We start from the raw sequence: 72,089 nt of genomic DNA, 5'->3' as shown, positions 1-72,089 counted from the left end.
GGCTGCCGGTATCGCCCCTTCTCCGACCTTCACACTCATGCGTTCACTTTGCAGGAAAAATGTGGACTGCATCTGTCATGGTAAAATAAATGGATATGGCATACTCCAATGGACTCTTCAGCATTAGATAATTATCACAGGAACGTCGCCATTCACGTGAACAATACAGTCATCTATTGGGGTAATAATACCGACCGTAACCGATTTGCAATCACATTTAATCACTTTCGGGCGATCCTAAAATTATTTGTTTGTTTGTTGTTTAACGCCGCAGTCAGGAATAGTCAAACTATTTGACGGCGGTATGTAAATAATCGAGTCTGGGCAAGACAATCCAGTGATTGAGATCATGAGCATCGATCCACGCGATTGGGATACGATGACCTGCATCAACCAAGTCAGTGAGTCTGACCACCCGATCCCGTTAGTCGCCTCTAACAACAAGCCCCATTATCGCCCGGGATTCTGAAATTAATCGTACAAGACGAGACATCTGGTGCCATCATTGTCATTTTACGGGTACAGTGCCATGCTATTTGGGCTGGGCTGTTTTCATCTTACAGGGCTAATAATAAGCTACCGAATATATCCAAGAATAGCACCGGTGGTATTATGTATGATTAACAAGTATCACGATGCACTCAGTATGTTTTGCCATGATGTTGTATTCAATTTGTATTTACCTGTGCATATATTGCGGCATAGCCAATTAGCAGAGCAAATATAGGGAGAACTTTTAAGACTGCTACCACCCCATCGACCGTGACGTCGTCAAATCTGCCGCCATATTTGGTACGAGCTAAAGACAAAGATGGCCGCCCTTCCTCTTCCGGTGAGTGACAGGAACAACCCTGGCAGCACACACGGACTGACGTCGACAGAACGCTCTCTGGAACAGGCCAGAGTGGAAGAACGTCAAAGCGTATCCATGATATCTATTAGTTCACAGGAATGATGGTCGCCCCCTTATCGTAGGCACACCTCACACCAAATGAACAATTTATGCATTAAAGATGAGCCTTCAAGTATATACTCTCCTTTTTCCAGCAAACTGAAGATGATGTCATACCATGAGACCTAGCTAACACGTCCTTCATGAAATAGACTGCCGGGCAAAAGAAGGTATACACTTAAAAATTGAATTTGACCATTAAAAAACAGTCACCAAAGTACTACAAACGTTAAGGTCTAAAACACAACTTGGTTAACCGTATCAAATACATCGAATACTATCGAATAATATTATTTTTTAAATTTTTTTTCAGCCATGCATCATAAACAGATATATTTTTTTTGCCCGGTAGTGTAGTTGTTTAAGCTAGCTACTCCACTTGTCTAGAACTAATGATAATGTTTATATTATATTCGACAATTCACTGTACACATTCGTCCCTCGAATGCATCAGACTGAGTGTGCATCTGTTGACATGATCATACGTCTTACATTTCAATACTTTGAAGGACAATCATCTCGGTTTATAGATTATACAGTGGTCGTGATTCTAGATATATGTCGGAACGTACCTCCAGGTGGGATATGAACATACTGCTCCCTCGCAGCCATGAATATGATCAGGGCAACAGCCATACTGCACAGTGGGATGACGTAGCCCCAGGCAAAGCTGACGTTCTGTTGTACATACGCGACAGCCGTGTAGGAGATCAGAGCGCCCAGATTCACAAACCAATAAAACCTGCAACATCCACACATATCTGCCAGGCAAACCAGCATAGCGTATCTCATACTGACAAACTCCCTTGTAAATAGATCAAATTGTTTTGCAACGAAATAGTCGCATATGTTACATAACAATACAGTTAGTCATAATGATTTATGTATTGAATGATGGTTTAACACTGTTGTTTTCAAGAATGCACAGTGAAACCTGAAGGTCAGTGTGTTCTCCCACATGCAGTTCTAGGCCCACTACACTTTAGTTACAGTTCTAACCACTTGTTTGTGTTATTAAACATATTTATACTTTAACATAGGCCTAAATTAGTTGCGCTAAGATAGATTTGTCTATATTGGCCCTGTTGATCTGTGGCCAACCAATTAATATTCTGGGAGGGGCTATTGTAAGGCCGACTGTAGTTGCAGGGTTAAACTCACTTTGTGTAACGAACCCCGTATCTTCATTATTCAGTGATATATACTGAACCGCAAAAGAAACGTCACCCCACGTAACATTGCATGAAAAGTTGTCAAAAATTTAACATTACCTTGTCCGGAAAAATGAAATTTGATGATAAAAAACAAACCGATCGACCAAACGCATTAAGGCAATGGCCATGGTCATCCGATGCACGTGAGTTCCGTGCAAATTGAAATGCACATGCGTTCCCCCATTTCTTGCCCTATAAAATCCACCCAGATCGGATAACATTCATTCGTTATTGACTTGCTACCACATGCCAAGATTGACTGGAAATCAGGGACACCAAGCCCTTGGACGCTTGCAAGCTGTACAAACCGCCCGGCAAGAAGCCAATGCATTTCAAGTCCACGTAAGGACCATATACAGGCTTCAGCTACGGTACCAGACCACCAACACTGCAGATGACCGACCACGTAGAGGAAGACCAAGGGTCACCACCCGACGTCAGGATCGTCAGATTCTGCGACAGCTTCTTCAAGATCGCTTTGTAACTGCCGCGGAATCTGCTCGACAGCGCCACATTAGTGCTGACACCGTGCGTCGTCGATCGACGAGCAGACACCTCCACTGTCACAGGCCACGCCGAGGACCCATTCTGACACCACGCCATCGCTGGTACCGTCTTCAGTGGGCAACTCAGCAGCAGCACTGGCGCCACAAGCAGTGGAGAAAAGTCATCTTCACAGACGAGAGCCGTTACTGTATCTCAACAGCAGATGGCAGTGAGAGTCTAGCAACGCCGTGGGGAACGTTATTCGGATGATTGTGTTGTTGAGAGACTCGTGGGGTAGTCCGAGCATCATGGCGTGGGGTGGAATTGGTCTTACACAGAGGCTCGGCCCTGTGGTCTTCCAGAACATCGGTCCAGGGAGAGGCAATGGTGTCACGGCAGCTCCGTACATTGATCAAGTCTTGAGACCACACGCCATACCTCATTTGGAACGTCGCTGCAACCACTAGTTTCAGCATGATAACGTCCGTGCCCACAATGCGAGAGCAACAAGAGTCTTCCTCCAGCGGAATGGCATCAGAACCATGCAGTGGCCTGCCCCCAGTCCCGATTTAAATCCCTTTGAGCACCTGTGGGACGAGATTCAAATACGGTTGAATGACGTCCGACCAAGGCCGACAACTGCAGCTGAACTGTGCCAGGCGTTCCTCAGAGTGTGGGCTCAAGTGCCTATGGCCTTCATCAACCGCCTCATCCATTCCATGTATCGACGTTGCACGGCAGTCATCAATGCACATGGCGGACACACCAGACACTGACTTGTGATGCCATTTTCTAGTGATGTGTTTCACTTTAAGAACATTTGACACTTTAATTTCAACCTTGATGATCAGTTTTGCCAACTTTCATCTTTATAATATGTCTCAAAGTATATTTACAGTGTTTGGACAAAAATGGTTTCTTATGTTATCTTTCCATGGTGACGTTTCTTTTGCGGTTCAGTATACAACAAAACCCAGTCAATAGTGTTTTGAGATTTATAACTCTGCATGTTACACATACCAATTAAAGAATGTTTGTACAGCAAGCGGACCCTGGTCTGTGACCTGCTGAGCACCGAACGGACCAACATTTGCCTTAATTCCACCCGTCCCTATGGCAACCAGAGCAAGACCAAGCAAGAAATAACCTCGTTTGGCTTCCTGCAACATGAAGACGTACATGTTCTACATGTACATTTCCTAAACGGGAATAAAGATCGACACAGTTATCATGATTTCGGTAAATTGTTCTTGATTTTTGAGTGAGTGAGTGAGTGAGTTTGGTTTGACAGCGCCTTAAACAGTATTCCAGTTATATCACGGCGCGTCAGCTTACCGTGCTTGGATATTCCAAAGTGGTGGCGGTCTCATGCATTTACCACTTCGGTGAAATCCACGTGCACGAGTATGGTGCTGATAAACCTAAAAACGTAGTCGGGGCGAACCGGGATTCAAACCCACAATCATAGGTTTCTGACTTGCCCACGGCACGCAACTCTGCACAATGAGTTGCGACGACTTAGACGACTGGGCCACCGTGCCCCCTCTTGATTTCAGAATAGATATTAGTCATTTGTATATCGGTTCACGTTCCAGACTCATACAAATACAACTTGAGTCACATACAGCAAAGGAAAACTAAAACGTGAGATCTAGAAATAAGCATTTTTTCGATTGTATTCGATGTATCTACCATCAGTTGTATATTTAAGTAACTGTGTTTTATGAGACTTACCAAACTGAGGTCATAGGCAAGACCTGCATCGTCTTGACCAAACCACGCGATGTAGTCGGCGGAGCACGCTGGCAGCAGGAACAACCCTGGAGGACAAGAGCAGGAGTCCATTGGCTATCTGACACTAATTATTACAACAGTTCTATAGGAACATACAATGCAAAAACAAATGGTCAACATAAACGTTTCTTCAAAATCTAGGAGTTAAACAAATCGCCAACTAGTTAATTCGAAAGAAAACATAATGTTCAAAATAAATACCTACAACAGTTTATCATCTCATACTTAGCGAAACTATTAAGATATGTTTAATAAGCATGATTGTATATGATGTTTCTGAACATTTGCCATTTCCATAGTAACGTGTGCAGGTTCCAGTGGTTAAATACCTCAGATGGTGAGGACTGAACATCTGGGTATCTGGGCGACCATGGCCATCAACAACACACCCAACGGACCGACCATTTGATGCTCGTCCCATTTGTTTTTGGCAAACAATATTTATTTCATTCTAAAAAACATGATTATTTTTCCCTTTTTAAAAATTAACAGCACCCTCCACTTTCCCCACCCACCCCTAACTCCCAACCCCTCATTAATAACAAAACATTATACAGAAAAAATAATAGGAATACTTTTTAAAAAATTAAAAAGCATACAACCTACACACGGTTATCAAATGGTCGGTCCGTAAATGAAGAAAATATACATTGCTCATACCAAGTATGTAGATGAGGCATGATCCGAGGATGGTGTTGTAGCGACCAGCAATAGAGTCTGCCACATAGCCGCCAACGACCGGGAACAGATAGGAGGTGCCTGGAGACACCAGAGAGCAGCTGATATTAGGAAGTCGATTCCGTTTACTCATCGCATGGGCTTCAAGCGCAGTGTACTCACAGTAACCAATGTGTGTTGTACATTTTGATAGAAATCGCATCATCGACCATCCAGTGTATTATATCTTCATTCTATAAAGATGAATACCCTGGGTTCATTCGCTTCGTTTTGAATCTGACTCGAAATGAGCGAAATGGCAATCAAATAAACACATGTGCCAGAGAAATCCTTTTGAATCTTACTGATAAGTAAGATGGACGTCATTTCCAAACGAAGCTGTGCTAGGAAAAGGTCCGGGTATTGGTCGAAACCGACTGAAGATAAAATACACTAGATTGTCGGGATTGTGAACAGAATGGCGACCATGAGTGTTCAGTGAGTAAATGAATGTTGTTTAACGGCGCAGACAGTAACACGCCTGTTGTAGCACTGTGGCCTATAAATAATCCAACCTGGAACAAGCAATAAACTGAAGGCATGTTCACCGATACATACAATGACTTTTTTAGTCTATGATAGATAAACAAGCAATCTTAAAGACCTCAAATGGACAACTGATGGTTCATCGCGATGGTTCGGCACATACTGATCAACTGTTTGTAGGCTTTCATTAGGTTGTCGAAGTTGTTACTGCACGGTCCTTATTATAAGATGTTGCCACACTGGTATTCGATATTATCATTGAACTAAAGCACGTTTGGCACCAAATGTCCTCTAAGATTCATCGCAAATGAAAATCACAGAATCACTAATGCAGGTTGAGTGGTACGCGTATTCTGCCCTATAGCAACAATGTACTCTTGAAGGTGTGCTCGCAGTTGTTTTATATTGAAAACAAAATCAGATAAGTTGTCAAAATTCAAGTGTGTCTTGCTCACAAAGTGAAGCTAGCCCAGCTTACGAGTCTTGCCAGCTTCAGACCACGCTTGTTCTGTTTCATTACCGTTTTGCGATATTAATGGTCGACTACATTTCAGTGGTTCGATATAGATGTTTAAATGCAGGAACGTGCAAAAGTTTATACATGCCTGTGAACACCAACTGAATATTGGCGGCATCTTGACTGGTGAGCTTCAGCACACTTGTACAGAACAGAACGAGGTTTCCGCTGACACCGTAGAACGTCAGCCTCTCACACATCTCAGTTACCAGGATGCATGCCACCACGCCAAAGGTCTTTATTGTCATACCTGAATAAGAGGCAGCAAGTCACCGGGGTTTAGCGTAGTGTTTGGGAGTATTCCACTCATGTATTGGCATGTAAGCTAAAACTGGAAGGAATGTCAAAGTGAACCTGTTTGACGAACCAAAGATCACAACCATGGAATACTAATGCGTGCAAGACTGGTGAGTCAAGCTTGAGCCAGGATCCACGCAGTGACAACACATAATTAAACATGTGACATCTGGGTGATTAATCGATACCGTCCGTCCACGTGTTACTACTGCTGAGCGGGTCTTTCTGACCATTGGATCCTGGGCTTTATCATTTAACATTGTGTACATTTGAACTTATCTGTTCTGACATAGAATTGGGTTCCTGTGTAGAAATTGTAGAAACAGATAACCCACTGCTACGTGCTTCGGAAGTTGTGACTCACTTGGTGCGTGCTGGGGACGATATTGCACATTGGATGCGGGCTTAGTAAGATCTGGCATATTGGATACATGCTAGTAAGATATAACCCATTGGATAGATGCAAAGGAAGATATGACCCACTAGATATGTGCTTAGTAAGATATGGCACAGTAGATGCACGCTCAGGAAGATGTGACACACCAGGAAGGGCTTAGGAAGATACACTCCTGCCGAGAGGTTCATTCACCCGTTGAAGATAGGAAGATATGTGTCGCTGGGTACCTGCCCAGGAAGATATGACATGTTGGGTGGCAAACACCATTCATCTCGTGTGATAATGATTGGATATATACTATTAGTTATGGTGTCTTTAGGTGCCGTATACGGTGTAATTTTAGGTTAGCAGAAACATATTGGGCGAGTCATGGGCGGTCACTAAAGACACCATGACGAATTTATTATGCTGAAAAGCTTACACTATTTGGTATCTTTATCGCGCACATGTCATGTCAGTCATGTCAAAATGAAAATTTGACACTTGCAACCGGTGTTACAGACAGGACCAGTACATGTGTTTCCGATACTTCGCTTCACAAACGTTAACAATGGAGCAATAATGCACCAAATGTGAAGGTTTAAACAAGTATTATAGCTAAAATGGATAAAATCATAACAAATATGCACGCATGTTATAACAAATCTGGAAGCCACTGTAGCTTGATAGCAGTCCGCTTTTCCCGAACGACGAGCTGCTATAGCTATGTGACGTCATTGGCGTCACGTTTTTTGTTTGTGACGTCATCCTATATTATGTTCTATGACGTTGCTATATGTAATTCATTGACCTCAGTTGTGAACCTTTTTTCTCAATTGTTGTTATCAATAAGTCACGAACGTGGTTTCTTGAAAAAATATGTCTTTCCACCCACATCACAGATTAATTATATTGAAACACAAAACAGTGTCGAATAACGAATTTCTGTTCCAGAATTGTCATGTGAAATGTGTGAGGTGGGTGTTGGAAAATCCAAAATGGCTGTTACTGACAGTATACGGTCTCATGTTAGGTCAGTAACAACCATCTTGCATTTTTAGTGACGGTATACTGGCTCATGCGGGGTCAGTAGTTGGTCAATCACACTTTCAGGCATAATAAATAAACTTGTTGATCCAAACTAACCACATACATCATATCCTTATCATGAATTATGCATCATGGGCTGTTTTAAAAGACTATAATATGGCATCGGTTAATCGCTATATAAAAATCATCATAACGTCTTACATATATTTTAGTACATCGCAGAATATATACAAGTACTGTTTTTGTCGGAACTTGCCCTCTTTCAGTGCACTTTCATTCCATCTGTGCCCACTTGTACCTGTATGGTGGTGTGAGTCGTCTACCTCACCCAGTGAAGACACGCTGTAGTCTGGCGACGTCGCCCCATGGGACCTCTCATGAAGTAACCCTCTCTGTTCTTCCTGTCGTGTAGTCATTGTTTTTCCATTTGCTCTCTGTGCACTACTTTCTCCAATAACACTCTTGTACTGGAGATGACCATCCGCTCATACACCTCGAGGCTACAGGTTTAGTCACACCATAGGCGATGGCACTTACTATTTGATCTGGAAGGAATGGAACGGCTGTTTACGAGTGAGTGAGTGAGTGAGTGAGTGGGGAATTATTGTTAACTATTGGTTGGCTAATTGTAAACATTTGAAGATATTTGATTTTAGTTATATCTGGGTTACAAAAACACCAACATATTCTTTTCCTAACAACTACACAACACATTCCCACTCATTCCCACCCATTCGATATCTCCTTCCTGGCAATACAACACATTCACACTCGATCTCTCTCTTATAGCAATACAACACATTCCCACTCGATCTCTCCCTTATAACAATACAACACATCCCCACTCGATCTCTCCCTTATATCAATACAACACATTCCCATCCGATCTCTCCTTATAGCAATACGTGCAACCCATTCACACTCGATATCTCCCTTATAGCAATATAACACATTCCCACTCGATCTCTCCCTTATAGCAACAGAACACATTCCTACTCGATCTCTCCCTTGCACCAAAAAACACAAATCCAAACTCGAGCTCTCCCTTTTAGGAATGCGTTCAACATATTCCAACTCGATCTCTCCCTTAAAGCAATACACCAAATTCCTACTCGATCTTTCCTTTATAGCAATACAACACATCCCAACTCGACCTCTCCCTTATAGCAACACAACACATTCCTACTCGATCTCGCCCTTATAGCAATACAACACATCCCCATTCAATCTCTCCCTTGCAGCAATACAACACATCCCAACTCGAGCTCTCCCTTATAGCAATACAACATATTCCTACTCGATCTCTCCCTTATAGCAATACACCAAATTCCTACTCGATCTTTCCTTTATAGCAATACAACACATCCCAACTCGAGCTCTCCCTTGCAGCAATACAACACATCCCAACTCGAGCTCTCCCTTATCGCAATACGTTCGACACATTCCACCACGATCTCTCCATTTTAGGAATACGTAAAACATATTCCTACTCGATCTCTCCCTTATAGCAATACAAGACATTCCTTCTCGATCTCTCCCTTTTAGCAATACACCAAATTCCTACTCGATCTTTCCTTCATAGCAATACAACATATCCCCATTCGATCTCTCCCTTATAGCAACACAACACATTCCTACTCGATCTCGCCCTTATAGCAGTACACCACATCCCAACTCGAGCTCTCCCTTATCGCAATACGTTCAACATATTCCTACTCGATCTCTCCATTATAGCAATATAACACATTCACATTCGATCTGACCGCCTCCGTGGTCTAGCGGTAGAACGTCCGCCCGGAGAGCGGAAGGTCCGGGGTTCGATCCCCAGCCGCGTCATACCAAAAGACGTTAAAAGATGGTACTTGTTGTTACCCTGTCTGGCCCTCGGCATTAAGGGGCTTAAACAAGGACTGGTCGGCTCGGAGTCAGTATACTGTGTCTGAGTGGGGTATTCATGTTAAACTGTGGCATGGTATCTCAGTGAGCTAGCACTATAAATCGGCATCAGTCCGGACTAGTACAAGCAGCCACACAAACACACATACGTACATGCACGTCACTAAATAAGTGCAATAATCTTGAACGCGACGTTAAACCCCATTCCACCACCACATCCCTTATAGCAATACAAGACATTCCTGCTCGACCTCTCCCTTACAGCAATACGTACAACACATCCCCACTCGATCTCTCCCTTGTAGCAATACAACAGATTCCCACACGATCTCTCCTTTATAGCAATACAACACATCCCCACTCGGTCTCTCCCTTGTAGCAATACAACAGATTCCCACACGATCTCTCCTTTATAGCAATACAACACATCCCCACTCGATCTCTCCCTTGTAGCAATACAACAGATTCCCACACGATCTCTCCTTTATAGCAATACAACACATCCCCACTCGATCTCTCCCTTGTAGCAATACAACAGATTCCCACACGAACTCTGCTTTATAGCAATACAACACATCCCCACTCGATCTCTCCCTTGTAGCAATACAACAGATTCCCACACGATCTCTCCTTTATAGCAATACAACACATCCCCAACTCGATCTCTCCCTTGTAGCAATACAACAGATTCCCACACGAACTCTCCTTTATAGCAATACAACACATCCCCACTCGATCTCTCCCTTGTAGCAATACAACAGATTCCCACACGATCTCTCCTTTATAGCAATACAACACATCCCCACTCGATCTCTCCCTTGTAGCAATACAACAGATTCCCACACGATCTCTCCTTTAGAGCAATACAACACATCCCCAACTCGATCTCTCCCTTGTAGCAATACAACAGATTCCCACACGATCTCTCCTTTAGAGCAATACAACACATCCCCACTCGATCTCTCCCTTGTAGCAATACAACAGATTCCCACACGATCTCTCCTTTATAGCAATACAACACATCCCAACTCGAGCTCTCCCTTATCGCAATACGTTCAACATATTCCTACTCGATCTCTCCATTATAGCAATATAACACATTCACATTCGATCTGACCGCCTCCGTGGTCTAGCGGTAGAACGTCCGCCCGGAGAGCGGAAGGTCCGGGGTTCGATCCCCAGCCGCGTCATACCAAAAGACGTTAAAAGATGGTACTTGTTGTTACCCTGTCTGGCCCTCGGCATTAAGGGGCTTAAACAAGGACTGGTCGGCTCGGAGTCAGTATACTGTGTCTGAGTGGGGTATTCATGTTAAACTGTGGCATGGTATCTCAGTGAGCTAGCACTATAAATCGGCATCAGTCCGGACTAGTACAAGCAGCCACACAAACACACATACGTACATGCACGTCACTAAATAAGTGCAATAATCTTGAACGCGACGTTAAACCCCATTCCACCACCACATCCCTTATAGCAATACAAGACATTCCTGCTCGACCTCTCCCTTACAGCAATACGTACAACACATCCCCACTCGATCTCTCCCTTGTAGCAATACAACAGATTCCCACACGATCTCTCCTTTATAGCAATACAACACATCCCCACTCGATCTCTCCCTTGTAGCAATACAACAGATTCCCACACGATCTCTCCTTTATAGCAATACAACACATCCCCACTCGATCTCTCCCTTGTAGCAATACAACAGATTCCCACACGATCTCTCCTTTATAGCAATACAACACATCCCCACTCGATCTCTCCCTTGTAGCAATACAACAGATTCCCACACGAACTCTGCTTTATAGCAATACAACACATCCCCACTCGATCTCTCCCTTGTAGCAATACAACAGATTCCCACACGATCTCTCCTTTATAGCAATACAACACATCCCCAACTCGATCTCTCCCTTGTAGCAATACAACAGATTCCCACACGAACTCTCCTTTATAGCAATACAACACATCCCCACTCGATATCTCCCTTGTAGCAATACAACAGATTCCCACACGATCTCTCCTTTATAGCAATACAACACATCCCCACTCGATCTCTCCCTTGTAGCAATACAACAGATTCCCACACGATCTCTCCTTTAGAGCAATACAACACATCCCCACTCGATCTCTCCCTTGTAGCAATACAACAGATTCCCACACGATCTCTCCTTTATAGCAATACAACACATCCCCACTCGGTCTCTCCCTTGTAGCAATACAACAGATTCCCACACGATCTCTCCCTTCTAGCAATACGTACAACACATCTCCACTCGATCTCTCCTTTATAGCAATACAACACATTCCCACACGAACTCTCCTTTATAGCAATACAACACATCCCCACTCGGTCTCTCCTTTATAGCAATACAACACATTCCCACTCGATCTCTCCTTTATAGCAATACAACACATCCCCACTCGATCTCTCCTTTATAGCAATACAACACATTCCCACTCGATCTCTCCTTTATAGCAATACAACACATAACTACTAGCTATAGATCTCTCCCTGTCATAATTTACACAACGCATTCTCACTCGATCTCTCCATTAGCAATACAACACATTTCTTCTAGGTCTCTCTCTACCACTACTTTTTTGGAAGGAGTTAAATAAGTCCTTGAGTAAAGATATGTACATTACGTTCCTCAATGTATCTAGACTAAAACTTAGTCAATGAACAAATTTCTTTAAAATAATTATTATATTTTTCTTAAAAACAACCTTTCCTCTTCTGCTGTTTTCATGTCAAGGAAACTAGACTTGGTTTAGTTTGATCTAGATTTGCCGAGGCTTTTAGTTAAATATAAAAGATTCCAGTCATGGCGCATGTCTGGATTCTGTGTTCTCAAAACTATCTCTTATCTTAATATGGAACTGAGCACGTGAATATCCACAGTTAATGCTGAAACAAGGTTGATAGACAGTTAGAAACCTATTCCTGTACCAAGCTCTGCGGGTTGAGGGCCGTCCCACAATCCAGTGTTACACAACACAAGTGACCCTGTAGGCCATCTCGCCATACCGCGGTACAGTCCCATGCTCCCAGTTATCTTCGTCATGACATAATCTATGCATGTTTACATACGGTACATAAAGAACTTGAGACTATACCCCATTTGAAAGCTGTAACAATTTCCTCGTCACGCTGTCTTCCAGTTCAAGTCAGTTATCTCTGCAAAGTGTCACGATTAGGGTCAAAAGGTCAACTGTCCCCGATATAAGACTTGCAACCGTATCTGATATTCCCCTTAAGCAGTAACCACAAGTAGTCAGTCGGCATACTCACGGATAATGAAACTACACTTGTGTATCGGCAGTGTGGAGGCGTGTGTGTCTAGGACGCGAATAATATTTGCTTGATTGAATAACTGAAGTAAATAGCAAGTCACGTTTGACATGCGGACAGTCCTGAAAGTGGACAGGTGAAGGCTACATATAGCGTGTCGGCTACTGTCAACTTCATATCACATGCAGAGAGTTAATATGAGGTCGAACTACCTCAGGTCAGAGGAGAGTGTTACTGTTATATAAGAGAAACTACAATGTGAACTTACTGTACACCTGGGTCGAACATGCCGAACGTAACTGTTAGGGTGCCTTCCCGAGTTTACTGATTATGTAAATAAATCAGAGTTATCCGCCCTTTACAGTGTTCACACTCACCCTTCGACTGCTTACTCGAGTGCACTTCTTTCAGAGCCAAGTACGTAAATATGTGTTTGCTATATGATGGCGGTCTGTAAACAGTCGAGCCTGGACCAGGGAATCCAGGGATTGACATCATCTGAAGATCGATCCTCACAATTGAGATACCAGATCACATGCTATCAACCATGTCGAGTCTCAACATCCAGTCCATTTAGTCGCATTTTACGACAAGTGTACGTTGCTAGGGACCTATATTCTCACCCGGAAACACCCATTGTTGAAATGCGTGCGTACATGCGTATTATTCGAGTTGAATACACGCAAAATGAAAAAAAACAAACGTCACATGTACTGCAGTTTGTCAACATATACTTTGTTATATATTTTTTTAAAGGTTTAGCAACTATTAAGAAGCGAATCTGGTGAAATAGACATGCATGTCAATGTAGCTATGAATTAATGTAACGTCCATCGAGTGTCATATGTACATAATTTTTGTCACTGATCAAATTTGGAAATGTCCTCTATATGGCTGCCATAAAACTTTCTGATAGCTCAACCATGTAGAGGCGACTTTTACTGTTAACGTATACGTTTACTATGAAAATAGCATAACAAGACTGTCGACTCATTGCCTCGTGAAATACATGCACTTTCTTGCGACTATGGAGATTGAATGGTTAGGGATATTTAAATCCAATACCATCACCCCCAACCCCATCGTCAGGCACAAAGACACAGATGCAGACACAGACACGCACACACATACAAAGACACAGACACACACACGCACACACAGACATACAGTCACACGCGCGCACACACACGTTCGAACGCGCGCAACTCATCCCACCCCCAACCCACCCTAACTATCAGATTTATGTGAAGTACATGCATCAAGCGAATCCATTAACTAGGTTTTGTGTCCGTCTTTCGATTTCGATGACCCATTTCGAATATATTGTGGTCAAATGGTCTAATGAAAACTGGAGGCTGAAGAAAACAGTCACTGTGTTATATATTGACATCTCGCCATATTTCGTTTCAGAATTGAGTATTATCCGGGTTTAAGGCACAGGGTCCCACAATAGCTACAGGCGCCACAATACGCTGTGCAGAAAGATGTGAAGTTCCAGGGGCGAGTCAAAAACCGAAGGATGTGGGTTCGAATCCCATCATTATTCTAGGTTTGTCAGCACCATACCCGTGCTCGTGCGTTTCCCCAAAGTGGTAAACGTCAAGACTTTCTGCCCATAAAACTGTGATTTAGCTGAATAAATCTTGTAACGGCGTTAAACAAAAAACATCATTCACTCATTTGCCGGGTGTAATTCCTGCTCCAGAGTCAGTAGTCGATGTCCACCTGTGTCGGGCCCCATCCAGTACTTTCTGTGTATGCGTGAACACTCGGTAGAATGACTCGGCAATGTCAGGTAAGATATGGCCTGGAATAGATTGCAGCATGGGAGCTATCACAATAAGGCTCCTTTTATACGAAGTAAATATGGCTGCATGATTATGTTTTTTTCAGGCAATCATCTCTGTACTAGCGGGTAAACATTGTGTGTAAGTGAGGATTTCGCACTATTGGCAGGTCCAGATTGATTATACGATTTACACTCCTTTTACACAGTTCTCCTCCATGCCCGATTGCATCATTGTTTTTACACAGTTCTCCCCCAGGCCCAATTGCATCACTGTTTTTACACAGCACTCCCACGGGCCCGAACTCATCACTCATTTTACACAGTTCTCCTCCGGGCCCAATTGCATCATTGTTTTTACACAGTTCTCCCCCATGCCCGATTGCATCATTGTTTTTACACAGTTCTCCTCCATGCCCGATTGCATCATTGTTTTTACACAGTTCTCCCCCAGGCCCGACAGCATCACTGTTTTTACACAGTTCTCCCCCAGGCCCAATTGCATCACTATTTTTACACAGTTCTCCCCCAGGCCCAATTGCATCACTGTTTTTACACAGTTCTCCCCCAGGCCCAATTGCATCACTCTTTTTACACAGCACTCCCACGGGCCCGAACGCATCACTCATTTTACACAGTTCTCCTCCGGGCCCGTATGCATCACTGTTTTAACAAAGTTCTCCTCCAGGCCCGTCAGCATCACTCTTTTTACACAGCACTCCCAAGGGCCCTAATGCATCACTCATTTTACTCAGTTCTGACTCTACCACTTTTTAAAAAGTGCATGTACTCCACCGGCCCCGACTGCATCACTCTTTTTACACAGTTCTCATCATAATACTCCCTTAAGCTCGACTGTAGTTCAGTATTTGAGCCAAAAGGACCCAATAAATGAGCTGGACGTGACAAATACGGAGTTTTACGATAGAAAAAGCCGTATTCTCGTGGTGTCGACTTCGTGTTGTTTGTGGGTGAGACATAGATGACGTAAGACGTCACGTGTCTGATCATGTGACATTCCTGATATGGGCTCGTTACTACGAACACCAAGTGCTACGCTCGTAGTACTTTTAACGGTTGGTAAGTCTTTCATAATTTGTCACTTGTCGCAGTAATTTTTATTACTTTTCACGAATGTCTGACAGTAGGATTGTGTATGATGATTTGTATGAATTGTGCAGGGATAAGGGGAGACTTTTGGACTGGTTAGAGGACGTAGGCGTGACTGGTCTGTTTGGAGGGCCTTGCTGTAAGTGTGAGAATGGCGTGATAAGCAGGAGGGGGGACAGCAGTAGGAATGAGGGGTATGTGTAGCGGTATAGCAACAAGAGGTGTCATCATCAGATGTCAGTGAATTCCAATTTGTCCATTCCTGACATTTTGAAAATTACTTTTTATTGGGTTTACAGGTCCAGAGAAGACTTTGTTAAAGTTCAGTTCAAAAACATGGTTCAGTTCTCACTTTGGTTGATTGGTACATTTTTTGCAGGGTGGTTTGTTTGAAGAGTTTGGAAGGAGAGAATGAGGCAATCGGGGTACCTCGGGTACAAGTAGAGATAGATGAGTCCAAATGTGGGGAAAGAAAGTTTCATAAGGGGAGGAGAGTGGATGGTGGTTGGGTGTTTGTTGAGATTGAAAAGAATTAAACTTTTAAGTAAGATGTTCATCACTGCTGTTGAGAAACGAAACTAAGAAACATTGATCCCAATTATTAAAAGATGGATTAAACCGGGATCAATCATTCATTCGGACTGTTGGAAGGCATATGACTGTTTAGAATCTTTGGAGGGGATGGGGTATTGTATTAGTATAGTAGTTTTTATCCATAAACTGTGTCTACTTTGTGAACTTACAGGACGAATCTAACTTTAAATTTTCTAAAAGGGGCGTAACACCCCCCTTTAGCCACCCCCCGTTTTTTATTTACAATTTGAATTGAACAACCCCACACCCCCACCCACACCCCACACCCACCGCTGTTTGGTACTTTAAACATTCGACAGCGTTCGGTATGGTAGAAAAATGGCGGCTGGCAAATCCTCTCTCTTCGACAGTAAATAACGAAGTGCGCACGCGTGGAACGTTTGTATTTTGCATTATTTTTACTTTAAACATATTACTTTTAAAGATTTACTTTGCCTCTATTTTCTGTACATTAATTTTTAAATAGTCTCTTATCGCTCAGTAAAGAGTGTCTCATTACATTTTTAAAACTGCGTATTTTTATCATGATGTTTATATCAATTGTAATGATGTGAGAATTAAATACACTGTCTGTCTGTCTGTGTGTGGTCTCATGTAGGACTAATATCAAAGTGATCAAAAGGCAAAAGTAAAAATGTCAATGTTATAATTCTCAGTGCAATATACATACAGTTATGACTTAAACATACAGAAATGATATCTCCCAATAAGGCAACTGTACAAATATTGTTTATTCCTTTAACAACTATGTACATATAAGAGACACATCTTTTCTCAGTAACAACGTACGTGGGGAGACTGGCATACATAGCGTCTCACGTTGCCCGCTGGTTTCATGATCAATTGAAAGTTTAATGTTTCACACGTTGCCTGCGTGGTTTCATGATCAATTGAAAGTTTAATGTTTCACACGTTGCCTGCGTGGTTTCATGATCAATTGAAAGTTCAATGTTTCACACGTTGTCTGTGTGGTTTCATGATCAATTGAAAGTTCAATGTTTCACGCGTTACCTGCGTGGCTTCATGTTCAACTGAAAGTTTAATGTTTCACACGTTGCCTCTGTGTGGTTTCATGACCAATTGAAAGTTTAATGGCTCACACGTTGTCTGCGTGGTTTCATGGTCAATGTTTCACAAACAACTCTCCGAGTCAATAGTTCTTTTTATGAAAACGTCAATTGCTAAGGTATCTTAAGTAAATATATATATATAGAGAGAGTTTCTGTCACACTTAGTCGTGTCTGTAAAAGAGACCAGGACACACCTGAACTTTCTGTCATGCTTGAAGAGGGTGAAACAGTCGTAAAATCGCAGAACCCTCCCCACAGCTGCATATGCATGACAACTGTGTTACGGAGCAGGAGTCGGTCATTCAGAGTGATAAAAGGCTTTTCGGAGACTTAAGGTAGAACATTTTTATGTATGAATATTCGATAACTGGACGAACAGGCTTCTTCTATGTCCAGAAGTCAACATTTCATAATTCGGCCGTGGTTGTTTTCAATCTTCCTACTTGAGACTACATGGTCAAACAGATTATTCACTTTGACTTGGTCAGTCCATACAGCAACCAATTCACTCGATCCGCCCAGCAAACAATTCTATCCATCCATAAACCAGGTAGTTTTGTCTGTCCAGCAACAAGTTAACTCCGATCACAGGACGACAAGTTGCGTTGGTTCATCGTGCATCCACATATCTCTATCCATACAGTCAGCACAAATAGTGAGTGAGTTGGGTTTAACGCCGTTTTTAATAGTATTCCAGTTATATCACGGCGTGTCAGCTTAATGTGGGAGGAAAGCCCGAAGTAATGCAGATCCCAGATGTTGACCACTTCGGTGAAACCCACGAGCACGGGTATGGTGCTGACAAACCTAGAAACATAATCAGGGCGAACCCACAATCATGGGTTTCTGGCGTGCCCAAAGGATGCAACTCTGCACAGCGAATCGCGGCGCCTTAGACGACTGGGCCACCCGTGCCCCCTCAGCACAAATAGAATTTGGGTGGCTGTTTTTGTATGGAAACCGAAACATGTATAAAAGTTGAGTGTTTTCTTTCAATGAAGGAAGAACCGCGTATCTTTCAACACATTACTACACGTATTTGTAAACCTATACATCTGAAAAATATCTTCTGAAATAGTTTTTTGGTCGATAATTATTATATAATTAAGCAGACTGATCCAAACGGGAAACCGTCCATAGCGATGAGCCGGTGTTTTAACTAATCACACAATACGTTGAAGGCAAATATATTTTGTTGATATCAACAGGAACTAGATGAGTACGCATGTATCCCTCAGACCTTGTCATCCCGTATTGTCCGGATCAGGCAGCACGCGAATACGATCCCCAGGATCTGCAATGTGAAAATAGCATTTCAGTTCTTGACTGGAAACAGATATCACAATTTTGAATTTTCAAAAGGCTACATGCGATGGTCTATGAGTTCTATGAAATTAAATAATTATATTTCCGGTGTTTACTACACTTTTTACGGACCTTTAACGTGCTGTGTTGACCTCTAATTAACCAATTAAAGAACGACCGTCGTGTATATTTATATCCCTTTGTTGTACACTGTTTATTTTATTTGTATGTATAACACTTTGTTGTATATGGGCTAGAGGCCTTTTGTACAACAAACATCCTTTGACTTTGATACACCAAGAGCAAAGTCGTACTGACCTCTTACACAGAATGGACGAAGTTGTACTGACCTCTAACACAGAAGGAACAAACCTGTACTGACTTCTAAGACAATAAGAATAGAGCTCTACTAACCTCTGTCCCAATAAGAATAGGGCTGTACTAACCTCTAAAGCCACAATTATAAAAGCGATGATAATGATGTACATGGCTTGCGTCAGTAAGTGATCTCGAATTGTGTCGTAACAAGGCTGAAATGGAACAAAGCGAAGATGATCAGTTGCAGAGAAGTGAGGAGAATGTTTTGTTAACAACAGTCACCGAGCTACATTCAGTACTTGTGAGGACGTTCTTGTTATCATAATAGACGAGAAAATACATTGCGTTTCTGTATATTGATAACGTCAAGACCCTGAACACGAACTGCATTGTTTATAGTGATGAGCATGGACCAAGCATTTTCTGGGACTATATATTTTTGTCGGCCCTCTTATGCAACATTGGGTTCAGCGTATTTGAGTATGATATCGACCGGGAATGTTGCCCCGTCCCAGGAGAGCCTACCCTTGCAATATTAGAGTTGTTATAGGTGGGCTCGGTGGTGCAGGTGAGTTCGTTCACGATGAACACGTTGATACTGTAGAACTTCTGCTTGTCCAGCTTGCAGCAGGCAATGGGGATGATTCTCGAGACGCGCTCGGTCCACTTCTCAGCCATGGTTTTAAAGTCGCTGTAGTTGCTTATTCCACAACAGTCAAACTGAATAAAAGACAAGAATATTGACATGTGCTCATTGCAACTGAACTTAGTAATAAGGTGGTCTCATAACTGCTTTTTGTTTGCTTTTTTACACAGCATCAGTAGTCCAGCTGTATGACGGCAGGTGTAAATAAACGAGTCTGGCCTTACAGAGAAGTGGCAGATTATCATCACTCTCGTCCCACGTTGATGGGATCCCATGATACGCTGACCGCCCGATCCACTGCAGCTGTATACGCCTCTGTATACGACGGCTATACGTATGTGTCTTAACAACGTCCATATATACTAGAGCGTCCGCCCGGAGAACGCAATGTCGGGGGTTCAATCCCCGGTCGCGTCATACCAAAAAAAATCTCGAAACGATGGTACTTGTTGTTACCCTGATTGGCGCTCGGCATTCAGGGGCTTAAACGAGGACTGGTCGGCTCGAGTCAGCACAGTGTCTGAACGTGGTTTTCATGTTAAACTGCGGCATGGTAGCTACTAAAAATGAAAAGTGGATTAACTTGTTCCTGTATTGGACTAGTCCAATCTGGGTAGGTTTATTAGAACTTCTACTAATTAGGATTGCTGACCGGTTTAAAGGGTTTCAAGAAACGTAGTTAACTATAGGGTCTCTCAGAAAAGGAATTACAGACGTTGTACACTTGTATCTGATGAGTTATAAGACTGAAAATATAAAGTATTTGAGATTAAACAGTAGATTTTTAGTGTTGATATGACCCTTCTGATGTTTGTCTATTTGAATTGAAAGTGTTGTAATTGACTTTATATGTGTATATATGTCATAATTGTAGTGCTGATATTGGTTGAATTTTTCTACATATGACTCATGTCATTTCAGTTGCTGTAAATAAACATTGGACTATTTGTGGTGTTCTTTCTTACAGAAGACCGTGGTCTAGTGGTAGAGCGTCCGCCCGGAGAGCGGAAGGTCCGGGGTTCGATCCCCGACCACGTCATACCAAAAGACGTTGAAAGATGGTACTTGTTATTACACTGCCTGACGCTCGGCATTAAGGGGCTAAAACAAGGACTGGTCGGCTCGGAGTCAGTATACTGTGTCTGAGTGGGGTATTCAAGTTAAACTGCGGCATGGTATCTCAGTGACTCAGCACTATAAATCGGCATCAGTCCGGACTAGCACAAGCAGCCACACACACACACACGTGTGCATGCACGTCGCTATATAAGTGCAATAATCTTGGAAGTGACGTTGAATCCCATTTCACCTCACCTCACCTCACCTCAACTCTTTCTTACAGATGGGAGGACACATTTCACCTCACATCACCTTATACTATCTGCTATGTAAAAGTAACATAAATAATCTTCTTCATCCATTATCATCGTCTGTTACATTTAACTGCGGTTGGAATCCCATTTACAGAATACAATGTAAGTACGGATAGCCTTCAGACAATTAAATTTACATAGAATAGGCATATGTCGTTCCGCATCAACTTTGAATGAAACGGATGACAGAAAAAATACTGAACAAAATAAGTTAGGGATCATGACTATTTTGCAGTGAAGATTTGGCACACAGTTTCATATTTCATATAAAGAAATATTTCATGGTCCCTAAATTGCTAAATTACATTCATTATAAGCGGCGTACACAATCAGCTGTGTACGTTGCAGGATATGAAAAATACAAGTTATGGACTGAGGGATATCCTAACTTTAGTCCTGACCTAAGAGGTTTGTAGATATCGAAAAAATCACACGATCGGAACCGAGTGAATATCAAGTTGACGGATCTTCTCCTATACATATCAGTTACGTCCCTTTGAATGTCCAAACTCCACACATGGCTGGTAAACCAAGTAGTGTGAGGACTCCACATTCTGCATACTAAAGAAAGTGAACGGGGTTTCCACTTTAATTAAATTTCACCAGCTCAGGAATGAATGCAATTAAATCTCCTCAAGTCGATTTTTATTACGTCGTTTAAGACGATGCAACTTTATTTTTCCAAGCAGACCTTTCTCGACGCTACAGTTTACTCTCGGCACTTCGCCTTTCTCGAACTATCCGAATACATTCGTTGGTTCACACGACTTTGAGTTATCGACGTTTGACGGTATCTGCCTGCAAGAGAGTTAGGCTGTTACGTTGACAAAGACGGTTCAGCAGAACTTACTGGATTTATACAAGCAACCACCGTTATGGTAGGAAGGTGTTCTACTCATGGTTGAAACTGCCCCAACTCATTTCATAGTGAATGCGCTTTGGTGTGGCCATAACGAGGGATCCTTAAGCGCAATGGTATTGGTGTAATATTGTTTCTGTGATTCTGACACCCAGTTATAATATGTGAACAGGATAATAAATGTGGTAATGCATCTCTTCAGTGAAATAAAATGGAACTGTCTCCCGTCTTCACCGTAAGATTCGGACGAAAGCCATTGTATTTCACTGCATACATGAAAAGCCACGTTAATGTAAAACCCTGGTTATCATTATCTGAGAAGACTATTTCGGGCCCACGTATGTCATCGCGTTTAGGACCACTTTCCGTACTACACGCATTGACTGTCACATTAATTGTTTTAACCTGGGTATTAAGTTGGTTGGATAATTGTCGGCCATTTTTCAATTTTGTGACCTTACCTCGATCATCGCGAAATCAAGCGCCTTCCCAAACTGTAACTTGGTATCCCCCCGGCCGTCGTACTGAGTTTTGACCTGCTCCAATAGCCATCCCTCCAATTCCTTATCCGCCTGCAACACAAGCTACCTACAATCAATGCATGAAATATCGCAGACATCGTGTGTAAACCGTTCATTCATCGGACTCTCATGATCAGCCTGAAAGCCAGCCTCAAACAACATGTAATCTCCTTTCTATAAGCCTACTGGGAAGTAATGGCTTAGTCTTCTGAAGTGACACAATGTGATGTGAAGAGTAGCGACCCATAGACCTATCAGGATGCTATGATGGGTGGTTCCAATCCCAGGATCTTTTTCAGCACCATATCCGTGTTTAAAATGGTGTTATTAAGTCCCACTCACTCAGTCAACCCCCCAAACCCTCCAACAGACAAAACGCGAAATGAGACCATGTACCTGTGTTCTGAAGTAAGCGGCCAGAGCTCCCGCTGCAATTTGCACAATCAAGGTGAGAGACAGCAGACCGATATACTGAAAGACAACAGACAGTGTTAAAACTACACAATATTAAAACGAAAACATGATATTCTAAAGGTAACATAGACCATAAACGTTACGTAACGTCAAAACAAATTGTTCTTTATGTCTAAAAATATGAATATATATTATTTATGTCTTGATTTCTATAAAGGATAGTTATCGCTATTTGACTACTTTGATGCTTTGAAATATCTTGATTCAATAACAAAAGGATCTTGAAATCTTATATATTAAAAGAAATCTCAATGACATCATTATTTCTTTTTCAGATTTGAAATTTGGATAGAGAATCTCACCCTTGTGTCTTGTGATATCAAATATATCAACATGAGTTGATAAAAATGGAAAACCTCCGAGACTTGCCGAATTTTTTCCACTTTTATCAAAGAGTGTTGATATATTTGATATCAAAAGTCACAAGAGTGAGATTCTATTTATCATCATACATCATTCTTCCAATGTTTTCAGCTTGTAGCCGTGTCTTAAGTGTAAAAAAGTACTGCTAACAGCTTCAGTAGCAGAGCCATTAGTGATGTCATTTGACTGTTACGTCATGGTAACCAATGACCTCACAATGTTCTGCAAAACGTGATGTAATTAAATTGCAGTGACATCTACAATGTAGATATCGATTGATCTCGCCCAAGCGATACCTCCTGTGGGAGCAAGTTTAGGATGATAAATTACACTGTCCACTGACTATTGCATAGATATACATAGTTCTGTGGGGTGGCCTATTGGTTCTCATTTTCGCTTCTCGTGCCCCAAGAACTGAATATGTCACTGAGCAATTTATATCGACTATAATAAATGTTATATTTGAAGTACGTGATCTAGACTACCAGTTGTCGGACTTTCATTTTGTAGAAGCTTGGTGGCTGAGTGGGTTAGATCGCTGACTTTGTGTGCTGGCGATTAGGTGCCTCACTCTGGCAAGTGTGGGTTCGAATCCAGGACGGGACTCAACCCAAAAAAATACGAGAATCTATACTTTACTAAGAAAGTGTTATCCCAAATATAACATTTATTACATTTGACCACTTTCTAAATGGCATTGTTTATTCATTGTATCGACTAGTGCGGACTTACCACTCCAAGAAGGCACTTGCTCTCCCTGCACGCCCCACAGCAACCAAAGATGGCGAACAGAACTATGATGCTGCTCCCGACTATTATAGCATAAGCTCCACTCGTCATCACCCCTTGTGTTGTTCCGCTGGAGTCTGTGTTTGCAAGATTGTTCAGCAACGGTTTGTCAACAAGGGTCAGAATACCAAGCACAGCGCCTGCCATACCAGCCACCTGCAACCATGCGCAGTTCCTGTTGAGAGACTTCCAACATCATAGCCCATGGGGGACACCTGATCTGTTCTTTTAATTGACACACCGACCATAATGAGACTGAATTCAATTTCACACGTCCAGGTAAAGTAACATTTGACATATTTTCTCATTAACGAACACAGTAGATACTTCACTCATCATCCAAACATCATGGAATTCTGGTCCCTCTTCTTAATCCAAAAAGTTATTATACTTAAAAATCTTACTAAATTTGTGCAATTGTATTTTTAAACAATTTAAGTAATCTAGGTAACTTCAATGTCTCTGTATTTCTGTAACCAGTCTACCCAATGTCTACTCCTCCGCAATCGTGTGTGAAAATTTCAGGGAATACATGTACAGTTATTCCCTGATTATACATATTTCCTGTAACATATAAACTTGAATTATACGTATTGTAACACTCGTATGCTTCCGGCAAGAGTGTAAAGTGTAAAGAAAGTTATGTTCTGTTATGAAATGTTATATACTCACCAGAAACAGAAAGTTGAAGAAAATGAGCGTGTTCTTGGCACATGTTGGCCACGTCCCCTTCACCATTGTGTCTGTGGAAAGACAAACACAATCAGCAAAATAAACAAGGAATATATACAGTGACATCCCGTAAATCCAGATGGTACCGTTTCTAGTTAGCTGCGGTAACGGTATCACCTCCGCCGTTCATCGTTTCTTATCAGCTAGGTCGATCGGGTAGCCTAGTGGTTAAAGCGTTCGCTCGTCACGCCGAAGACACGGATTCAAATCCCGACATGGGTACAATGTGTGAAGCCCATTTCTGGTGTCCCCCGCGGTGATATTGCTGGAATATTGCTAAAAGCGGCGTAAAACCAAATTCACTCACCCACTTCTTATCAGCTATTCTCTAAGTCACTGCTGATGGCTACGGATAGACCCATTAGAAAAGGGGGCTGGTGTGCGCTTAGTATTACAGCTCAACATATCCGTTTGGACACAAATCATAAACAATAATGCCTATATACCAATCTCTTCTGTAATTGCTAACCTCCAAATGCAGGTACTTAAAGACAGGCATCGAGAGTACATTTTGAACAACGATATCGATCGGAAACAAAATCCAGGGGTACATGTTTAGGAAAAAAAGATGTCCCAAAAAAACAGCATCACGTTTGTGTTTCAATCTGACCCATAATCACTATTTAAAGTCCACTTTTATGATGTTTTACATGAACAATAAACTTAATCTTTACCAGAGATATGGAACTTAATTTTAGCACATCAACTGTAAACATTATCAGTGAACGTTGACCAAATAGATTTCTGTGTAAATTTCATATTTATTGATTCGAATAGGAGGACGTACAGGCAAAGACGAAGGGTCACAATTGATCATTGATGTCTTGTCAACGGTATCCCGTCTTACATGGACACAGTCTATATGCTCCGCCCCAGTCGTGACGTTGTAACAAGTTATAAAGGCCGCCTTTGACAACGGTTCACACAGCCAGGAGAGGGGACACAAGATACTCCTGTGTTGTGAAATCAAATACTAGGAGTGAGTGAGTGAGTGAATTTAACGTCGCTTTGAACAGTATTCCAGTTACATGTATATCACGGCTTAATGTGAGAGGAAAGCCCGCACTGATGCACATCTCAGTTGTTTACCAGTTGGAAGAAACCCACGAGCGCGGCTATGGTGCTGACAACCAATACACATAATCGTGGCAAACGGCGATTGGAACCCACAATTATACGTTTCGAATCATAGGTGATTCATAGGCGAATTACGGCGCCTTGGATGACGGGGCCACCTGTGTCCCTTAATATACAAGGAGTAAGCAGTGAATATATTTATAGTACCATTTATAACCACTTGGGTGAAACGTTATTGAACTTAAGCAGGGTAGCATCACATTGCCACATATACCCATGTGGCAATAAATGGATACAACAACACATCATAAATTATATTAGTATAGATACCAGTTCTATTATCACCTGTATTCAGAACGACAAGCGTTGAGGATTTTAAAATGGTAAAACATATTTTTAAATACAATCGTATATAATGTGTAGGCATAAAAGGAATAACATGTGTTTTTCTACAGCTTAAAGTTCAAATTCAAATTCACCATACAATATCTGCATGAATGTAATTATAATGGCAACGTAAGGTGTACGTGAAAGTATGCACATTTGAACGAAGGGCGTGGTTTTGTGAACAATGAAATAGAGGGGTTGGTGTTTTCGTTGTCAATGGCTTAACGACGTCGTATTCTTCATCCATTATGAGTTAAGTGTGTATTCCCTTTTGGTGACATATTGACGACTTGACGGCACGCCTTTTCTCAAAACACAACAAAGGTGTTATTGCTTCACGATGAAGTCATCTCACCATGAAGTATGACGTTTGTCACGTCGCAAACCACGATCAATTGGTGGGTTCTCTTTCTATGTGAATTTTTTTTCAAGAAATTAAATTTGGCATGGAATGTGAAAGATATTAATAGAGAGGATTGAAACAAGCTACTACGAGGAACGTCTTCATACATGTTATAACACCGTACCCATCAGTGCGGACATTTGTTAATCCGGACTATTGTATTGTACACAGTGGCCTACATATTAACAGGGTGACACTGTGTAACTAAAAACTTTGTGAATATAGCTCCAGTTACACCTGTCACTTCTTGCACAGATGAACGTCAATGACATTAATGTACCTCTACTGTAAAAACAGCCATACTGCTACTCTACGACTAGGAGGATGTCTTCTTTCTTACAGAAATGCTTCATGTCAGGCGGATGATTCGATCTCACCTCCAACTGAGATAGAGTCACTTTTTTTAGCAAATCATTTTTTTTTATATTGAGGGAGAGTAAGATTTTACTCCGCTGTTAGCATTATTCTAGCAGTATTACGGTTAAGGACCCTAAGAATTGGCCGCACCAGTGTGGGGAATCGAACCCGGGACTTCAGCGTGACGAACCAACGTTCTTACCTCGAAACTATCCACCACAGTTGATTGACGTCCACTCCGTTTACATATCATAGGTAATAATCTGCTGTGGTGAGATACTTGACTGTAACGTGAATCATGAAGGACGTTCGGTGGAGAAGCGTTATAAGACTGAAGTCTATTTGATTTGAAACGATGTGGTGCAACAACATCAGTACTTAATGACACATGCGTACACGATGCCTCTGTTACTAGAATGTCAAGACCATGCCCCAGCCCGGGCTTGGTTAAAACAAGAATTGCAGTTAGATACATTTACATAATTCTAGGTAAATTGAACATAAAAAAATATTTAAAATTAAAATGGAGCCCAGAACAATGCTTAATTTCAGGTCTGAATTTGTTTTAATTCAGGCGATCTACACTTGCCAAATTTAAAATCGGTAGTAGAGGGGTGATACAGGTAATGACCGTAGTAGCAGCAGCAGCCGTGGTAGTAGTAGTAGTAGTAGTAGTAGGAGTGACAGTAGTAGTAGTGGTAGTGGTGGAGATAGTAGTGGTAGTGATTTTAATAGCAGTTGTAGTGATATTAGTAACGGTAGTAGACAAGGGCGAAACTACTAAAAAGAATAATTGTCTTACACCTAAAAAGGCGAATTTTGTTTTATAAGTTAACCTCAATTTACCATCTATGCAGTAAATTTTTAATTTAAACTCTACATGGTCCAATGTGATATTTATTGTCTAACTTGAAAAACCGGAATCGTAACGCACTTTAGGATTTTGTGGGAGATGGTTTGCTTACACTTAAAATCAAGCTAGTTGCGCCAAAGGTAGAAGTAGTATTAATACTGGTGGTAGTATTGGTAGTGTCTTCATTGTTTAACGCCGCACTAAGCAATACTTCAGCTATATGACGGAGGTCTGTAAATAATCAAACAAGTGAGTGACATTGATCTACGCAACTGGTACATAAACAAGTCAGCGAGCCTGTCCATCCAATCCCGTTGGTTTCCTCTTACGATTGGTTGCTGAAGACCAGTTCTAACCCGGTCTCACAGGCATCTTTCATTACACTTACATTAATTCTTTTTTTTAAAAACTTTCCTTTAAGTCCCCTTATCCCCTAAAGCTCTACCCCTTTCATTTCTACTACCTCTACTCCAGACCTTAATCTCTCCTTTAGGTGAGTTCATAATGCCAGACAGGTAAATGCCGCGTGTTGTTTTAACTAATTGTAGGGGAACTGGGTTGTAGGGGAAATGGGATGTAGGGGTTTTGGGAGATAACCCTCTCCGGGTTTCGCAGAAAGGGAAATAGTGTAGTAGTACTAGTATTAGTACTACCACTGGTACGAGCACTACCAGTAGTAGTAGTAGTTGACTGCAGCGTATAAAAAAATACCTGTCTATTCTAATAGACATAGGTTACAACTAGTTTCTGCTCAGTTTTAAATCAATATTTTTGTTTTACAGTTTCAGTTACACAGTTTTGCTAGAGGAAAAAAATAATAAGAAGCGGACTCGAGCCCAAAATATCACAGCTTTAATTTGTGTCGCATGATAATTACTGAAATTAACGCGAGCTGGAATAAAATGCGAATGTGGTCATTGCTCGCATAATTAAACATCGCGTTTATATCAACAATAAGAAATTTGGGATAGCAGAAATACCAACTTAGACATACGCTAAAAACAAACAACGGTGTATTCCACATCACTGTTTATTGGGCAGCACTTGTAACAGGTATACAAACAATGTCATGCAAACATCCTGTGAATTGTCACTGCTTGGGTCAAGACAAGAGTTCTACACGCCTCACTGTGCCTTTGTTCTTTGCGAGGCCGACACGAGCCAGCGCGCATGTATTGTTTTAGCGAAAGTACTCTACTCAGCTGAAAAGCGGTGCTATTTGGTGTGTGATTGAATTAATGTAAGGTTGGATTAAAGTGAGGATTTTCTTGTGGACCTGGTAGAGGATGTTTTCTTTAGACATAAATCCACTGATGCTTGAGAGGAGCGGAGTGTCGCATTCATATTGAGTCGCATTTTTGGCTTGGGACCAGCGGTCGCATTCACGATTTACAGTATATGAAAAATTTCTGTTTTGTTTTCAGTAGGTGGGTGAATGAATATAGCTTAACGCCGCTTCAGTTCTATTGCAGATACGACAATACTGTTTCAGATATTTGTCTTTATTTAGAACGCATGAGCGAGTGTATGACTATTCCATTTAGCAGGACTACCTACACTTATGTTATTTTTTACTTGTTTGTCTAATAATTTTCAATAAATCTGCATGCTGAAAGTTAACACCCGATACAAACAAATACAGAAAGCTGATTTTTTACTTAAAGAGACACTTAGCTTCGCCATCAGTGAAGCAAATGTGATGCGTACGTATGTATAAAGGCTAGGTTTGTCAGCACCATACCCGTGATCGTGGGTTTCACCGAAGTGGTAAACGTCTGAGACCTGCATCACTTCGGGCTTTCCTCCCACATTAAGCTGACACGCCGTGATATAACTGGAATAATGTTAAAAGCGGCGTTAAACCAAACTCACTCACTCACTATAAAGGCTAGCGAGACGTGTCGGTCGTGATGTTCTGTGTCACAATACAAACGATAGCGGTAGTTTTCAGGTTGTCAGGCGATGATGTCGCCTCCTTGATCAGATGTTGAGGCTCTATTCAACTTGCCCTGAATCATATAGGGGTCTCACAAAAGCACAATGTCACGCTAACATTCGCTTGTGGGCCTTTGCATGGAGATAACAGTAGTCAGTTGGTGTTAACTGCACTGTGGGGTACTCCGGTCCCAGTGTGTTTATGGCCTTTGACCTATCAGTGACACACTTTCATTTTATTGTGCGTTATGATGTCTCCTTACTGAATACCTTCGGTTAGACAATTTACTGGAATTCCGATGTGTGTTGTGTTATGGTGTTTGTGTTGTGAGTGCTTGCTGTGTTGTATTGCTTAGCGCTATATCAATGTTAGTTTTGATTTGTTGTTATGATGTTTGAAGACACATGCAATTATTGTACACAACGGACGTGATATATTTCGCCTCCATATACAATGCTAATTGTTATTTATGCATTGTAGAAGCCCATAGAAGAGCAAACAATTCGTTCATCGTATAAAGTATTCGGGGTAACTTCTATGTACTCAGTCGAGGCATAAACACCGTATTCATATATTCGTCCACAATTTTCAATATAACTACAGGTCTATTTAGGACAAACCGCGACATAAAATAAAATGAATACCCGCGCCCCATGAAAGCGACCTCTTGATGTTTACACTAAACTGCTCTGAGAGCGATTCAATATATATCAATAGTATTATCATAACAGAATATACGTTGACCCTATGAGTGGTGTTAGTCATGAAATCAGTGGATGGGAACTGATACATTCAGGCAGGTAAATAAGAAGCATTCCGTCCACACCCAGTTAACTGTTTGAGAGTTCAACAGGGTTGGTGGGTGCGGCCCTGTTTCTTCTATCGCATTATGCGTTGGTGGCCTTTAATAATTGTGAAAGATAAAAATACAATGACGTTATATAGACCAAATAACTAATCTAAATATGGGCTACAGACACACGTCTGAGTGAACGCTTCTAAAGTACATTTGGCAGTTGTCAAGACAATTCAGAGATACGTGATCCGTGGGTGTGGTGATTTCAATTATGCATAACACTATATGCACGTTAAAACTATCCTTGTAAATATAATATAGTTACATTAAAATTATTTTACAGTGAACCAGTCAAACATTATATTATGTTACAACAACGCCAGTCATGATTGTAAGTTTTGCAAAACATAAGGGATAAGGGACAGACCATTTATAACAGAGGGTGATGGGGGTGGGGGGGTGGGTGTGTGTGTGCGGTGGGGGGGGGGGGGGGGGGGGTGGGGGGTGGGGTGGGGGGGATGGGGTGGGGTGGATGGGTGATAATGGTATCAGGAGTCTAAAGGAGAAAACAGATTTCTCAAAATGGCATACCTAGATTTCAGGGTACGTTGGTGGCAGAATTTAGACGTGTATATGTATGTGTTCAGCTGGCGAAACACGTGGAATGTAATACCACTAACACATGAACTGTAATCCCATTAACACATGATGCCACAACCTTAACCTACAATATAAGCTACAATTTGCCCCCACATATAAAAGAAAGTAATTAATAATTAAAATGTCATAATTCAGCAGACAATACGATTGGGGCGAATTATTTAAGTACAACATTCCCTCATTATCACTTTTAGAAGAATTATCTAAGTACAGCATTCCCTCATCAGCGAATTTCCCTTCCTGGAACCAACGTTCATGGTTTATGCAACTAACTCTTGTGAATGTGACGTTCTTGCTTTGCGTCATTAGACATGAATACGAAATACCAATATGTTCACTATACATTCTGAACATTAACAAGCCAAGCTCATTCTATCAGAAACTAAACTCGTGGCCGTGGAAATACGTGATATGTTATAGTTTGTTTGTGAGAGACACACATGTATTAACGTTGTATAATAATACTTTCGGAATAACATATAACTGTGTCCGTAGAATGTATAAGATCAGTATTTCACCCTACCTGTGCGAGTATCCAATACTGCCTCCTTTGGGTTTGCTCAGTGAACGCAACAGAAACATGGCGGAGTCTCATTTCAACGGGTGAACCAGTCCCCTAACAAAGGTACGCAGGGGTGCATTCGATTTGGCGACACGGGATGACAGGTGTCAACTTCCCCACCAGTATAACTGTTGAAGGAGGGGTATCATTGCTACTTCACTTTCCATATATAGTTTGAAGGTAAGGGGGCATACTAAATACTTCACAACCTGTATATAGGATGAAGGAAGGGGGCATGCTGAATACTTCACTACCTGTATATAGGATGAAGGAAGGGGATATGCTGAATACTTCACAACCTGTATATAGGATGAAGGAAGGGGGCATGCTGAATACTTCACTACCTGTATGTAGGATGAAGGAATGGGGCATGCTGAATACTTCACTACCTGTATATAGGATGAAGGAAGGGACATGCTGAATTCTTCACCACCCGTATAAAGTATGAAGGAAGGGACATGCTGAATACTTCACTACCTGTATGTGTATCGATCACCAATATCTGTATTCATGACGAGAATAATTACGTTTGCCACAATACTTAATGAATATGAGGCTATCTACGGGCCTATTTATAATAATCATTTTCCATGACGCCCTCTTTCCATGATGATGATGATGATGATGATGATGATCATCATCATCATCACAGAGGTCCGCATATTTGCTATATTTATCTGAATCCTTTCAGTCACATTGCCATCAAATGTACAGAAAAGTCAAATATATACATTGCTGTTATTATGTTACATCTGTATCATTAAGTAGCAGAAGTATTAGTTGTAGCAGTTGTTATATTAGTATCCCCCGCCGTGATATTGCTGGAATATTGCTAAAAGCGGCGTAAAACCACACTCACTCACTCACTCACTTTCTCACTCACTGTTATATTTGTACGGATTAAAGGCAAACTTGAGAAGCTAAATTAATGTCTGCGTAGAGTACATCAAGAGTTATGCCCCTTTATACCTGAAGTCAGTGCGAGGGTTTCTTTCAAAGAATAACCGAAAGAGAATGAAATTTCACTTTAAGATTTACACGTAAGTCGAAATGTAATCACAGTAACGAGAATGCAGCTATTTCATATTCGTAAATAGTAGATGGTAGGGTGTAGGGTGTAGGCTGTAGGGTGAAGGATGAAGGGTGAAGGGTAAAGGGTAAAGGGTAAAGGGTGAGTACGTGCCTGGGATTTTGCATGGAGACTTTGTCATTTTTCAGCTTCAGCTACAAAATGAGAAAATGAGATATTTTGTGAATTAAAACCATGAGCCCAAATATGTTCTGTTTAAAAAACACCTTGCAACGATGTAACTTTTGTGGCAGACGATTTCTTTTTTTTTTCTCAACAGTATGAAAGCATAATTATTTTTTAAGCGTTTTGGGAACACTTTATTTCTTTCGATAAACAACTTCTGCTGATTGCAGTGAGACAGTTACAGGTGCGTGTGATGATTCCGTTCTTGTGGTGGCAGTAAATCAGTACAGTGGCGGAAGAGTTGTGATGACTGTATTACACTTACATTCGCAAAATCATCCAAATCTGAATCAGAGCCGCTTCTTCCATTCAACATATGCGTAGTACACATCACAGTTATTCCCAATTCCGTGCGAGACTGAAATAATCCAAGAAATAGTGAAGATGTGTTCAATGATATCATTCCCCCGGTCAGTACAGTGTGACCACTGAATCGACACCGAGGAAAGGTATCACATCGCCATCTGTGTCTAACAACACACCAGCGATGTCTTCTTGTAGTGATGAAATACTGTTCTGCCCTATATTCCCATATACCTATACCATGTCGACTTCTGGGGGTGTGGGGGGCACGGGTGGCCCAGTCGTCTGAGGGGCCGCGATTCGCTGTGCAGAGTTGCCTCCCTTGGGCACGCCAGAAACCTATGATTGTGGGTTCGAATCCCGGTTCGCCCCGATTATGTTTCTAGGTTTGTCAGCACCATACCCGTGCTCGTGGGTTTCACCGAATTGGTAAACGTCTGAGACCTGCATCACTTCGGGCTTTCCTCCCACATCAAGCTGACACGCCGTGTATTAACTGGAATACTGTTAAAAGCGGCGTTTAACCCAACTCACTCACTCTGGGGGTGAATGTACGCTATGGGATATATAACTCTCATGTAAACCAATAGTGATTTGTCAAACAGTACCCAAATACACCTTTCCGCACACTTAGTAGACTTCATGTATTTACCAACTTCCTACCTTATGAAAACAATTATTCCACCTGATAATCCCCCGGTTTGAGATACCAGGTTTCCTATAGAAAAGAGAGAAATAATGACACATAGATTCAAACTGTGAAGCTGCATCATTCATCTATGTTTCAGTGAGGCCAATGACATCAAAGGTTTTCAGGTAGTTAGATGTATCAATGTCAGCCGTATTTGACGTTGATCCTGAAATATTCCAAAAAATATATATATTCAACAGCATTTGCCACCACAGTATCAAGTGTTGTTGGAGAAGAGATCTAGAGATGGTGGTGCGTCGTAAAATCTTTAAGGCCCTGCATGGCCGTACCGATGTATTACCCATCTCCATGTAGTCTTAGTATTTGGGGGTGCTCTATATATCGTACTGGCGGGATGGCTCTGACCTCTTGATTGGTCGTCTGGTTCACAGGAGTTCTACGTACTCTGTTGTCTGCGTGACATGTCCCGAGTCGCACGCCTTTCCTGTGCCCGTGGTGGGGTGTACTGGGTCTCAACCGCGACTATCAACAGTCATAGAGTTGTATCAAGAACTGTACAAAATGTCATATGGGACTATTTGAAACATGTCCAAGCTCAAGGACAGATGTTCCTTTTCAGTTCATAATACTATGTTACTTCTACAACTTCTGCGATGATATGGATATAGTGATAATGATGATGATGACGATGATGATGATGATAGTGTTGATGATAAAGAGGCAAAGGGGAAGATAATAATGCCATTGATAACAATACAACGCTCTTACAATAAACGCCTGAAGCGTTGCCTACTTCCCATCGTATTCTCCCAACCCTTAGAGGGCCTCATTATCACGAGTTACCTCCCCTGGTCACATTACCGTGACGGCAGCATCAGCAATCGAGGCGAAAGAGAAGCATCTTTGGTGCCAGGTCTCATTAACATTCGCTGTATCTGGGGCAGAAGCAACAGGACGCGGAAAACCTGTTAGATTCAGCGGCAGTTGCAGTTTTTGAGAAGCCGGACAAGGCAGGTCAGTTGCATTTACTGTATGTACTTAAGTCGGTGTACCTTTTCATATGTGTTTTGTGAGCTATATCCCAAGAAGAATTGAGAAAGATCATAACAGATATTGCTGAGTGTTAGTGCAAGTAAAAACATCGGAGGCTAGGGCGTTTATAGACACGGCTCTCTTTTCTCAACTCTCAACAACAAAGTATGTTGTCAAGGGTGTATGGGCGCCGGCGAAAATAGTTACTGTATTCGAAGATACAAACGTCCCGATTTCCATGGTAATCGTTTACTCAGCTGTGTGTCAAGGCCGCGGTCTATATAAGGCGCGGGGTGTATTTCGGACGGGCGATGGTATTTCATCACGGTCTCCATTCTTTATGAGCGTCTTCTTCCATCCGGGCACCGCGCTGTATAAATATGTATGATAGGAATGTATTACTTGTGTACGCGAAACTGGGGTATTGTTTAATTCAGTTGTCAGTCAGGAGGTTTGTTTGTCACTTTTCAATTTTCGTATCTACTTGAAATGTCTAGAATTCCCATGTTTCAACGCGTTATTAGTAGATTACAGCTGCCAAAGTTTTAGTACCATGTGTCAACGGAGAAATACTTTCAGCCTGAGGCTAAGTAAACTGTTCGTCTCGTCACCTCAGCGACTGACTGTGACTGATTGTGTGCTTAATACGGACGGTGGCATCATGTGGAACAGATGCGAGAAGGCGGTGTCCTCAAAGTGGTTACTGTAGACAGAGACCATAAATTGTGTGGTCTCTGCTGTAGATAAATATGTTTTACTGAATCTTTGTATAGATCTCTATAAGATCGAATGTAAACCTTTCTGAATCTGACAATGCTACACACCGGATGCTTTACAATATACAAGGACATTTCAAACTAAATGAAATCTTCAAACTATTTATCATAATTTGCAAGTTACGACACTCATTATTCAAAATGAAACTATAAATAGCAGTTTTGTTGATAGGTTATTATGTTTGACTGCACGGCTATAACTAAGCTGTTTTATGTGTATATTTACGCTATCCTGACAGATCATAAGATGCTGTTCATGGGGTCACTGACAGATTAAAGGATGCTACTCATGGGGTCACTGACAGATTAAAGGATGCTATTCATGGGGTCACTGACAGATTAAAGGATGCTATTCATGGGGTGTGTGTGACAGATTAAAGGATGCTACTCATGGGGTCACTGACAGATTAAAGGATGCTATTCATGGGGTGTGTGGCAGATTAAAGGATACCATCCATGGGGTCACTGACAGATTAAAGGATGCTATTCATGGGGGTGTGTGGCAGATTAAAGGATGCCATCTATGGGGTCACTGACAGATTAAAGGATGCTATTCATGAAGTGTGTGGCAGATTAAAGGATGCCATCCATGGGGTCACTGACAGATTAAAGGATGCTATTCATGGGGTGTGTGACAGATTTAAGGATGATATTCACAGGATCACTATCAGATCATAGGATGCTATTCATGGGGTCTCTGACAGATTAAAGGATGCTATTTATGGGGGTGGTGGCAGATTAAAGATGCTATTTATGAGGTCACTGACAGATTAAAGGATGCTATTCATGGGGTTTTCTGACAGATTAAAAGATGCTATTCGTGGGGTCACTGATAGATTAAAGGATGCTATTCATGGGGTCACTGACAGATTAAAGGATGCTATGCATGGGGTGTGTGACAGATTTAAGGATGATATTCACAGGATCACTATCAGATCATAGGATGCTATTCATGGGGTCACTAACAGATTAAAGGATGCTATTCATGGGGTGTGTGGCAGATTAAAGGATGCTATTCATGGGGTCACTGACAGATTAAAGGATGCTATTCATGGGGTCACTAACAGGTTATGGGATGCTCTTTTTCGGGGAACTGATAACATGAATCTCCCATCCCCCACCCCTTTGAGTGGCTAGTTTTACGCCGCTTTGAACAGAATTTCACGGTTTGTTAGCTTGATGCGGGGAAAAACTTCGAAGTAACGCGATTTACTCATTTCCATTAAATACAATATTGGTGAGAGAAATATTGCTAATTCTATCCCCATTGTGTGGTTAAATTGTTCATGACGATGTGCCCCCTGCATAATCCTCGTGTGGCATCCACACTCTTCTTCTACAAACTACGCATAACTCGACATATATTTGACGGTCTTCATGACTCGCGACAAAGAGGCTAGATTGTATGTTTCATGAAATGCAGACATTGCCAGTCTACAAAGCGCCATACTTCTTTTTCAACAATATCGATTTCTAACGACACAAGGATGTTATTGAAATAGAAAGTGGTCGAGTCAATCGATAGTGATTATTATTTCATAAGGGTACAATGGATTCACATGCGACGAAGGCTGCAGGAAAACAAAGTTCGCGCGACACGACTCATTGCACACCAGCAGCTAGCTTGGATGCATGCCATTGTTTATCCGAAGTGGAGCACCTGCATCGGCTGACAAAGACATCAATAATACAGTGCAATATTGACCGTCTCCTTGGTCCCGGGGACTGTGCGCCGATATTCTGCCCGGGGGCAAGCACCGGAATATGTGTGTGTGACTGTGTGTGGTGTGTGTGTGTGTTTGTAGTGGGTGTGGGGGAGGTGGGGTACAGGAGGATCTCGCAATGCAGGTAGCTGTTGAAACCTTGAGGACGGCGTTGGGGAAGTACAGATTCTTTGCTCTGATGAAGGCACTACTCAAACTAGATATAATTGTTAAATACTTTCTATGTTCACCCTTGATTTGTGAATTTTGATAATCCTACTTTTTAGTGATTTGAGGTGATGACATTCAATCGCTGTATCTGAACACAGTTTCTCATAGCTGGTCACTTCTAGCTACATTGGAACGGGTTAAAGTCGGCATTGGATTCCACAAACACAGATATTGCACATAGCCTGTGGACCATATCGTTAAGCTGCGTTATTCCGAGAACCAACCCCCTGGGACATGCATAGGGATAAGCAGCCTGTTCAGTCACAATGCTTTGACAGTGACACAATAAGCTGAATAGAGGAGATCTCGCAGTAACACATAAATCATCGCCTATGCTTTATTCTCTCATTTTATGTAAACATGTGGTCAATACACTTGCCGCCTGTTGTAGAGTCATATACTTTGTAGCGCCACAGAGTGACTGCGGGATGTTTGCATCTCATTTCATCGATATGAAGATAATGAAAATAGACGAGTCTAGCTAAATGTAGCTATTCCACATATTAAATCCGCATAAGGATATATTTATTTTGGAAGAGAGAAACTTTCTGTGCAATAAATGATTTCACATACTTTAAGTTTGCCTTAATACTTTGCAGTTTTCGCAACTGGGAATTGTCTGAGTTGTTGAGACAGAATCAGTCACTTCCATTAAAAATTAAAAAAAACCATAATTATGTAAATAAAGTGCAAGTGATTCCGTGGCATTTATTTTTTTTAGCCAAGCAATATATTTTACAATAGGCCACGTCAACTTACGGACTACCGTTTCTTGGATAGCTGATAACAGAATAGGCGGGAGTTTTGTTGCATTACTGCGCCAAACGATGTCGCTGATTTCGTATTGATGTCAGAAGTTTTTGTATGTGGTCTGAACCAGGCAATCCAGTGACTGACAACTTGAGCATCGATCTATGCAATTGGCATACGATGACATGAAACAAAGTCAGCGAGCCTGCCCATCCGATCCCGTAAGTCGCCTCTTACGACAAGCATAGTCGCCTTTTTCGTCAAGCTGAAGACCTGTTCTATCCCGGCTGCAACTGATACGTGGTCTCTGTATTGCCATTACATGTTATAGATAGGATGATGTTGGCGTTGTAATTGGTAGCGGCTGTTCAGTGATTAAGTGCATTTGAACCCCCATGTTATAATGCAATGGGTGAACTAAATTTGAAGTGAAGGAGTTAACACGTAATGCTGCATCAGCGGTCAAATAGCTACGAGGCGTCTCCCCAACAAATAGTGTTGATAATTAGTGAATCATTAACCGTGAAAAAAAGTCGATCGACACAATTATAAAGCTATTTGCATTTATAGTGTAATGTCAGAGTGTTATAAACTATAATTAGAGATACATTTAACAGCATATGGCAACTTACGTAACCAGCATGTGCGTGCCAGGCTATCTTTAGACATTAGGAGGGCTACTTGATTGTGTGGATTCAAATGAGGTTGTTGGTTGATGGATCCGCCGACCCAAATGTTCGTAATGTTGAATAAAAATACAATTTCTAGAAGAGTATTGTTTCACCACCAAGTTCCAGTGAATAAAAAAACTTCAAAGATCGTAAAAATAAACTGACGGAACAAAGAAAGTTTACACCCATGTTTAATGGTGGTTAAAAGTGAAACAATAACTGGTTATTCGATGGTGATGTATTTGAATAGGTGTCGTAGTTGTGTTTTGGACATTACGTTTTTGGTGTTCCGGTTACCGTTGCAATTTAGTAACGTTTGATAACGTTTTTAGTTTTTTAGTCAAATCCAATTTTTAAGTGTATGCTTTTTGACCTGGCAGTTTAAGGAAGTGACGTTACCGTTGTGATTCTAAATAAGGGACCCTTTAATTGTTTTTTCCACCCGACCGATAAATATGTTGTAATCTCTTGAAAGAAACGTTTTCTGACAGTTTAGTTTGTTTCGACCACCAATCTTAAGATTTGGGTAAGGAATTAGTAATCGGAAAAAACTGAAATAAGTTCATATGCTGGCGTCTCGGAGAGGTGAGAGTTTCGCGCGCTCTACACTACCTTGACTCACACTTTCACAGCGATATGTCAATAGTAGGACGATCGATGTCTCATTGAGACAAATGATCGAGTTTAACTTGACGTACCGCAGTTGGTGCAGCCTAAGCTAAATCAAACATGAGCCGATAAGAGAGTTTTCAATCCGCTAACAATACATTTCGCTAGTCGTTGAGCGATGACGCGATCATCGGGAAATATCGATTTTATGGCTCGACTGTGTTGTGGCGGCTGTACTCATCGTATTGCTTGAGACTTCCTGGATGGTTCAACGATCGATATAGCGGATCAACCACTAGGTTTCCCAATGTGTCACCCTTCACCTCATGAAATGATTTTGTGCCGGCTATACATATACGTGGGTGGAATGAAATCAGCAGCATCGCCAGCACACAACATCGTCAGCATCACACTAGGGGCCAACCTAAGCAGTTTTACAGTTCTTGTGCTTATGTTGCGCAAGAGGAGGACCGCTTGGTGGTGATACACAAAAACTGTGCATGTGTTCAAGAATACTCGATGGAGTTGATGGACTTAGCACAACCGTAGCACAACCGACTAGACTGCTGCAGATTTACTGCCTATTAGCTCTCTATCCTTCAATTTCCATTGCTGCACGGAGCAATGTTCCCTATAACAAGCAATTGGGAAGTACCAGGGTGATGGTGATTTTACCATCAATTGGATTCATCTATTCTTCTTATTCACATCAAGTGTGGTTTTGATAATAGGTCTTTCATTTTGTAATATGGTTAAGGGGGTGCACGCTACAGCTTAAACGGTCTAACTACATAATAGTACAGTTTAAGAGAAATAAGATTTGTATGTAACAGGATATATGACGTGCACAGATCCTGGCGTCCTTTGGAGTTCTTACATCTGTGATTAAGTGCGAGCCGTATGTTTCCTTTGAATATGAACCTATGGGCATTTTGGTTTTATATGGTTCTAGGTTGTGTGTGATTGTGCCTTGTGTGGTACCATGGATGTGGTCCAGTTTCTGGTGTGACCTGTAGGTACCAGGATTCTTGGAATATGGGATGTCGTCACATTTCTAGAGAGACTGGTAGTACCATGTATTTTCCTGTTGGTTGAGAGTTCTGCATGTGGAAGCCTGTTGTCCTCCTTCTATGGAGGCATTGTGACGCCAATAATGTTGTCCAACGTCTATAAAGTCATGTTGGTACCGTTGATGCCTATTCTGTTCTTTTGACATCTCTCGGGAAATATCAAGCTATGCACCAGCTGCTGATGATGCATCGAAGTATCGTTAGTACCAAACTGTATTGGCATTAATATCGATGCATTGCCACTCAACCAATTACCACTTATATTTGCTCCTCCTTCCTCGACATGTCCTGACCAGTCATCAATTACATCCTGCAATATTTCAGGATACTACTGAATATTTCCCCGCAAATCATAATTACAACCAGTACTCTTGACATTCTTCACTGTGTATAATGAACATGGCGAACAATGTTATGCATTTATGACATTTGTTGACCTTTATCGGGTCATTGAATAGCAGCCCAATTGTACAACTGCCTGAAACGCCCCATGCAGGTTCATGTGTATTTGTCCCACACATGTTGGTGGGAAATCGAGCAGGGCTGCTACACAATCTTCCTGTTTTCATGACCCACTGCGGGGTCTAATCTAAGGAACACAACGGTTCTAGGTTGTTCATTGAGGAAGGTCGTTACTTAAGGGTTATGTGTTGCAAATAAAGCTATAATCAGTAGCCCAGGGACATACAACACAACTATACTCTCAAGACCTTCTGATATATATGGATTCGTATGTGCTAAATGTATTTACTAATAATCCAACAGCCTGCGGCCAACATTGAGACTTACTCACAACACAATTTAAATTCTTGCTTTCTCAATATTATTTAAAGTAATGATCGGAACGATATTGTGATAGGTTGTTTTTGTCCTTAAACGCTGTAGTTTGGAACCGCAGCTGATTCAATGCCTTCATTGCTGTTCGAGCGCACTGCCTCGCGTCCTTCAAGATTCTCGGATAACGGACTCAACAAGCTGCTTCTTGTATCCTCGTAAATAACATTCTTCGCTTAGCGCAGTCACAGAACTCTTCTACTGTCTATGTATAGCACAAGCGCGTCGCAGTTTATACACAGCAGGTCGTATTTCACATAAAGCGTGCACGCCCAAGCCATGCAGGCGGTATAAAAATAACTGGCACAAAATATTATTTGCCGTGAGGCAAGATACACCGATGTGTCAAATCAACATGTGTCACGTCCTTGTCCACGGGTTGCTGCAAACTATCAGGCATGTATTTCCGAGCGGGAAGTTATTCACAAGACAGTCTTGAAAGTTGTAGCAATTTGAAAATAAACACAAACATTACTTAAGTTTGCTTTTAATTTTAGTTATTAAGGGTCACTAAACAACAAACCACGATGAGTCAGAACAAAATAATATAATACGTTTTAACTATCTGGTGATGAGAACTGATATGAATTAGGAATATTAGATCATCGCTAGACGTGCACTTTACAGAATCACATCTATAGCACGGTCGAATGACATCCAACCTCAATTGGAAGCTAAGCTCGTATTACAGGACGGGCGTTCTTGTCTGCATATCGGGTTAAGGAGGAGTGGGACGCACTGTGAAGCTTAACCGAACTACACGAACTTGTGTTCATTCAAAGCATCAGCGAAGGTCATTTGGTTCCGTATCACCCTCAATGAGGCACAGTTGCATCTAATCACAGATTTTATGATGTGTGTGCAATGTTTATATATCGATTTTTTCTAGTGTATACCAATGAAGACATCTGATTATTGACCGCCTCTCACACGAGATGTTCCTGAGTGATCCATGGTAGTTTTGTCCCAGTACATTAATCATTATTATGGAGAAATCGGGATTTGCTGAACAGTTAGTTTGTGTTGAATATAACCTAACGAATCCACAAGATTTGAGGATTTTTAGCACGTTGCTCCTTAAATATCCTAAGTCGTCATGTAGAAGAGATACAGTTGCTTGTAATCTGGTATTCGAACGATAAACCATCTGGAACCTCTGTCGGACAGGTTGTCAACATGACCTGGAATGTTATCGAAATATGGACGTAATGACACAACACACAGACGCGTAAGTTAATAAAACAACTACTTGTACTCAAACCAAGAGTATTATTATAGGGGAAATCCGGTCCACTTCGAGCCGAGTTAACAGCCTTCATGTGCCTGGGAGCTTGGATGTGGCAATACTGCACGCAGTGTACCTGGATAGATCGTCGAGTCATGTTTTCGACGATGCATTACCAAGGTGTTTGAGGAACGCTCTTCTCAGCTGGTTTATCCAACTGAGAAGCAAATTGTTGCTGGATGCGTCAGAAACTTCGTCATGAAGAACCTACACTTCATATATATTTTGACAGGGTTGTCAATCGGGTCTTATATGGGAGCAATAGACACGTGCTTTCTCTCATGAACATGGCGTGTAATGATACCAACAGTACCGACATAGTTGCCATCATGTAGATGCTAATTGATCTAATTGGTAATATGGCTCAGAAGGAATGGAAGTAGGGACGGGTTCGTGTGTGGTGTGGGGTTGGTGGTGTGTGGGACGGAAACTATTCATACCAAATACGTTTGTTTGTTTCATATTGTTTAACCCCGCAATCACCAATGCAGCTATATGACGACGGTCTGTAAATAATCGAGTCTGGACCAGATAATCCAGTAATTGACATCAAGCGCATCGATCCATGCAATTGGCATACGATGAAAGGTATCAAGTCAGCAAGCATGACCACCCGATCCCGTTAGTCGCCTTACGACAAGCATAGTCGCCTTTTATAGCATGCATGGATTGCTGTGGACCTATTCTACCCCGGATCTTCACGGGTCTGAGCAAAGAGGATACATGACAAGGCTTTAGAAGACAATCCAATGGAATGAACCGCTATCAAAATAATCATTATTAAGTGATAGGACCCTTAACTGATAAATGCCATGATTACGTATGTTTGTTCTATGATAATGCCAGACTGTTAGTGGAAATCTAGTTGAAAGCAGTAAGTAATATGTCCCACTTCAACCGTTATAATAGTTAGAACACTGTGGCAATCCATACAAGTCAGCTGTCTGTCACTTTATGTATTCCCGACAGTAGCAAGACACAGGGTATATGAGGCATGTGTGCCATTGCTTCTCTATTGATGTCTGGGCTTATAATTGTCTCCCTTGGCGTCTGTGCCATTGCAGCTCGTGAATAATGCATGTGGAATGTAGATGACTGAATGGCAAATACATGACATTTACGCACCCCCCCCCTTGGGTTTCATTTGATTAAATCTTGCTGGGATAATTTGTCAACTGTGGGCTATTGGTAGAAATACTGATTTCTAGAAAGAGCGTATTTTGTAAAAAGTAGTATAGCAGTGCATAATTTACAAAATGTCCAATCATATAATAAAGTGTGTGTGTGTGTGTGTGTCGGATTAGACAGTTTCATGTCTGAATGTACCCGCAGTTCATTAAACGTGCACATTTGGACGTGTACACTGCGTGCAAGTATGCATAATTCCACAACATTGTATGAATGTTTAAATCATAAGACTTTCCCCCTCAAATACACTTTTACATACACTTAATAATAATATACAAAAACACTTCGTTTTGGGAGGAATTTTGACACAGTAGCTTGACGTCTCATCGATTTTATCGCAAGGGCTACCGCTGCCAATACTCACTGCCGGAATTCAGAGTTATACGCTGTATAATCCGACACACACACACACATATATATATATATATATATATATATATATATATATATATATATATATATCGGATTATACAGCGTATACACAGATTACACTGAGCTGTTTTATTTGGTATAGCTGGTATATCGCTTTTTATAGTGATTCATAAACACATGGCTACCACTTCGGTGAAAACGTAAAGCACCGGTATGGTGCTGACAAACCTAGAAATGTTTTTTTTATAAAAGGTATATAGACACCTTATACGGTATCTCAGTTATCATCAGACATCGTATATATTATGTTTTATCCTAGAGCATCTATCAACTGACATCACATTTTTATAATCAATTAATCAAATACCATGTGCAATCATGTTCTGACATATTTTGGATATTGGACGTATTTTGGATATTATTGATTATCATTACATCATAAATCAAACATCGAGACCATCTGTCAACCAGCACCATATGCTATCTATTATTGCATCTTTAATGAAACAAAGAAAATGCATTTTAACATGAATCATCTGTCAGCATATAGCATATGTCATGAGGCATCGTATTCTCAATTTCAAGTATCGTCTGAAACATGTATCCCGGTAAAAGGTTAGGATATCTATATATCCATGTGACCACATGGGTCCATATACACTTTGTTGCAGGATTTGAGAAATATTTTAGTGGAGCAATATCCATGGGTCATCTCCGAGGCGCGAATAAGACCAATCTGCCTAGCCACTGTCCGAGGGCCAACATTCGACTAACACAAAGCACTCTACTTAAAAGTATTAGTCACGTCTACATGCAACGTGTCTTGATATGTCAAGGTCAGTTTAAACTACCTCTCACTTCCTCCTCAATGTCATGCTTCAAGGACCTGTCGCTAATAATTTGTATTGACTGCACTATTATTTAATTAGAATATTATATAAACACCTACACTTATATAGACGCCCTGCTAAAACCCACGTCCCTCCAAAGTGTCTGTGGCATATGCTATCGGTGATCAGACAGCAACAATGTAAACTGCGGGGCAACAGAAAGGATATACCTATGATTGATGGTGGCTAGAATAAAACAAACAAGAAATGGTTATTCGATGGTGATGTATTTGAGACGGGTATCATGGTTGTGTTTGGGACCTAAGTTTGCAATCCACTGCTTTCAACCTAGTAACATTTTGAAAACATTTGTAATGACTTGTGTTTTGGTCAAACCCAAATTCCAAGCGTATACTGTGTTATGCTCGGCGGTGTATATGCTATATCGACAGGGAGGTTTGTCATATGAGATTATGCTGCAAATACAGAATATTAGTTAGCCTCAGGCATCACCTACCGGTATTTAGATGGTTGGATAATGTCAACAGACATCCTGTAAAAAACATGGGGCAGGGATCGCACTTAATAACTGGCTTGCGTCCATTATAAACAGCATGCTGTCTTAATTAATTTACAAAAATTGTAGGAAATAATTATATTTACATAGGCTACATATGGAATATCACACCGATAATTTAGTTCAGTACTTGCAATAACATCACACTATGGAGAAGCACCTCAGTATTATCGATGGCAGGCAGAACATGCACTTGCTCGGCCAGATCAAAGAGCTGTCGGGATCAAGCCGAATGACCTAATTTGATTTCACGGTTTAATCATCTCTGCGAGGCTAGATCGATAGCGACAGTCGTTTGAAACTTCTGTGTCCTAGAGATACACGAGGGCTCATATTTACATTTTTCTGATTAATACGAATGAAACCAGACAATACATTTCTCCAACATGAAATGAAAAGTGACATTGATGCGTCCCGTGTCTTCTGTTATACAGACCCTGATACAAGTATATCCAAGACTGTAATGTTTGATTATTTTGAATGTTCCAGATTACTGCAGAAAATGAAGAGAGTCTCTGGGCTCCTTTTCGTTATGTTTTATTAAGATAATTTAACAACTGTTTTGTTTCTGTCAGATATGTTCATTTCAGAGACTAGATGTTAGTCTCGTATTTTACAACGATTGGGGAATGTCGCTATATATATTCTATACTGACCCGCAAAAGAAACGTCACCATGGATAGATATATTAGAAACCTTATTTGTCCAAACACTAGAAACATTCTTTGAGACATATTAAAAAAATATTTAACTTGGCAAAACTGATAATCAAGGTTGAAATTAAAGTGTCAAATGTTCTTAAAGTGAAACGCAACACTAGTCTCTGAGAAAATGGCATCACAACCTGTACCGACCTGCTGTGACACCATTGCCTCTCCCTGGACCGATGTTCTGGAAGACCACAGGGCCGACCCTCTGTGCAAGATCAATTCCACCCCACACTATGATGCTCGGACCACCAAACGAGTCTCTCTCAACAACACAAGCATCCGAATAACGTTCCCCACGGCGTCGCCAGACTCTCTCTCTCTCTCTCTCTCTCTCTCTCTCTCTCTGCCCTCTGCTGTTGAGATACAGTAACAGTTCTCGTCTGTGAAGAGGACTCTTCTCCACTACTGATGGCACCATCTGTAGTGTTGGTGGTCTGGTACCGTTGCTGGAGCATGTATTTGGCCCTTACGTTGACTTGAAATGCATTGGCTACTTGCCGGGCGATTTGTCGAGCTTGCAATTGTCCATGGGCTTGGTGTCCCTGATTTCTTGTCAATCTTGGCATTTGGTAGCAATTCAATAACGAAATAATTATATCCGATCTCGGTGGATTTTTAAAGGGCATGAAATGGGAGCACGCATATACATTTCAATTTGCACGGAACTCACGTGCATCGGGTTACCAAGGCCGCTGCCGTGGTGCGTTTGGGCGATCGGTTTTATTGTCATTTACTTGGTTTTGTTGTCATCAAATTTCATTTTTAAATTTTAGAAACTTCGACAAAAATTACTCAGATATTTAAATGACAACTTTTCATGCAATGTTACTTGGGGCGACGTTTCTTTATCGGTTCAGTATTTAACCAAGGAAGAAAGGAGTACTTAATCGCTTACCATCTTTTCATTTTGCGTTTTAAAATAGGGCCTGGGACAACAGGGAGGCATTTGTGCGTATACACTAACACCCCGTTATAAAATATACAATGGGCTATGACTAAATCAATGATTTGTCGACTCAATTGTTTCGAAACAAACGTTTTTTCAGCGTCATTAATCTTGTCAAGGCACCTTAGTCCATGATTGTGCCTAAAATACAATCTGCCCCATCTTCCTAGTTATGACGTACCTTTTACTCCAAGATTTCCATCACATAATCATCTCATTTTCAAACTACGTACTGTTCGTCCGTATGCAATATTAATAATGCTGATGGTCATTAACGCCCTGTAGGAATCATTAACGTCCGATCCGAGAAGATCCTGATTTGAAGTGATCTTCAGCAACACATGCTTGTCGTAAGAGGCGACTAACAGGATCGGGTGGTCAGTCTCGGTGACTTGGTTCATGCATGTCAGCTTATCCTTTTACGTATATTCATGCTCATGATGTCAATTACTTGATTGTCAGGTCCAGACTCGACTATTTACAGCCCGCTACCATATAGCTGGAATATTACTGAGTGCGGAGTAAAACAACAATCAAATAAACAAAACAAACAAACATACAAACACATTCCAACGTCCGTTTTCCCCATCTGTAACTTTGATTGTATTTACTTATTTATATGAACATGTAAATACATACACATATATGAAAATATATGCTTTGGCTGCATCATTATAAGCTGTAATGTGATGCGTTTCGTAATTGTGCTAGAATTCAATGATCATAGGCCTGGATCCATAATTATGGATATTTGTTTGTAAACACCATACTTGTGCTCGTTGTTTCATGTTTAGACCTGCACAACTTCGGGCTTTCCTCACACATCAACCATGACACACTGAAATCCTGTAAAATACGGGGCGGTCGGGTAGCCTAGTGGTTAAAGCGTTCGCTCGTCACGCCGAAGACACGGGTTCGATTCCCGACATGGGTACAATGCGTGAAGCCCATTTCTGGTGTCCCCCGCCGTGATATTGCTGGAATATTGCTAAAAGCGGCGTAAAACCATACTCACTCACGCACTCACTGTAAAATACGGCATTAAAGATACATGCCATGGATTGTGTGCGGTGAACATTGCATCATCATTGAAGAAAGGAATATTACAACCTAACGCACCACGTTCCAATATCTCACATGCAAAGGAGAGATTAAAATCGCGATTCGGACATAGGCTAGGACCAGTATATTTGGTTATGTTATTTAGATAGAGTTTATCTGTATTCATCCATCATCTAAACTTAGGAAGTGACAGGACCCGTGAAGATAAGGGGTAGAATAGGTCTTCAGCAACCCATGCTTGCTGTGAAAGGCAACGATGCTTGTCGTAAGAGGCGACTAACGGGATCTGGTAGTCAGGCTCGCTGGATTGTTGGATGCATGTCATCGTATCTCAATTGCGTTGATCGATGCTCATGATGACAATCACGGGATTGTCTTGTCCAGACTCGATTATTTGCAGACCGCCGTCATATAGAGGGAATATTGCTGAGTGCAGCGCTAAACAACAAACAAACAAAGGAAGTGACAGTCCAACGTTTATCTCCGTAGCGTACAGAGAAATGGTCATCTAGTTTTTTCAGACTTAACTTCACTCATAAACACATTTGTCTTAATTGAATTGATATTTAAAATATGTCGAGATAAGTAAAGCGCAAGTTCACAATACCGTCGCTAATTTAATCAGAAAATGATATCATCCACAGTAGCTCGAATAGATATAAATGCGGACGACAGTCAGTGAAATCATGGCTCTGTGGCTGACTAATCAGCTCATGTTAATTCACTAATGCTTGTGGTATAGTGAGGATTTGCCGTGTACAGTGATACCTCTACTTATCAATTTGATCCCCCAATTAAGCCGGTTAAAACACCGCATGAAACACCTTGGTTGAGGCAGCTGAGAGTGAAGGCTACAAATGTGTGTTGGTCTAGCATATGCGTGTTAACTCCCCGTTTGTCTATTGTATTGCAGTCGCTGTGTCCCAATGCACTTTGCATCCACATGAGCCTCTGCACACAGTAGCGTCAACTATAATTATCGCTGTTGTATCATAGCAACAATTTACTCTGATATCGGATTGCACCTTGCATGGCTCTTTCATATTGTCCTGGCAAGTTTCAATTGGGTCATTCAAGTACTGCTTTGTTTGAATGGCAATTGTATTATGTATATCGATCTATCGGTAAACAAACTCCCATATGTACACACGAAGAATGAATTATATCTAAACCTCTAAACATTTCTTCTTGCATATATAGTCCCCTAAAATAACCTGAACCTTTCAGTTCTTACTTTCTAATTTTATTTAAACAAACAAACTTGTATTGCCTTAATTCATTGAATTGAACCCAGAAAATCCCTGTACGTTCAGTCAAAGATTGAAGACATTTGCTGTTTGTCAAACTAAATTGACAGGCAAATGATAGTATACACCCATGTTTCATGGTGGCTAAAATGAACCAAAAATAATGGTTATTCGATGGTTATTCGATTCGGTACCATAGACGATGGATCATATCAATGAGTATCCCACAACAGGTGAAGTGCAAAAGACGTGTCAATGAACATAGGGGTCGCAATTTCACAGTACACAGTTTTGAGCAGAGTGAAGTGTGGGCTTCAAGCATGTCAAGTGTAAACTTTATTGTGTCCAGCAGTTTATCATAGGCTTGCATGGGATTTGGGAATATTTCTGTTTCAGGGCCCGTTTGTCAGACTAGTTTTCTTGTGTGCATCTCCAAGGGATGTATTATGATAATTTATGTGGCTAGTAGAGAGATGGAACATGCAAGCAGCCTGACAACATCATCGTCTTAAAAGAAACGTTGCAGGATATTGAACCTGAATTTCCCTTTTAGCAGCCGTGTCCATGGTCAACCGATAGCAATTTAGCAGCCATGCATCCTGTCATCCGTTATAATGCCGCGGTATCTCGCCGTATAGCGAGGTTCCTGTGTATGCACATTATCATTAAACATAATCATATTTCATTTAAGTAGAGGCCTTGTATAGGTTGTCAAAGCTCAGGGGATGTAGTTCAATGTATATGTTGGGAGTGTTTGTCGTAAGTTCGATTAATAGAGGATTCATTGTAGTAGGATGACCATGTAAGATGTATTGTGGTCTAGTGATAGAACGTCTGCCCTGAGAGCGGAAGGTCGGGGGCTCGATACCCGGCTGCGTCATACCAAAACACGTTTAAAGTTGGTACTTGTTGTTACCCTGCCTGGCGATAGGCATTAAGGGGCTTAAACAAGGACTGTTCGGCCCGGAGTCGGTATACTGTGTCTGAGTGGGTTATTCATGTGAAACTGTGGCATTTTATCCACGTGGGCTAGAACTTAAAGATCGTCAATAATCTTGACGCGACGTTAAATCCCAGTTGACCTCATCTCGTGACTAATTGGAACATGGAGGCGGACTTAGAATTATTAATACTATCATTTAGATTACAATCAAATGTTGTACGTTAGACAGACGTACCTATCTTTGTCTATGTAACAATTTCACTTTAAGTTGTCTCTTTTCGTATGACTTCATTTTGTAAGTTAGACAGGCGTACCTATCTTTGTCTATGTAACAATTTCACTTTAAGTTGTCTCTTTTCGTATGACTTCATTTTGTAAGTTAGACAGGCGTACCTATCTTTGTCTATGTAACAATTTCACTTTAAGTTGTCTCTTTTCGTATGACTTCAATAAAATTAAACACAAACTATTGATATTTGCGGGTCAGCAAATCTGACAACATATCATTTTTCTCGATACTGTAACAAGAAAATGTATTCGTATTGTTCTCTTTGTCCTCAGACAACTGTGAGATAATCATAACGTCATTTTGAATGCACAAACGTCATAAAACGAACGATGACGTCGTAAACAGATTTCAAAGTCTTTTTATCAAGAATTATCAAGAAATGTATTTTTCTCTTCTTTTAAAGTTTCAACCTTTTATGAACGTTTCATCCAATCATAATGCCTCGCACGTGCCCATCTGTTTTACAATATGTATATGTGGTTGTTTTCATCAGACGAGCTGCGGTGCCGAAAGTCAGGCTTTCATTGAAACTCTGCCTTTACATTTTCAGATAATTCAAGATGGTGGCAGGATGTGGTGCCAACTGCATGAAGTATACGCTCTTCTTCTTCAACATCCTCTTCTTTGTAAGTATGACACTGTGGAGATACGAGCGACGTCAATACATTATGTTCTTATGGAAAAAGGGTAAGATAAGGGGATAATTTTGCATGTTCCAATGTTCAGCTAGACACACTGATAATCCTTGCTGAAGTTAATATATGGCCGAGGAATATAAAGATAATGACATGAATGGATCCCTGAAAATCATTGAATGAGAGCGTGAGTGAGTTGGGTTTAACGCCGCTTTGAATAGTTATTGCAGTTATATCATGGCGTGTCAGCTTGATGTGGAAGGAAAGCCAGAAGTGATACAGGACTAAGTCTTTGATGTTACTTACGGCCTCGGAGGACACTAAATGACCGTCAAGAATGTGAAGTATAAAATTTTGTGAGCGTCCCTGTGACTAAATCTCAGTATTGGCCTCTTCTCCCTCTTATTTATACATGTGCCAGACGTACACCAATCTCTATATATTAGGATGTTTCACTCAGATGCAATACCAGTCCGCTCGGGGATTATGGGGACACCTCTGTGGGAGGTAGCGTCAGTTGAACTTTGTGATCAACAAATCGGCGTCAAGTCTTCCAACCATTCAGACCAGCATATATGAGTTATATATATCGAAAACAATATCTAAAATGACAAGCTCCGAATGTAGACGATGAAGGTAGCGTTATTATATAACTCATATATGTTGTTGTGGGTATATTAAACAAACCGAAGTTTCTGAGCGTTGTAGGTGTACTATCAGGGGTATATTTGTGATCTGTGGCCATTTTCTTTTGCTGAGATCGACATTTTACGAATATAGGTGGTAAAGAAATTGAACCGAATAATTATAGAAAGCTGACGTCTGATCTCAAGAACCAACGATACCTCCATTTTGACTGGGCAGCCAATTTTAGCTCAGGGTTCATTTCACACTTGTATGGGGGTATCGTATCGTATTTCTAGCGTTAGCTGCATCAGATTGCAATGTCTCCAGAGCACATTGCGCCTTCAATATTTTGGGGAAATTGTTAATATTAATTCCATGACGTGTTGAACTTTTTCCTTTGTTTATTATTAACAGGAAAGAATCAAGAAGCACACTTTGAAGTTTTTGCGAAGTAAATCATAAATTCTACAAAGCCGATTATGCCAAATAATATGCAGCTAAGGCTAATATCACGGAAAGGGGGCCAGATAATGTATTACTATCTTCGAGACGGGACAAAGGATGGCGTCATCCCGTCAGCTCACCTGATCAGTTTGGAACACTTTGGAACTAAACCACATTGTTGTTACAGGCGTCGCCCTCTTGCTTCACCCCTTGTCATCACTTGTCACCCTGTTGGTTGTTTTTTTAAATGATTCTGTCCTACCCAGTTTTTGATCACTTAATAAAGACACTGGCACCTGTGCCGAAACATCGCATTAAGAAGTCAACCCTGTCTTGATACTACAGCTTAAACTACCACTTAAAAGTAAGCTCCTCTAAACTTAATTGTCACTACGGATAAAGTGCAATGTTCCTTTCAGTTGTCGGGGGTGGTGCTGGCGGCTATCGGCGGTTACACGATGTTCTCAGCGGATGCATGGGCAGCAAGCTTGGATCAGAACGATGGGTCAGGTGCGGCTCTGGGCCTAATCAAGCTGATAGCGATTGTGTTCATCGTCGCAGGGTTCCTACTCATGGCAATCTGCTTTTTCGGCTGCTGTGGAGCTATTAAAGAAGTGAAATGCATGTTGGGAACGGTAAGTGTACTTGGGACTATCAAGTACTTTTTGGGATATGCCAGCCATAGATACAGTAAACTACGTTTATAACGAACACGCTTATGACGAAATGACAGCTATCACGAAATAGTTTTTGGGTTGCAGCCATTTGGAATATATATGCTGTATATTTGCTAATAAAGAATTACCATTCTACACTTAAATCATTGGTCCCCTTAAGTCAGTTGTAACCGTAGTTTACTGTATACGGAATACGTCGCAGTACGTTTTGTTCGGTTCACAGGGACAAATGTTTATGAATGGACTATATAGACTGTGAAAGGATAAATCGACATGCCTTTGCCTATCCCCGTCAAAATAATAATTTCTTTGCTCGTGTATCTCCCTCCCTGAGGTGATTCCTGGGACCCCGTCCACAACACGATTCTAAGATGATGGAAGCACCCATACTTTAGCATAGACTTACGGCGGTCGTAGCTCCAAGACAGCTTTGCGGAAAGGGACCCGGAGCATAAGATCCAGTTCAAGGAACAAACTAATGACAATTAGGTGGACACATACATGTACCAGCTGATTCTACCACAACGTCGTGGGTCCTGGCTTATGCTAACACTCACCGTTTGTTTCTTGACAACGACACGAATATTTTCAGACCGCCTTGAGATATGTTGAACATTATAGACAACGATGTTATGTTGACGTCAGAGCCGTAAATGTCTCGACGACTTCCGTTACATATCCAGCTGATCGAGAGGCCTGTTCAACTTCTGCCGGGCACGCCAAAGAGAAGCAACTGTTTACAATAATTAAGCCTGTTGATGGCTGCCATGGCTTGGCTGTCAAATTATTCAGCAGGGACAATAAAATGCAAAGTCGTGCAAAAATAAGTACCAAATTGTTCAGATAACTACATAACATGAGAACTAATTGTTTCCATGGAAGAGAATTTATGGATGTCATTTTCTTTATTATGAGGCACGCAGCGTTTCGGAGTATATACTTACTTGATGAAGGAGTAAGAACATACTCCGAAACATCTAAGTTGACATCTATAAATTCTCTTCCTTATGTGTATCACTTCTAAATGTCATTCATAGGACTTGATTGTTTCCAAGTCACCACGTACTGTACCACGGCTGCATATTTTGTATTTATATATATTTTCTTACTTTGATATTGCTACGCATAGGGCACTTTAATGTAAACGGGAGTGTAGACAATAAAATGACGAGATAGGCAAAGATGACCGTGAATGATGCCCCAAATGATGTCAGATGCATTTCCGTATTTTGACTTTTGGTGCACCATTACTTCCTCACACTAATCATAAATACCGTTCCTGTATGTTTTCAGGTGAATATTTAACGTGCGTTTGATTGTGTTTGAGATGGTTTCACCGGTAGGACAGGATATGCTTTCACCTCTGACCACTGGTATCATCGCTATTTGACAGTGATTATCAGCAAATTGTTATGATATGATCGGGATCTGATTTTGGCAGATATTTCTTATAAATATGGAAATGGTTTTGTCGCCTTTTTACACTGCTTCTGCTATGGTTGCCTTCCAGTATGCTGTTCTCATCGGCATTGTGATTATTGCTGAGTTGGTTGTGGCCATCAGGATTGGCATGTACAAAGGAGCGGTAAGTGGAATCAGTGAGTGATTGATGGAGTAAGTTAGGTTTAGCGGAGCTTCTGAATAGAATTGTTGTTATTTCACGGCGTTTCAGCCTAGTTCTCATGTCTAGGGAAATCCTTAATTTATACAGATCTTAAACAGTAACCCACAAGCAAAACTAGAAACATGACCAGGGCAAACCAGGATTCGAACACAGGACCATTAGCTTCTGAAGGAGATTGGGCATCCCATGCTCTGTCGACACGTTGAGCGTGCCATTATATTAAAGATTTAGAACGAAACCTCTTTGGTCCGGCCTTGCGCATGATAGTTGCCACGAACGTCTACACATACGAGAAATGATATTATTCTGTGAATATCTATATTTATGTGAAGTAACATTATCCTTTGAACATCTACATATATGTGAAGTAACATTATTCTTTTAACACCTACATATATGTTAAGTAACATATTCTTTGAACATCTACATATATGTGAAGTAACATTATTCTGTGAACATCTACATATATGTGAAGTAACATTATTCTGTGAACATCTACATATATGTGAAGTAACATTATTCTTTGAACACCTACATATATGTAAAGTAACATTATTCTGTGAACATCTACATATATGTAAAGTAACATTATTCTGTGAACATCTATATATATGTAAAGTAACATTATTCTGTGAACATCTATATATATGTCACGTACATTATTCTGTGAACATCTACATATATGTGAAGGGATTTCATTTGGTGAGCATCTACATATATGTGAAGGAACATTATTCTGTAAACATGTACATATATGGGAAGTAAAAACAATCACGTGAACATCCACATATATGTGAAGTAACAAAATCCTGTGAACATCTACATATATGTGAAGGAACATTATTCTGTGAACATGTACATATATGGGAAGTAAAAACAATCCCGTGAACATCCACATATATGTGAAGTACATTATTCTGTGAACATCCACATATATGTGAAGTACATTATTCTGTGAACATCCACATATATGTGAAGTACATTATTTTGTGAACATCCACATATATGTGAAGTAACAAAATCCTGTGAACATCTACATATATGTGAAGTAACAATATTCTGTGCAAATCCACATATATGTCATGTACCTTTTTCTGTAACGATGATTCTGTCATGCGAAAATGTGTTATCGGAGGATTTTATTGGGAACGCTTCCAAAAGGATGGAACTGGATCCTCTGCATTTACTTGTGTGCAGATGTTATTGAACGTTACATACATTAATATACGTACACGATAGTGAGTACATCAGCCATGAGAAAAAAGTTCATTAATTCAAGTACATCAGTAAGTATACATAATAAAATATTTAATATAATATTAGTTGCCATAAATGTGTTTATAACGTACATATACTGTTTTTGTTTCCTTAATTTATGTGAGGGACCGAACATTTATTATTGTGGGGTGGGGGCCGGTGGGTTGGGAGGGTGACAGAATATTTTGTCAGTCACTGCTTCACTCGGAAAAGGGACAATGAATACGTTTTCAACATTTTATTTCACAACACATTTGTTTCCGGACATCCATGTCCAGCTGCGAATTTATTTTGTTGGACGTTGGGCATAGTTATTGTTTTCCTGTATTTTGAAGAACAGAAAATTTATATTTTTAAATGGTCAAATGGTCGGTCCCTTGATATGTATGTCTCTCACAGTTGGATTCCCTCCTGGAAGCTTCAAAAGAAGGAAGTCGTATTCGTGTCCGATCGTACGGCAGTGACAGAGACAGTGACAGATCCTGGGACAAACTGCAGCAATCGGTACGACATGTAGACATTCAACTTTGAACCATTACAGTTTCTGCATTGACGTAATATATGCCTTTGAGGTGAACGTAATTATGCCAACGTAAATACATGATAGCTGGAGTACCACATGTAACGACACCCGTGAAGATCCGGGTTAGAATTGGTCTTCAGCAACCCATGCTTGTCGTAAGAGGCGACTAACGAGATTGCTTGTCCAGGCTCGTTGATTTGGTTCATGCATGTAATCGTAACACAGTTGCGTAGATCGATGTTCATGATTTCATTCACTGGATTGTCTGGCCCATACCCGATCATTTACAGGTCGCCGTCATATAGCTGGAATATTGCTGAATGCGGCGTTAAACAAACAAACAAACAAACCTGTAGCAATCGGATAGATGCAGGAATCAAGTGAATGTCTGCTGTAGTCGAGTATCACCTCTTCCGATCGAGTAAGCTATTATCAATACCTAGGATGGTGGTGAAGCTACCAGGTAGAAGCACGGATCACATTAATAACTGTCGTGGCAATGGACAAGCTGTAGCTATGCGATGCATCCATAGTATGCATATAACAACGTACCATCGTTTATTGCATAGACTCAATGCTGCGGTGCCGATTATTGGACTGACTTCAAGAAAGATGCCAGCGAGTGGAAAAAAAACAACGACGAAAATTACGAAGTCCCCGTGTCTTGCTGCAGAATGAAAGACCCCTCTTCCAGCATAACCACGAGCAACCTCCTGGATCCCATATGCCCCACTCGTCCTACACGCTTGAATTCATACATTGGCACGGTACGAACTCAACTTAACTGACAAATATTGTTCAGCTGTTGTTTGAAACTTGCAAATAAAAGTGACAAAACCCTTTCAAGAAAGACAATTTTATACATGATATTAATATCTACTGCTGTTTTGTGTTTGTACCATGTTTTCTTTACCTTTTGCAGGCTTGTAATGACAACGGTGGTCCTTTAACCGGCTTATTCCGGGTATTCTTCTTCAGCATAATCGGCGTTATACTTGGACTGATCGCAATCGAGGTAAGTTGCACTTTTATCACATTCCTACTGCTGTCACTGTCATATAGCGCTGTTCCTAACCTGTCACAGCAACACAGAGCTTTCTTACTCCTATCATTTTCACATTGATTGATTATTATTCCTGTCACTGTCCCAAAGAGCTTTTCCTACTCCTGTCGCTGTCACATACGGCCTTTCCTTTTGTTAGCTCTGTGATATAGGGCAATCCCTGAACCTAACTCTGTCACACAGAGCTACTACTACACCTACCACTGTCCCCTAGAGCCATTCCTACTTCCGTCACATAGAGCTTTTCCATGTCACTGGGCTGTCCTTGTTCCTACCCCCTAGCCCCCCATAACTGTCCTGTAGAGCTGTTCCTTCTCCTTTCCCAGTCACACAGAACTGTTCCTACACTTGTCCCAGTCACACAGAGCTGTTCCTACACTTGTCCCAGTCACACAGAGCTGTTCCTACCCCTGTCCCTGTCACAGATCGCTTTTCCCACTCCTGTCCCTGTCACACAGAGCTGTTCCTACTCCCGTCCCAGTCACACAAAGCTGTTCCTACTCCGGTCCCTGTAACACAGAACTGTTCCCTACACTTGTTCCAGTCTCACAGAGCTGTTCCTACTCCTGTCACACAGAGCTTTTCCAACTCCTGTACCAGTCACACAGAGCTGTTCCTACTCCTGTCCCTGTCACACCGAGCTGTTCCTACTCCTGTCACGCGGAGCTGTTCCCACCCCTGTCCCTGTCACACAGAGCTGTTCCTACACCTGTCCCTGTAACACAGAGCTGTTCCCAACACTTGTCCCTGCCACACAGAGCTGTTTCTTCTCCTGTTCCTGTCACAGATAGCTGTTCCTACTCCTGTCCCAGTCACACACAGCTGTTTCTACTCCCGTCCCTGTCACAGATAACACTTCCTACTCCTGTCCCAGTCACACAGAGCTGTTTCTTCTCCTGTTCCTGTCACAGATAGCTGTTCCTACTCCTGTCCCAGTCACACACAGCTGTTTCTACTCCCGTCCCTGTCACAGATACCACTTCCTACTCCTGTCCCAGTCATACAGAGCTGTTTCCCCTCCTGTCCCTGTCACAGATAGCTGTTCCTACTCCTGTCCCTGTAACACAGAACTGTTCCCTACACTTGTCCCAATCACACAGAGCTGTTCCTACTCCAGTCACGCGGAGCTGTTCCCACCCCTGTCCCTGTCACACAGAGCTGTTCCTACACCTGTCCCTGTAACACAGTGCTGTTCCCAACACTTGTCCCAGTCACACAGAGCTGTTCCTACTCCTGTCCCTGCCACACAGAGCTGTTTCTTCTCCTGTTCCTGTCACAGATAGCTGTTCCTACTCCTGTCCCAGTCACACACAGCTGTTTCTACTCCCGTCCCTGTCACAGATACCACTTCCTACTCCTGTCCCAGTCATACAGAGCTGTTTCCCCTCCTGTCCCTGTCACAGATAGCTGTTCCTACTCCTGTCCCAATCACACAGAGCTGTTTCTACTTCCGCCCCTGTCACAGATACCACTTCCTACTCCTTTCCCAGTCACACAGAGCTGTTTCCCCTCCTGTCCCTGTCACAGATAGCTGTTCCTACTCCTGTCCCAGTCACACAGATCTGTTTCCCCTCCTGTCCCTGTCACAGATAGCTGTTCCTACTCCTGTCCCAATCACACAGAGCTGTTTCTCCTCCTGTCCCTGTCACATATATCCTGTTCGCTTCATATAGAGCTGTTCCCACTTCTCCTGCAGTGCTTGGCATCGTTATACGACTGGGTGAACGTATAAAGTCTGCTCTACTAGTTGTACTTGCCATGGTTATCTGTGTAATCATTCGGAACATTAATGGAAAGCAGGACGGAGCAATTGGCCTAGTCCTGCACCATGACCGTGGAATATATTTATTTTATGACAAAATAATAATCTAGAAATGCAAACAAAAGCAAGTCTAGCCAGCTCAAGCTTACTCTATTCCACTCTGAATTCAGCATAGGGAATTTTTTATTATTGTGTGATATTGTGTAATATAAGATTTCAGAGACTAAATGTTAGTCTACAATTGGCCGTCTGTGCAAGTTTTACAATATACTTGGTTCAGGTTGGCATTAAGTACATTGTCAAGACAAGACAGGCTTCTAGACAGTGGAAAGAATCTCTAGTTATAGGAGTCAGAAGACCATGTTTTATTATTGAAGTGTGAATGCGAATTATAGTTTACTGTAGTTACCTATCATTTTCTTACACTGCAGCTTGTTGGCATCATCTTCGCCATTTGCCTTATCCGATTCATCGGAGACCCACGAGCAGTACCGGTGTAAATTGGAAGACGTGGTCCAGCCGGTCATCGACCCGGTCGCATGTCAAGATCACATGACACAACTGAACCTTTGCACAGTTGGTCAATTGTGGGTGGGATGACGTGTGAATCTGGAAACTATTACAGACGTGTATATCATCACTTCGAAATACCAGACAACATTGACAATTCGAGACTAATTACCCAGGCACACAAGGTCTTTAGTTTACTAGTTTCATAAACCGACTGGTATCTGGTTTACCCATACTATTAACTTCCAATACTACTTTAAGTCTTGTACGTGTATGAATACTGTTAGATCGTGTTTAATGATTTTCTTCCCGTTTATGTCAGCGGCATTATTTTGAAGAACTGAAAGCACAAGTATGGCATATAAGTGTACATACTTATATATGTATGGGTGTGTGCATGTGCATGTTTATGTGCATGTTTCAATAGTCATATCGTAATGTTCTTATAAGTTATTGTGTGCCATCTAGTCAAGTTTTACGGATTTTTTTTACAATAACTATTATCTATCCAGTTACTAATAAATATTGCTCAAATTCGTAAATATTGGCGTAGTTTTGGACTATAAGATAATATTATACAATTAATATTTTATTTATCTCAAACAGGATTTGTTGTACATCACTATTCACGTAGCTGTACTGTAACGCTCTGTGTTCGTTGTAAAGTCCGTATTGGTATGTTGACATCAAAACTATGTAAATGTAATATTTTCGAGAATTATTTTTATGTCATTCTTGTTATTTCGATTAGTATTATATTTCAGAAGGTGGCCTTAGATGATTATCAAACTCAGGATATCAAAATAGTTCGGAAAGCCTTTCATCTGCAATAGGTATTGTTAAAAGGTTTTATGATTTTTTGTACGTGCAGCAAATTTGTTGGATATCCTCTATGCAAATACTTCATAATTTTCTCAAAATTAATGAGAAAAGTGCAGCAAATTCGGACTGTAAACATCTTGTGTTGGAAATAATAGATAAAAGAATGCTTGGAAATTATGTCACATCCGTCTTCTCATAACGGCTCCGACCAAACCATCAACCTAAACAACAGTCAAGGAGTTAGTTGTAAGCGTTCCCAGCTGATTAGATGCTCGCATCGGTTATTGTGTTCAGCTGCAACATTCAACCTCCTCCTGGATAAATTAGACAAGTTCGACCATATGTATTCTACAGAAATGTATACAGACTATTTGACAAAGGCAGGCACATACACTAAGAATGTGTACTTTGAAAACTTACAATGTAATACTTTTGTTTCAACTAGTATTTGTTACACTTATTTCGTATTAAGGTCACATGTTAATATATACGAATAAATAACAGAGGAGATCATGATATATTAATTTCTTCATTCACTATACACTATACATGAAAACATTTTCACCTGAATGAATATTTGCCACACTTACATATATTCCCATCAGTTTCAGTAAGGACAAATTATGTTATATCTTTCATTTGCGGTTATGTTTTCTTCTGCATGAATAAAAATTTCCAGTGTACTGGTCTTATGTCAAATACGTCAAAACCTTTACGGTGTATAGTCTAAATCCCTGTCAACTGAAACCTATCAAATAGAAGCCTAAAGAAATTTGAAAGCGGTATTCGTGTTCTGTAATAATTTACACAGGCCATGAAATCATGCATGCGTAGTTCTGACCTTCCCTTCACAACTTCACCCGCTCTGGACAAATGGGTGGAGGGAGGTTACATAAACTATAATGAGATAATGTCTTGACACAAAAATAACGCTATCGCCCGATACAATGGGTTAGAAGAACTGTTTCTCTCTAGCAGTGGTGACACTATGTTGGGTAAGGTTCACTGTAAGCTTGAATGTGTTCGCTGTAGTGTTGGACACTTTCATTTCATTACAGTCTAATTTTCGTAAGATATTCGGTGGGGATAAAGGTAAAACGTCAACGCCCTAGAATGCCCAGTCTCGTTATCCGATGAAACATATTTCATTGGAAATACCAGGCAAAATAGCAGTGAACATTTTATGAATGGCTCACTGACAAATCCGATTTGAGTAAAATGTTTGTTCCTAGAAATCGGGGCCAGGTGTTTGCGAAGGGATACGCATGTCCAGCCCTACCGGTATCACCCGCCACTGACACAATTTGCATATGAAAGTAAGTGTTTGTTGCCTGAGAACACTTGCCTGTAGTATATGCAGTTTTGTAAATTGGTAAGGATGTTGTAGTGACACCACGTTATGTTTGATACTGTATATGTACACATGCACAACCTTGGAGCCCGAATTTTCAAATCATGTATTAAAACATCTCTGATTGTTATCAGTGCCTTATTTCACGAGACTGTAATCAAATGGTAGGATATTTTGTGGATGAAGAACTGTTTGAGTATAACAATAGCTAATAAACAGAATCAGATTTGTTGCACAAATGGCAATACTTTCAGGTAAATGTGCACATGACGCTGGCGTTACTACTTACACATGGATGTTTTGCATATGTGTACACTATAATTTTTATTCGTTTTTAAAAATGATATTTTCAGTATTATATCCGATAATTATATCAAACTGAACGGTTCATAAGAACGCTAATACTACAAGTAAGTCTGATACGTTAGGCATACTATACCATGTTTGCTATGTTGTACTGTACGGTATTGACAGAGAGATTGTTTTTCTAGTCAAAAAGGGGACGAATTTTGATGGATTACAGTATTTTCCCTCTGTGTTGTCCCCATACTGCCAGCCCTCTCTGGAACCCTGCTACGTCATTCCTGCCCAGCCTGGTAACGTTCTGTCAATCCCGTCTGGTGCCCTTGTATGCCAGTCTGGTAATCCAGGTGTATCATCAATCCATTATCAGGTGCTCTTTATTACATTAACTTGACCGTATGCCGACTTTTTAACCGTTTATACTTCTATCATTTTCTTATGTATTTTTGAGATGAGGTTTAGTGTCGTCCCATAATGCCGGGTTTTATTTGTTTTACCGTAGGTAATGGCAACACAAACCAATACAGTTAGCTAATAAACTATAAGATCATAGATAGATAGATTTGTCTAGACTCTATGTACTGTCCAATGTGTGCTGTGCGTGTCCTTGCAAAGTGATAACAAACTGTATGGAGATGTACTAAATAATGGCATTTCATCTTAAAATACTATTAGCTGCATAAGTATTATATGGTACAAACTATAACATCTTGAAGTGTTTTGCTTTATTCTTCATAATGTCTGTTATAAGAATGCTCGAAGGTTTAACTTCCGGTCTGTATTTTTCAATTCCATTTTTTGTAAGGATTTTATACATTGTGTGTTAGCTTGCTTTATTAACTGTATATTAGAATAAAGCTTTCATGGTATGATGCTCTCATTATTGGTTGTATATTGATCTCCACTTCTTTGCTTTACTCACTGGATGACAATAAGTTCGTGTAAGGTACCCAACGAGTAATAAATGCTGCTGAACGAAACTTTCGCTTTGTATAGCTAATGAAGCTTGCATGTACATACACTTGGAATGACACCAGCGAATATCCGCTCAAAATCACAGTCTTATATTCGTAACGTGTGCCGTAGGGATTAAATATATAACGTCAACGAGAGAATACCAAGTCTCGATTATCCGATGAAACATATGCCATTGGGCATAAAAGGCAAAATATCAGTAAAGATCCGGGTTAGAATACATTATCGGCAACCAATGCTTGTCGTAAGAGGCGACTAACGGGATCGGCTGGTCAAACTCGCTGACATTTTTTATATTTGCCATCGTATCCCAATTGCATGGGTAGATGCTCATGATATCAATCACTGGATTGTCTGATCCAGACTAGATTATTTACACCGGAAGCAAAGTCCAACAACACTACCTAAGAACAAACTTAAGAATGAAAAATCTTTACTTTCGGGAATCGAACCCGTGGGTGTAGCATGAAGGGCGAACACTTTAACAACTCAACTGTTCTATTGCAATGTTTAGGGAACTTCTTTTAATAAATAAATGTATTTGCTTGTTTGTTGTTTAACGCCACGCTCTGCAATATTCCAGCTATGCGATGACGGTCTGTAATTTAGTATGTGTACACCGACAGTGTATGAGATAAATAGAAGGTAAAACTGATTTCTAGAAAGGTACAAAACGTTACAAGATTAATAGTACTTTTATCGATTTTTCTGTCAGACTAGACAAGTGAACTGAAAACAAGAATAATGCGACAAATGATTCCACAAATAACTGAGTGTGTTGAATTATATGCAAATGAATACATGTGCATGGATACTACTGAAAATTGTCGGTACCATAAAACACCAGGGGACTTCCAGCTTCAATTTCTGAAAGAGTGTACAAATTGCATATTTACGATTTATGCTTAATATTTCAAATATATATCTTCGCGTTTGTGTAGAGATTATTGAAGGATTGGCTGTTTGAGTACTGTTGTCTATGGTCAAGGCAAGGTGTGAAATGGGTAATTTCGTGAAATGCTTCAGGAATGATTGATCCATTCACGCATTTCATGAAATACCTAAACATTTCAACCTGAGGAAATTTTACGAAAAGAATGTCTTCGCAACTTGCCTCTCGCATACATACGTAGTGAGATACTGTGGAAATGGGAAAGGGTATACATGTCTATAATACATAGAGACGGAGTAGTTAGCCAAGCTATATCAAGAGGCCTATCAATAAATACGTCTTGGTCAAGCAAACCAGCGGCTGATTGGGTAATGATCAAAACTGTCAGGTATCAATGACACATTATCACCATTCGTCATATAAGTCAAGTCTTACAAAACGAATGGTCTTCTAGGAATATATTCGTAGCCGAAACGTCCATATGGGCGAATGATATTTCACTACTTTGTTATCGTTTTCCCACTCATATGGAGGGTATAACTCGAACGTCTTAGCAATGATTTATACTGTCGGGATACATATGGGTCAGATGTACACCAGGAACGTTGATCGCCCTGGTGTACAGCATCCGAGTAACGTTCCTACTCATCAGTTTTCGATGCAGTTACAACATACACGTGGAAGCGTGAAACACAACACTAGTTACAGTTATATACATATTTATTCATCAAGCAATCCTAGAGTGGACATTTTATTGAAGCCCTAAACTTTGACGATTAACAACAAATACCATGGTGATTCAAGCTTTGTTTGTTTGTTTGTTTGTTTATTTGTTTGTTTGTTGTTTAACGCCGCACTCAGCAATATTCCAGCTATATGACGGCGGTTTGTAAACAATCGAGTCTTGACCAGACAATGCAGTGCTTGATATCATGAGCATCGACCCACGCAATTAGGATACGATGACATGCACTAACCAAGCCAGCGAGTCTGACCACCCGTCGCCTCACACGACAAGCATAGTCGTTTTTTACGGCAAGAATGGGTTGGATATGACTGGTCCACATGAAAAGTGTAGATCACTTGGTGGTAAATGTAGACCACATGGACAGTGTAGAGCAGATGAACAGTGCATTATACACAGTGTAGGGGAAAGTACAGATTCTGGGAATGTACAGTGTAGAGGAATGTACTGGGTAGGGGAATGTACAGTGTAGGGGAATGTACAGAGTAGGGAAATGTACAGTGTAGAGGAATGTACAGTGTAGGGGAATGTACAGTGTAGGGGAATGCACAGTGTAGAGGAATGTACGGTGTAGAGGAATGTACAATGTAGAGGAATGTACGGTGTAGAGGAGTGTACAGTGTAGAGGAATGTACAGTGTAGGGGAATGTACAGTGTAGGGGAATGCACAATGTAGAGGAATGTACGGTGTAGTGGAATGTACATTGTAGGGGAATGTACAGTGTAGTGGAATGTACAGTGTAGTGGAATGTACGGTGTAGTGAGAATGTACATTGTAGGGGAATGTACAGTGTAGTGGAATGTACAGTGTAGTGGAATGTACAGTGTAGTGGACTGTCCAGTGCAGTGGAATGTACAGTGTAGTGGAATGTACGGTGTGGGTAAATGTACAGTGTAGGGGAATGTACATTGTAGTGGAATGTACAGTGTAGGGGAATGTACAGTGTAGGGGAATGTATGGTGAGGGTAAATGTACAGTGTAGGGGAATGTACAGTGTAGTGGAATGTACAGTGTAGTGGAATGTACAGTGTAGTGGAATGTACGGTGTGGGTAAATGTACAGTGTAGGGGAATGTACAGTGTAGGGGAATGTACAGTGTAGGGGAATGTACAGTATGGGTAAATGTACAGTATAATGAACAGTGTAGGGGACAGGTAGAGTACAGTGACATTTGTCTTCTATTGGACCACCTCGTAGATGGCATCACTTGCCCCACGGTACTCATGTTGGTCGTTTGCTGTTACATATTTCTGCCTTGGATCGTAGAAGTCCATCACCGCCACTACCTCAGCAATATCTTCGTAGTCCTCCACGCCGACATCTGGATACCCATCCGTGGTTGTGGTGGTCGTTGTGGTCGTGGTTCTGGTACCAGCAGTGTACGCCACCGAACCGTCCACAGCGGACAAGTACAGTCCCCGTTGTCGGAGTCTCCACACCAGCTTCCTGGGGAGTGATAAAACCACAAAATTCATGTGTCAGTATTAACCAATCCATATAACAACAATGATGATCTGACTGGAAATAACACAAATAGCAGGTTGGTACGACAGTAAATCTGAGACTTACATTTACACTTTTCCTTGAACTTATATCCATCACACAACCCTGGCACTTTCACTAATAAAGGAAGCAGCTGAGAACATTTACATCACTCTTGAAGTTTCAGGACCTCAAATTGTTGTATATACTAGCGGAAAAGCGTTCAATATGAAGTTCAACAAAACTGACATATTCTGAAATTGACTGATGCATCTTTCAAAGCATGTCCGTGAAGACGTCGCCTCGACTTTAAGGACGTGGTTTACAATTTACTCTTGCATGTTCATGTACAGCGCACCATTATCATGTTTTCGTGTTTGTTCGGTGCACATGTGGGTTTTTAATGTGAACAGCACACAATGATTGTTTAGCTGTCAGGTACTAATGAAAGCACTTTTCGTTTACAGTAAATAACGCTTAAGCAATGCCGTGGGCATGTTGCAAACAGGAAGGTGACAGACTTTCCAATGTTCATCGAAGCACAAATCATCTCTTTGAAAACGTTATCTACAACACTCATGATCTGCCATGGGCAGGTCTTTTTACGTTTGACCTTAACCCAACAAGACAACCATATTCGGTAGGTGCATCTAAGGAATTGATACAACATATTACTGCCACATTAAGAGTTCGGACAATTCGGAAGTTGAGTCAAACCAGTAGCAGACAAAGCATCCGGACCCGACGTCCAGCTATACGCCTAATCATGTTTCCACGTCACCGTCGGGTACGCCTAGCTTGATGTAGACGGTATCTCAGATTCAAACCATCTGGAAAGCTATCATGGTCGTGCAATCGTCTACAGGCGTACAGGAGAACGTTTTAGCGACGCTATTACATTGTCATCAGTTTGGTGGTGGAAATGTAATGGTGTGGGTGGCATTACAACTCATGGGAGAACACACCATCATTGTTAATGGTAAGTTTAATGGCGTGTGCTCCCATGCTATTTCGAGTCACGTGGTGTCTTCAATGCGCCGCCGCTGCCTTGCCTGTATCATCGCAAATGGTGTTCAAACCCAATATTGACATTGCTCATTGAACTGTTGGACCACCCCTCTTTTAGAGAATGTCGTTCTGTCTCTTGTTACCAGGTATGTGTTTTGTGAATGAATGTGTTATGATAAAACTTTGATAAGATGAATGATCAAATATTATCTTGTAACTGCAATAACAGAACATTTACACCACTTTGTATGAAGAACAGTTACTTCTTCCCGTTGGTATAGTAATGTACCTGGTAATAACGCCAATTAGACAACATATGATTCCGACAGCAAGAACTGTAAATGCTATCAATGTCCAGTCGCTCGAGTTCGCTCCTGAAACCGAAAATATACGAGATTAATAATACACACAAGCTTCCTTTTGTATCGTGGCACAATCCATATTTGTAATAGTTGCGTTAAATGTATTCTATGTATCTAAATACGATAGCAAGGCGATAAATAGCAAAGAGCAATGCAGAACAAAGCGTGGTTTATTTCACAATAAAACATGGATCTATCATGACGTTATTTCGGGTGATACGAATATGCGTTCGCAACTTGATGACGTCACAGATTGGACGACGTTATTTGTGAGAAAGAAGTGTCTATTGAGTTGTTCCCCTTAGATTCAGCTAGGGTATGCAGATAAAGGCAGTGATCGAATGATCGCATCTAAAAGTGGGAGAGATAAGACATTCGGTATTAGGTTGGTTGGTTGTTTTTTTGTTTAACGCCGCCCGCACTCAGCAATATTCCAGCTATAAGACGGCGGTCTGTAAATAATCGAGTCTGGACCAGACAATCCAGTGATTGATATCATGAGCATCGATCCACTCGATTGGGATCGATGACATGCATCAACCAAGTCAGCAAGCCTGACCACCCGATCCCGTTAGTCGCCTTTTACGACAAGCCGGTATTAGGCGAAAGGTACAGATTATTGACGTGAGGATTGTGAGAATATGCTGGAAATACCAAACGTAACCCACATGTTCATAAACTGGACTTGTCTGACATTTCCGAAGTCGGATTCTATTCAGCGAGGAGTCATTATTATAATTAAGGTAACTATTTTTAAAGCTTTCACATTTTATGAACATCCTAAAAGAGGCTGACATAATGTTGATGTCACATATAAAAAAATAAACGAATTGTGGTCGTTCTTTATCATACAATAAAACACTGCGCCCTTCATGGTTTATTCTTCCTGCAGATGCACCCCTCTTGGTTTATTCTCCCTACAGTGGATTATTGAACAATAAACAGCTCCCACTCGTCGTTTATTTCTTAGTTAACTTACGTTCACAATAGGGTCCAGACCATCCCTCCCTACATCCGCCAACACAAACAATATGGTAGCCATCAATGGTCAGCGTACAGTTAGAGTTGAGGCAGTGGTCGCTGCAGCTGATATTACAGAAGGAGCCATAGAGAGACGGTTTGCATCCAACATTGCATTCTCCAGTCTCTCTGTCACATGGGTATCTGCAACCGGCGCCGCATTCTCGATCACACTGGGTTCCAAACCAGCCGCTTCGACAGCCATGGTTACACGACCCCGAGTCCATAAGACATGTGTCAACTGTGAGCATCCTACAGTTCCTGTTGCATTTCTTATCACAATATGGCCCGTGCATTCCATCCTTGCAGCCTTGTGCACAAGAACCATTTGTAATATGACAGATTCCTTTGCGACAGTTCTTGCACTGAAACTGGCAAGAGTTACCGAAGTGTCCAGATGTACAGGACATGCACAGATATCTGTCTTGCTGACACGTTTTGCATGTCTTGTTACAGGGCTCATCACATCTACTCCCTCTATACCCAGGGTGGCAAGACTCACAGGAACCATCATCCTTGCACGAGCGGGACTCACATGTGCCCGGACACGCCTCTTCACAAGTTTCTCCGAACAAGCCCTCGACACATCCAAACATACAAGATCCATTTCTGCTGCAAAGTCCTTTTGAACATCGAACACGACAGCTCTGGTTGCATGTAGTTCCATACCACCCGTCCAGACAGTTATAGTTGGAGCCGGAATCTTTAACGCAGTTTAGACACTGTTGGTCACATTTGTTCCCAACCCAACTAGATGCACAGCCCAAATGACACGTGCCGTTCGAAGTACACGTATTGTTTTTGCAATTGACAGGGCACTTTTGGTTGCACTGCCCACCGTAATAACCATTATTACAAACACACTCTTGCTCAGCCACATCGACACAAAATGCACAATGCTCACAGGGTATATCGCACTTCGTACCATAATGATTAGCCCTACAACCGTATATACATTCTCCGGTCCATCTGTTACAAAATGCCTTGTTGCATCCATCGCTACAGTCTTGTCCACAGTAAAGTCCCATTTTACCCTTGCCACATAGACCTTCACAATACATGCTATACACGGAGTTTGTTGTTTGTGTCTTTGGTGGTTTTGAACAAGGCACACATCTTCCGTCATCAGAGTAGTAGGTGCCTCCACGACATGTTGGTACGGCTGTAACAAAGAGAACAAACATTTCATAAATATGAATTTAAACGTCAACACCATAAAATTATCCGACGAAACATATTCACGTTTGCGATAAAGGCAAAATAGTGAAAATGACATGAATGGATCCCTGAAAATTGAATGAGAGTGTGAGTGAGTTGGGTTCAACGCCACTTTTTACAGAATTCCAGATAACAGCGCGTGTCAGCGCGTGAGAGGAAAGTGATGGACCACTCTTAAACGAGGACCACTTTGGTGAAACCCACGAGCACAGGTATGGTATTGACAAACCTAGAAACAGGTCGAACTGGGATTCGAATTCACAATCAAAGTTTTCAGGCGTGCCCAAGGGACGCAACTCTACACAGCGAATTCCAACGCCTCGGACAACTGTACTACCCTCTGAATATCAGTGATACCAGGTGTTCGCGAAACGAGTAAACATGACTTATCCTACCGGTAACACCCGCCAATCAAACAATTTACATAAAAAGAAAGTGTTTTTTGCTCGACGCCGCACAGACGTCGAACGGCGACGGCGTGTAAAGGAACCAACCATGTAATCGATAAAACATGCTCTGATCTGAACCATAGTACACACACGCCAACACGCACACACACACACTCACACGGATCCAACATATACATTACATTGTACATTCACACATGAATATATTGATCAGACTATGCATGCACTCATGCACTCATGCACCCACAGTCATTCACTGGCACGCGCATGCGCATGAGCATGATTCGCATACCCTCAGATTCGTGCACGCTTTCACTTTCCAAAAATCGTCATTAGCAACTCATACTAGCTTACAATATCCTATGATTAAATCTAGTTAAATTCATGTACGTTGTTCTATTGTGCAGTACACTGCACAATTAGCTTGATCATCACGTTCATATGTCGTATCATAAGGTCAATTATAGTTGACCATGATCGGACATCTGACAACCAAAACACGACATCATAAATAACAGCATCGGGACAATCACGCACAACTCACGCCAACCCACTTGATATATCTTAATATACACATTAAGATATTTCCGCAAAGTACAGTACACTACGGTTATAGCGAACTCGAAGGGACCGCTAATTTTAGTTCGTAATAACCGTAGTTCGTTATAAGCATATATACAGCATTTATACAACAAATGGTCGGGACTATAAAAATAGTTCGTTATATCGGTCAGTTCGTTATAAGCGTGTTCGTTATAAACGTAGTTTACTGCACCTAATAACTTATAACAAACACATAGCTGAGATTGAGTATGAGCATTAACATTTTCTTCTAACATGACAGAAACTATTTAAACTAACCACAACTCATCTGTAGGACCATTATCACACCGATGATAATCATGCCGATATGTTTGACCGCCCATGTGCATGTGGTCATCGTGGAAGTGGGATTCAACTTCGAAGACCACCGGTCGACCACGGTACTT

General features: G+C 41.2%; 3 protein-coding genes across 5 annotated transcripts in view; 1 reads left to right on the top strand and 2 right to left on the bottom strand.

Annotated features, from left to right (window-relative positions):
* LOC139466727 (solute carrier family 15 member 4-like) overlaps positions 1 to 6,521 on the bottom strand; it is an 11,101-nt gene extending 4,580 nt beyond the window's left edge. The window contains exons 1-7 of the mRNA XM_071248387.1: positions 6,255 to 6,521; positions 5,107 to 5,205; positions 4,387 to 4,472; positions 3,673 to 3,812; positions 1,525 to 1,694; positions 684 to 889; positions 1 to 72 (exon numbers count right to left, since the gene is read on the bottom strand). The exon at positions 1 to 72 is cut by the window's left edge and continues 115 nt beyond it. Of these exons, the coding sequence (XP_071104488.1) occupies positions 1 to 72; positions 684 to 889; positions 1,525 to 1,694; positions 3,673 to 3,812; positions 4,387 to 4,472; positions 5,107 to 5,205; positions 6,255 to 6,414 (933 nt within the window). The 5' untranslated portion in view covers positions 6,415 to 6,521. The remainder of the gene's footprint in view (positions 73 to 683; positions 890 to 1,524; positions 1,695 to 3,672; positions 3,813 to 4,386; positions 4,473 to 5,106; positions 5,206 to 6,254) is intronic.
* Positions 6,522 to 17,233: 10,712 nt separating this feature from the next.
* LOC139466717 (tetraspanin-8-like) lies at positions 17,234 to 32,088 on the bottom strand. Of its 2 annotated transcripts, XM_071248365.1 has the most exons (8): positions 32,019 to 32,088; positions 24,967 to 25,037; positions 24,238 to 24,450; positions 23,065 to 23,139; positions 22,609 to 22,719; positions 19,795 to 19,989; positions 19,398 to 19,481; positions 17,234 to 18,940 (listed from the first exon to the last, which is right to left on the bottom strand). In XM_071248365.1, the coding sequence occupies exons 2-8, from the start codon at positions 25,030 to 25,032 to the stop codon at positions 18,881 to 18,883; spliced, it is 804 nt and encodes a 267-aa protein (XP_071104466.1). In that variant the 5' UTR covers positions 25,033 to 25,037; positions 32,019 to 32,088; the 3' UTR covers positions 17,234 to 18,880. The 2 variants fall into 2 exon arrangements, with proteins under 2 accessions (XP_071104466.1, XP_071104475.1); XM_071248374.1 differs by lacking the exon at positions 19,398 to 19,481.
* A 3,028-nt stretch (positions 32,089 to 35,116) lies between these two features.
* LOC139467909 (leukocyte surface antigen CD53-like) lies at positions 35,117 to 63,859 on the top strand. Of its 2 annotated transcripts, none has more exons than XM_071250730.1 (8): positions 35,117 to 35,277; positions 51,943 to 52,018; positions 53,518 to 53,733; positions 55,286 to 55,360; positions 57,056 to 57,160; positions 57,749 to 57,946; positions 58,102 to 58,194; positions 60,436 to 63,859. In XM_071250730.1, exons 2-8 carry the CDS (start codon positions 51,953 to 51,955, stop codon positions 60,502 to 60,504), a joined length of 822 nt encoding a protein of 273 aa, XP_071106831.1. In that variant the 5' UTR covers positions 35,117 to 35,277; positions 51,943 to 51,952; the 3' UTR covers positions 60,505 to 63,859. The 2 variants fall into 2 exon arrangements, with proteins under 2 accessions (XP_071106831.1, XP_071106002.1); XM_071249901.1 differs by having other exon boundaries at positions 35,117 to 35,281.
* Positions 63,860 to 72,089: the final 8,230 nt, after the last annotated feature.

The sequence above is a fragment of the Haliotis cracherodii genome, unplaced genomic scaffold (genome assembly GCF_022045235.1).
Source record: "Haliotis cracherodii isolate W230 unplaced genomic scaffold, xgHalCrac1.p SCAF_1, whole genome shotgun sequence".
NCBI classification, from domain to species: domain Eukaryota; kingdom Metazoa; phylum Mollusca; class Gastropoda; order Lepetellida; family Haliotidae; genus Haliotis; species Haliotis cracherodii.
Note: the sequence above shows the minus strand (reverse complement) of the source record. Positions and strands in the feature narration are given on the sequence as shown.

Coding starts and splice junctions, on each gene's coding strand:
- LOC139466717 (XM_071248365.1), bottom strand. CDS start 25,032: ATGGTGAAGGGGACGTGGCCAACATGTGCCAAGAACACGCTCATTTTC. Junction 22,720..23,064: donor CCGCTTACTTCAGAACACAG/GTACATGGTCTC, acceptor CTTGTGTTGCAG/GCGGATAAGGAATTGGAGGG. Junction 18,941..19,397: donor TTATAATTGTGGCTTTAGAG/GTTAGTACAGCC, acceptor TTCACATTGCAG/ATCCTGGGGATCGTATTCGC.
- LOC139467909 (XM_071250730.1), top strand. CDS start 51,953: ATGGTGGCAGGATGTGGTGCCAACTGCATGAAGTATACGCTCTTCTTC. Junction 52,019..53,517: donor TCTTCAACATCCTCTTCTTT/GTAAGTATGACA, acceptor TGTTCCTTTCAG/TTGTCGGGGGTGGTGCTGGC. Junction 57,947..58,101: donor TGAATTCATACATTGGCACG/GTACGAACTCAA, acceptor TACCTTTTGCAG/GCTTGTAATGACAACGGTGG.